General features: G+C 41.9%; 6 protein-coding genes and 1 non-coding gene across 8 annotated transcripts in view; 3 read left to right on the forward strand and 4 right to left on the reverse strand.

Moving 5' to 3' along the window:
• LOC120105567 (protein DETOXIFICATION 55-like) overlaps window positions 1-1,825 on the reverse strand; it is a 1,840-nt gene extending 15 nt beyond the window's left edge. The window contains exons 1-2 of the mRNA XM_039118147.1: window positions 1,659-1,825; window positions 1-1,592 (exon numbers count right to left, since the gene is read on the reverse strand). The exon at window positions 1-1,592 is cut by the window's left edge and continues 15 nt beyond it. Coding sequence (XP_038974075.1) covers window positions 159-1,592; window positions 1,659-1,820 — 1,596 coding nt within the window. The 5' untranslated portion in view covers window positions 1,821-1,825 and the 3' untranslated portion in view covers window positions 1-158. The remainder of the gene's footprint in view (window positions 1,593-1,658) is intronic.
• Window positions 1,826-25,084: 23,259 nt separating this feature from the next.
• On the forward strand, window positions 25,085-32,172 carry LOC103696227 (60S ribosomal protein L18-2). The gene is made up of 5 exons (XM_039118148.1): window positions 25,085-25,236; window positions 25,321-25,410; window positions 25,542-25,670; window positions 25,751-25,933; window positions 31,697-32,172. The coding sequence occupies exons 1-5, from the start codon at window positions 25,234-25,236 to the stop codon at window positions 31,853-31,855; spliced, it is 564 nt and encodes a 187-aa protein (XP_038974076.1). The 5' UTR covers window positions 25,085-25,233; the 3' UTR covers window positions 31,856-32,172.
• LOC113461175 lies at window positions 28,056-28,140 on the forward strand. Its single transcript, XR_003383277.1, has one exon. It is a non-coding gene; the product is annotated as a small nucleolar RNA snoR53Y (small nucleolar RNA).
• Window positions 32,173-39,094: 6,922 nt separating the features above from the next.
• Window positions 39,095-41,055, reverse strand: LOC120105568 (epoxide hydrolase A-like). The gene is made up of 4 exons (XM_039118149.1): window positions 40,509-41,055; window positions 40,238-40,420; window positions 39,831-40,066; window positions 39,095-39,538 (listed from the first exon to the last, which is right to left on the reverse strand). Exons 1-4 carry the CDS (start codon window positions 40,797-40,799, stop codon window positions 39,289-39,291), a joined length of 960 nt encoding a protein of 319 aa, XP_038974077.1. The 5' UTR covers window positions 40,800-41,055; the 3' UTR covers window positions 39,095-39,288.
• A 3,445-nt stretch (window positions 41,056-44,500) lies between these two features.
• Window positions 44,501-46,869, reverse strand: LOC120105569 (epoxide hydrolase A-like). Of its 2 annotated transcripts, none has more exons than XM_039118151.1 (4): window positions 46,499-46,869; window positions 46,228-46,410; window positions 45,271-45,506; window positions 44,501-44,849 (listed from the first exon to the last, which is right to left on the reverse strand). In XM_039118151.1, exons 1-4 carry the CDS (start codon window positions 46,787-46,789, stop codon window positions 44,795-44,797), a joined length of 765 nt encoding a protein of 254 aa, XP_038974079.1. In that variant the 5' UTR covers window positions 46,790-46,869; the 3' UTR covers window positions 44,501-44,794. The 2 variants fall into 2 exon arrangements, with proteins under 2 accessions (XP_038974079.1, XP_038974078.1); XM_039118150.1 differs by having other exon boundaries at window positions 44,501-44,952; window positions 46,499-46,868.
• A 14,760-nt stretch (window positions 46,870-61,629) lies between these two features.
• Window positions 61,630-64,204, reverse strand: LOC120105570 (epoxide hydrolase A-like). Its single transcript, XM_039118152.1, has 4 exons — window positions 63,822-64,204; window positions 62,990-63,172; window positions 62,178-62,410; window positions 61,630-62,004 (listed from the first exon to the last, which is right to left on the reverse strand). Exons 1-4 carry the CDS (start codon window positions 64,179-64,181, stop codon window positions 61,758-61,760), a joined length of 1,023 nt encoding a protein of 340 aa, XP_038974080.1. The 5' UTR covers window positions 64,182-64,204; the 3' UTR covers window positions 61,630-61,757.
• Window positions 64,205-65,580: 1,376 nt separating this feature from the next.
• On the forward strand, window positions 65,581-66,573 carry LOC120105560. Its single transcript, XM_039118129.1, has one exon. It carries the CDS (start codon window positions 65,581-65,583, stop codon window positions 66,571-66,573), a length of 993 nt encoding a protein of 330 aa, XP_038974057.1.
• The last annotated feature ends 4,281 nt before the right edge of the window (window positions 66,574-70,854 follow it).

A 70,854-nucleotide genomic window follows, 5' to 3' on the forward strand; every position in this document is an offset into this window, starting at 1 on the left:
GTATTAATTTGTAATCCATAATGCTTATATATATGATGGCCTTTATCACATCAAAGGCTTGTAAGGACATGGTATATAGTAGACAAAATAAGGTTACATAAATGTACATGCATCGCTACCATCCATAACTGAGCATGCTATTTCACTTTGCTCCATGTCTAGCAGAACACTTGTGTGAGAATCCCACTCTCTTCTTGGGCCATGTCTTTTGGGCCTTCAAGTAGAACCTCTCCCGTACCCACCAAATGCAGAGCCTTGGAGGCCTCGCTGTCCCAATCCGTATGAAAAGCGACAGAAGTCACAGAGATGGCACAGACAACTTGGGCCGCCAGAAGCCCAAGGCATAAGCCCACAAAGCCCCAATCGAGTCCAAAGGCCAGGACTATGGCCACCGGCGCCCCCACCAGATAGAAGGAGTAGAGGTTGATGACCGCGCCGACGGCCGGCCGGGCGCTGCCGCGTAGGACGCCGCACCCGGTGGTCTGCGGGCAGTTGGCTAGCTCGCAGAGCCCGATCACCGGAAGAACAGTCTTCGTGAGCTCGAGCACCTCGACGTCCTCGGTGAACACCCTCCCCCAAGCCTCCCTCCCCAAGATGGTCCAAAGCAAGGCAAGGCACGAGCCGAAGACGGCAAGGCCCATGGCGGCCGCCGCCGCCGCCCGCGCCCTCCGCGGCCGGCCTGCACCGAGCTCATTTCCGACACGGGCCGACACGGACGCGCTCAACGTCACCGGCAGCGTGTACATCAACGACGTCGTCTGTATGACGATAGCCGACGTCGCGAGGGTGACGTGAGGCTTGCTAAGGTAACCGGAGGCCATGGTCATGAGCTCGTACCACCACCATTCCAGACAGACACCTAAGCAGCTGGGCAGAGCTAGCCGGAGCAGGGATGCCCACTCGGCCGTCGGCTTGCTCGGGGCCGACGTCGGCAAGGGCGGCAGCGGTGCGTAAATGGGATCGTCGGGGATGCCGGCGTACGTGACGTAGGCTAGGAGGAAAATGATGGTGTCGAAGTTGGTGATGAAGGTGGCGATCGCGACGCCGGCCACTCCCAGGGCGGAGCTGAGGACGGCGGTGAGGGGTACGTGGAGGGCGAAGGCGAGCGAGAGGCACCACATGAGAGGGCGCGGCATGCCCTTGCTGCGTAAGTAGATGCGGACCGGGTGGAGGAGGCTGTTGGCCGCGAGGTCCGGCAGGGCGAAGCGGCAGTAGCGGGCGGCGACGCGGGCGACGTCGGGGTCCTGGTGGAGGGCGAGCATTACGGCCTGGAGGTTGATCCAGAGCATGGCGATCGGGACGGAAGCGGCGAGGAGCATGAGGATGGTGCGGCGGAGGGTGCGCGCCGCGAGAGGGAGGTTGCGGGAGCCGAAGGCCTGGCTGCAGATGGGCTCCATGCCCATGGCGAGGCCGGCGAGGACAGAGTAGCCAGTGATGTTGGTGAAGCCGACGGCGAGGGCGCCGCCCGCGAGCTCGAGGCGACCCAGACGTCCCATGAACACCACCGAGACCATTCCTTTGAGGTAGCCCACAAGGTTGATGGCAATTATGGGGAGGCCTATGGCCTTCATTCTCTTCAGCTCCTCCAACACCTTCAAAACGAAAGCATCGAATGAAAACATGATTTAATATAATGAGAAAAAAGATATTATTTGTACCTCTGCCATTGTCAGGTACTCTTGGATTTGGTTTTCAGCGACCATTCTTTTCTTTCTCTCCTTGCTCATGGCAGGGGAGCAGCAACCCCTTTTGTTCTCGGGCCGAGTGTGTGCGCGCGCGCGCGCGAGTGAGAAAGAGAGAGAGGGTGGGGGTGGTTGCATGTGAAAAAGAAGGGGAGGGGAGAGGGAATTTATAGCAGCTTGAACGTGGAGTGGATTAATCTAAAGCTGGAGGAAAAGCCCGGTTTAGGAGGGGGGAGAGAAGTGAGATTAACAGCACAATAAGTAAAGTAAATATGGTCTCCTTGTCTCTTGTTTTCAGGAGGTCAGACATGTCCCTTGTTCTCAAAAATGTCAATGGGGTGAAACCTTTTTCCATGGCAGCTTCACTCATCACTACTCTCTCCCTTCCAACGCCCGGCCCGAAGGTCCTTAATGGTGGGGATGCAAGTATTGCAGGGCCCTGTTTGGTTCCAGGTTATCTTGGAACAAGTGGTGCTCCCTCACTGAATCTATCCGATAGAAGCTATTCTATTAGATGAACTTTTACGGTGCACTTTTCCCCCTGGGCAAAAAAGATACTGTCGGACGTCACATTACTTATTTCTAACACAATAAACTTAAGAAAGCTACCTCACAAAGTCAGAATTAAATTAGTCTAAGCTTTTCTAGGTCAAATTTAGTTTATTTTATCCTTGAAAAACGAAAGCAGTGTATGTTGAGCTAACTTGATGTATCGACCTCGAAAAAAAAAAAAAAAAAAAAAAACTAAACTTAGGTCATTACTTTTTTGTTTGTTTGCTCAACTATAAGCTCTACATCTAACTAATAAGCATGAGATCCATCAAGAAAAAAAAAGCAGCAGCCCCACAGCCAGTTAGGATAGCAGCACGAGTGTTGCTAACGAGATCGCACCTAACCAAGTCTCCTAAAAGAGGCGCTTGTCATAAATTCGGACTAATGATAGTTGTATGTGGCTCCCAACAGGTGGGTGGGTTGATCGAGATCACATAACGACCAATCTGGATTTGGTCGTGAGAGTGTGAGCTTGATTTGATGGGTCATGTGCCCGAAGACCCACAAGGCTGCGAAGTACAAATGTGTGGTATGTGGAAGGGGAAAGGATCGGGCTGGCCACCCACTTCCCATCATAATAGGACAATGTTGGTATGGCACGTAATTAGCTTTGTGTAACTTGTAAATTTCAAATGTGTTCTCGTCCATGAGTTTGCCTTTTTATCCCCTAACCAAATTCATTATAAAACTCAATCATTAAAATCTTTAAGCTATCCTCATGTCAAAATTTTAGTGAAGATAGCAATCAGTGTAATTCTGTTCAAAAAAAAAAAAGTAGTGCAATTCAATCTTTTAAGGCCTTACTTGGATGTAGGTTATATGATGGTTAATTAATGTTGGATTAACAATTAAATCAAACAGATAAGATCTCAACCTAACCTGCTTAACTTTATGTCATAGGCGAAGGTTAAATAATGTTGACCACGGGAACTCTCTCTCATCTCTCTCTCTCCATTTTTTTTTAACTTTTTTCCACTACTTATCTTATTAATTTTTGGGATGTCAACCGAATAGTGAGTAATTGTAACCCATTTAATTTGATGAGGAGTGGTTACTGATGATTTAATCTATTTAGCTCCAGATAAACTATTTGATATTCAAATGAAACCTAAGCGAACTTATAGCTACTAACCACTAAATGTAACCATCATCACTCACAACCTAGCCCTGCTGTTGTTGTTAAAGCCTTCCAGGTATCAAAAATACAGAATGGATCGTTGTAGTGCGCCTCCATGATAGCAACTCTGTTCTTGCTATTGAGAAGGTTATACAAATTTGCTACTCTTTTTTAGGTTTTGCTTACATGCTTAAAAAAATTCTACACAAAAATACACACAGTCAATGTTTGCTTTGGGGGCATCCATCCTCGCTACCCAAGATGGCATGCTAATATCCAATTAGAGGTTAGGAGTGTTGTTAAGGAACTAGGTTTTTGTTTTACTTGAACTGATCTCATCTAGTCATGGTGACAAAAGGGGAACATATGTATATATACATACACACACACACACACACATATATATATATACACAATACTAAGTTATAAACAAGCCAAACACAAGCTTAGTCACACCTAGCACTCGCTCACCATTTTTAGTAATCGAGTTGAGCTTGAGTTATTTATGGATAGCCTATTTGAAAGATCTACTAAAAGTTTAATATCATCCGAGGCTTTCATCTGTGCAGCTTGAAATAATAAACCCAATTATATTTTAATATTATAATTGATGTACATTCTATTCTACTTTATATTAATTTATAATAAATTTATAAAAATAATAATAGTTAAAATTATATATAATATATAATATATAAATTATTTATATATTAGCATCCATGCTAATTAAAGACGAGCATGAGTGGGCTAAGCTTAATTTTTTTACTTCAGTTTGTTTCTTAACTTATTGAGCCAAATTTTAAGCTGAACTTGAGCTAGCTCGCTTGTTTACCGATCCTATATAGTATACCATGGACTAGAGGACTAGGCATTTTGGGATAGAGAGGTAACAAGTGATTCATGGGAGGAAATGTGAAGGTTCAGTCAACTAGCTTTAATTGCACAACAAAATGATGATTCAGGGATCAATATCATGCTGTATCAGTGACTTGCTTTGGGTGGTAGAGAGAAGAACCCCGTTCTTTGAGCACTCCACCATTGCAAAATGATTGGTCCAATGTTTTGCAACACCAAACATGCCTATGGATTGAAGAGTTTGGCATACAAAGTGCAGGCTCAAACATTCCTGAATCCCTAAGAGGTGTTACTAGTTGTTAATGATCATGAGAAACCTTGTTCATGCAGATAATATTGCCAAGAAGATCCTGACCGTCCTTCGTTGATGCACGCAATATAGGTTGCACTATTCTAAGGGCTCGTTTGGTTCGCATGAAAAGAAGGGGAAAAAGTGTGGTCAACAGGAAAGTAATGAGATGCCTCTTATTTGGTTGGAGTTTTCAAAAAAGAGAGACGAAAAAGTTGTATTCACATGAAAATATAATTTTCACGTTTCATGAAAAAGTTTTTCCTATGAGAAACATGAGAATGTTACTTTTTCGTGAGCTGGAAATCACTCCATTTTTATTTTTTTCCAAAAAAGCCCTTCTGCATTAAAGAGGCATTAAATATCTAATTTTTATTAAGGGTATAATAGGAATTACACATAACTTTTTCAGAAAAGTGGATGGTCAACCAATCATAAGCACTCTGAAAATCTGTCACTTTTCCATTATCAACCAAACATGCCAAAAGTACTTTTTCAGGTATCCTCTTTCTAGAAATCTATTTTCTAGGAATCATATTCCTAGGAGAAAAAATGATTTCCGCGAACCAAACGAGCCCTAAGAGAATTCAATAGAGTTATCTGAGTTAGCCAAGATAGGTCTTAATATGCTTGTAATGATTTTGGAATGGTGATCTTCTTTCTTGAGGAAATTTGGTATGTCGTTCATTAGGACAATTTTTTTTAAGTTCAAGTAAAAAAATGTTTATCTCAATATGCATGCACTACAAAAGAATCTAAATATTTTGGCGCTTTTTAGAATACTTGCTGACGCTTTTAAGCGTCGGTAAGTTTCATGTCGACGCTTCCAAAAGTGTTGGTGAAGTGTGGGACAGATGGGGTGGGATTTTTTTCTTCGACGCATTTAGAAAGCGTTAGCATAAAGTGATATATACCGACACTTTTAACTGCCATTTTATTTCTAATTTTCCGATGCTTCCTTAGGTCGGCTTGTTTTCTACTAGACCGACGCTAATTAGTCGCATTGGCTCAGGTTGGTCCTTTGTCGACGCTTTAAAGCGTCGACGCCACTGTGCTGTGCCGTGCCAATTTTCTATTGCCGATGTTTTAATACGTCGGCAAAAGCGTGCCACTTTGCTTATTGCCGATGCTTAAAAGCATCAGCAATAGTGATTATTTTTAAAAAAATTATAAAAGTAATTTTTAAACCAATATACATTACTTTTTCAACACAATAGATATACAGTCTAAATCACATAGATAACAAAAATCACATTACAAAACAAGAACTTTTCATTCAAAATGTTCATAATATCATATTTAATTACATTGTACTTGAAAAATATTAAAAACATACATATCAAATTCCTAAATATAAATAGTCTACGATATATTAGAGGTCGATGGCATCATCATCTCTACGAGTAAATGAAGCATCAGCAACCTATAAGAAAAAAAAAATACACTTTAGAAAGTAAGAATACAAAAGTCATTACGCTCATACAAAAATATATTATAATTACGTAAAATATTCAAATTGATTTAGTTATTTACCAGAGGGATAAATCTTTGCAATAAAGATAAAATCTGGTCAAGTTGATTCTGCAAAGATTGTATTTTTAACTCATGGGTCTGCTTTAACTCCGCAATATCGGTTTTATGACTCTGTGTTATCTCCTTTATCTTTTTTCATATGTCTACTTTATCTGTGCTATCTCTATCTTCAAATTATAAACATCTGCAGTGCGACTATCTTGTCTGGCATTTTGGGTATATCGGCTCACTGCAGACAACTGAGTAGGGTCCAACGCCATAACCCCTCACTCGACCATAACGCTCTGGGCCCATCAATTCAGCAAAGACCTAAGCTTCGACGTGTCTGGCTGCGCCAGATGATGATGACTCCCCGACGCGCTCTGCAATAAGAAGTGAAGTTCTATCCTATATCTCTCAAAACAAACAGTCACATTAATATTTTAAAAAAAAGTAAAACTAATAATTTTTTTTTGAACAAATCAAAGATAAATAATATAACTATTTCTCTCGATTTCTTTCGAACAAAGCTGCCATCTCGATGGGTGTGAGTCATCCTATAAAACTCTACCTCATTAGGCTCCCTTCCATGCTCTTCTATCTACACTCGAAGAGTATATTGGCAAAATAATACAATATGATACGTGCAATATATTAATAGAGTTTCAAATAGTTTCAAAAAATCTTAAGAATTCATCTCTACGTCTCGCATAACTTTTTGACTTTGAAGTGTGAGGAACTGCTTGAGATGCTCATGCAGCTCTACCAATATTAGAATATGTCTGCCAAAATAAAAGTACACAATATAATATATTCAATGTATATATTTGCAATCCATATTAATAATAAAGATAATATGAGATATTGAAACAATATACGTGACATGTCCTCTTTTAGAAAACCAGTAGTAAACAAGCTCCCTCCACTGCTGAGGCTATACATCAGGAGGACAAACACGAGCAACCTCCTCCTCTGTCATACCCTCATGCTTGAAGTCCGTCTTCAATTTCACTTTATATTCTTTCTATTTGCAGTTGAGGAACTTTAGCACCCAATCATGGCTCTCTGAAGAAAAGATATCTTGCATCAAAATGTTTCAGTGTTGATGATCTTAAAGCCAATGAAAAGATATCTTGCATCAAAATGTGACAATCGTGATTTTTAAGATTTGAAAGTTTTTGCTCTTTGAGATTTACGCATCGTGAAATATTCGATGAGTACCCATCAGGAACCTTCATATTTTTTAGAACTGTTAAAAAAAAATCTTTCTCTTGAGTAGATATTGTATAACATGCAGGAGGTATATAAAATTTATCACTGGCAAGCTCTTTCGGATTAAGCTCTTGTCTTATGCCCATATCTTTCAAATCAATGCGCGCTTTCAGGTTATTTTTTATCTTTCCATCAAGATTTAACAATGTTCCAATCAAGTTATCACAGTCATTCTTCTCTATATGCATCACATCAAAGTTATATCGAAGAAGATTATATTCCCAATAAAGTAAATAAAAAAATGCTCCTTTTTTTTATAGTTGTTTCTATGGAGATGCTACCATTGAGTCATCATCATTTTTCTGACCATTTATGTTGTCTTCATTCTCAAAAAAGTCAGCAACCTCTGCTATTAATCCTTCATTCATTGTGCTGCCAACATGCTCCCTTCCTCTCTTCTTTGCACATTTAGAGACCTTACCTGATATATAATTAGTGCCATGCATTTGTCTAAAAACTTCAGTTTTAGTTGGTGGAATAGGGACAGATCGCAACTCTACAGTACTATCAAACAAGTCATTCTAAAATCGAAATAAATGGTTTGCTTCTAACCATCGACGATGACCCATATAATAGAACTTTCCTTCATGTTTTAACCAATACGAATGGGTTGAATCTCCACACGAAGGACATGCAATACGCCCCTTAGTGCTCCAACCAGATAAATTAGCATATACAGAAAAATCATTAATGATCCAAATAAGAGCTACACGCAATTTGAATCTTTGGCCAACAAAAGCATCAAATGTATCAATACCCTTCCATAATTGTTTCAATTCCTCTATTAAAGGCTGTAGAAAAACATTAATATCATTACCTTAGCTCTTGTCACCTAGAATAACCATTGACAAAATTACTGAAGACTGTTTCATACACATCAATGTGGAAAATTATATGGAATCAAAACAACTAGCCAACTGTTGTATGTTGAACTCATCGTTTGGAATGAATTAAACCCATTAGTAGTTAAACCTAGCCTAACACTGCAAACATCAGAAGCAATTCGGGATGCCAATCATCAAATGCTTTTTATGCGAGACTATCTGCTGGATGTCTTAACATTCCATCCTTTGTACAACCTTTGTCATACCATCTCATTGAGAAAGTCATCTTCGATGATGCAAACATTATTTTCAATCTAGGTATAAGAGAAAAATACTTCAAAATTTTAGCCGATTTTTTTTTAATCAGTGCAGCATCCACTTCTATCAATGAATTATTCTCGTCTTCTTTAAGTTGTCTTCATCGTGAAGTTCCACATATTCGGCACGATTCTTAGTTGATATTTCTACCATGATATAACATGCAGTCATTTGGACAACTGTGTATCTTCTCATATTAAGATCCAACTCTTTTGCTAGTTTTTTGGCTTCATATGAGGATGATGGCAAAGTAACACCTTCCGAAAATATATCCTTTAGTGATTAAAGAAGCATAGTAAAAGACTTGCTGGACCATCCATTCAAATATTTCAAATATAATAAATGCAGAAGAAAATAAATTTTCGTAAAATTTTTACAATCCGGATATAGTTCCTGATCACAATCTTTCACCAAATTATCATACCAAGCTGTGTCATCAGAATGTATAGATTCTTCCACATACATGGATTGATAAATAATTGTATGCTCATCATCTATTATGGCTGTTTTTTATTCTCCACTAAAATCTGTTAAATTTCTAATACTATATCCAAGAGCATCTCTGAGTAAGCCACTTATATCATCTTCTTCTATAGAATTTTGTTCTGTGTTACTAGATCTAAAATTGAAGTTGTGTTCTAGATAGGAGGGTTGGTTATATGGAGACGGCAATATGGACTCTCCATGAAGTATGCATTCAATGTAACCCTTTAGAAAATCATTCCATATCAAGTGTTCTTCAATAATTTTTGGATCAAGAGCAGAACTGTTTATATATTTTTGACATGGACATAAAATTTTTTCGTTCATATTAGATTTTTCAAAAGCAAATTTAATGAAATTCTGAACTCCATCCAAATTTCGGCACTGGATCTCAACTTATTTATCCAACTTTTGTCCATTCTATTAGAATACCGATTGAATTGCAATTTATTTAAAAAACATAAACAAAATTAGGTCTCTAATTCTTTTGTTTCTCTAACAATAAAAGAAGACATGAAAGAAAGGCCAGTACTGTGGGCAACATCAAATTAAAGGCAGGCTTGTCCCTCTTCATCCCTATCTCCTCCCTTAAGCTAAATAAATTTACATTAAATATATTGTCAAGGGCTTGAACAATATTGACCAGGAAACATAGTCTTTTAGAACAGATAGAATAATGTCTCTAAAATAAAGAGCCTCGTCACCTTTTATATTTGTAAGATTAAGATCAATTCAGTGCATTCTTCAAATTCTAAACGCTCTTCAGTCATTCTTGAAGTAGCCTGCTCTTAGTTTGAAGCTTTAAGAGTTGTGAAATGTTGAACCTAGGTCTTAAGTATGGCTAATTCGAATCTGATGTACTTAACCAGGCAAGCAAAAAATAACACAAAACTAAAGCAACAATAAAAGATGGCGTAGAACAAAATCTGCAAGGACCATCTGCTTCGCACATCATACCGAGTGTCATCACCTTCTTCAAAATTATTTTTCTAATTAAACATATATATTTCAAACTAAGAGGTTTCCATTTCTCTTTCTCTTCCAAGGGACTCCAACAATTGCAAAAGTGGTGGGATCAAGCATTAATGTTCTGCAATTCATTAACAAATATCTTTGCTTGATTATTTGAATATTCATGTCATGACATCAAGATAAAGGTTTCATTGTGGCTAAATTGGGGTGGGGGAAACTGATTTAATTTAATGATTGCATCTCAGTTTTAGAATTTCATCAGATAATTTAATGATTGCATAGCTCTATTCTAATTCTTATATCCCAAAAAAAAAAAATCAAATTGATAATTAAAATCTAGAGTACATGACTAAGCACAGAAGAATAAAGGAAAGATAGTGCATTACCTCGGGTCAGTCGGTCGACGCCAGTCTTCGGAGAGGAGGGCAGTCGCGAAGCTCGATCGAGGCTTGAGGGTTGCTCGGTCGGCGCCGGAGAGGAGGGAGGAGGAGAAGCCAGAGAATAAATTAAAAAAAAAACACCCACAAACACACGAACAAGAGGAGGCGAAGAAGGAGGAGAACAAGCAAGAAGGAGGGAGAGGAGGGAGAAGAAAAATACCTCGAGCATAGGGGGTTAAGGTCAGTCGGTCGACATGGGAAAGGAGGAAGGAGGAGAGGAGGTTGGAGTCGGAAGATCAGCATCGGAGAGAAGGAAGACGGGGGCTAGGACAACAGTGGAGAGGAGGAAGACGGGGGCTAGGGAAACACCAGAGAGGAGAAAAAAGGGAGTAGCTAGGGTAGAATGAGGGCTCGAGATCGGGCGCTGGTTTTAAAGGGCTCCTCGCCTTCGATGATGCTTATAAGCGTCGTCTTAGCTCGACAATTATAAGCGTTGTCTTAGGTCGGGGACAACAATAACGCTTAAAAGCGTTGTCCTAGATCCACTCCCTACGCTTCTCAGTGTCGTCTTCGCTTGAGGACTACGACAACGCTTTTAAGCATCGTCTGTTCTTTTAAGTTGCCGACGCTCATTAGACGCGTCGGCAAAATTTGGCATGGAAGCCAAATTTACCGACGCATCTCCCTAGAATCGGCATTCAAGAGTCGGCTTTGCTTCTTTTTTTTTGTAATGATGGCACATATATAACTTCCCATGAACTCAATAACTTGTAGATTGTTCTCTGTTCGCAAAAATATTAAAAATAACATGTACTTAAAATTATGAGTTCTTGAAAGAATTGATGGATCCTCTAAGATATCTTAAACATTTCTAGTGTATTGGTGTAACCACCAAGAGATTTTACTAGTGTAGTAGACACCACCTTATTCGAGCTTGGGAGGGTTTTGTATTAGAGGAGGATAATGCCAATGTGTATAGGTTTTTGCCTACAAATCTCTCATTTTAATTTATTGACGGTAACAACAACAAAAACAACAACACATAACACATACATATATGTATATATCTATATGTGTGTGAATATATATTTATATAGGTATAATTGTTATAGCACAACACCACATATTTTTTTATTTCTTTAAATGTCCTCTCCTTAAAATATATATAGACTTAGACTGAAGTATATGCAATGCAATATGGCAGCTTACATGCTCATCAACATTTTATAATTCTCCTTTCCACAAATATTTTGGATTAGAAAATAATGTCGTCGGATATTTATATTATCAAGATAATTAGTAGCAAAGGAATAGGAAGCGAGCCCTGCAGTCATTTCCTTTCTTTTTTTCTTTCTTTCTTTTCTTCTCTCTCCTCTTCTTCTCCTTCTTCCTCTTCTTTGAGCAACATGGTAGAGAAGACTGCTATCCATTTGATTGGACATGACAATGGTACAACAAGAAATAGAAGAGAAATCCCTACTCCTAATGCACTTTTATTTGTGTTTTAAGATAAATAATGCCCATTAGTTTGGCACTCATGTTTTAAGAGTCCACAATTGTACTTGGTCTAATAGATAGTTCACATTTGCCTGCAAATTTATTGACATATATGACATGGATTATGGAGCTACTCATGTTAACATAGAATACAAACTATAGGGACCAATTAGGTATTTGTAGTACCTCAAAGGATCTAACCCTAATTAATCCTAGCCCTTACATCCATGTGCCAATGTTAGGTTTATCAGTGCACGCGCCATGTCCAAGAAAGTTGGAGCAGCCTCTTCTACAGGGTTGGGGGGATCACGTTGCGGTGCTTTGTCCGATTATATGCGGATTCGGGGTAAATCTCGCAAGAAGGCCGTAGAAGTATCACCAATGTAGAATAAAACCCTTTCTCATGTGTGGAAATTAGAGGATCGCTAGTTGAGCAAAATCCAATAGTCTCAAAGACTACATGTTGTCGGGCTTACACAAATCCAAATGGATTTCTTAAAAAGAAAAGAAAAAGAAAAAGAAAAACTGGCTGCGTTGCATGCATGGTTGCCTTTTCATGTTATGTTATTATAAACTTTGGGTAGGAGGGCATGCTTTTATGTGCATCATAGGGAGATGGTTAGGAAGGCATGCTTTTATGTGCATCAGGAGTTTGTGGTCCGGCCCTAGCATTTCTATGTTATGTTCCATGACATGGATGGGACCTTCTAGCTATGTGGGTCACTCTACTAGGGTTCTAAAATGCCCTTGTAACAGTATGTTGTGAGCAGTATGCCCATGTCAGAAAGGGACAAACATATCCATGTATCTCATGATGGCATGAGTCACGTCCCCCTTCACAAGGAACAAAGTTTGCAAGGAGATATATAAAGGTTTGGGGGATGTTTTGATGGTTGTGGAGATGAAAGAAACGGATTGGTTGTCTTGAGATGCGACTACTCCCGAGATGAATGTGCAAGACCCATGCACGCGATGGCTTGAATGCATGGAAAATATCCAGAGCTGGCCAGCATCTAATAGCTATGTCCTAGTCTCTTGAAAAGAAAGGAGACTTGAGAGCAGAAACATGACACAGAAGCCAGCAGCAATGGAGGGATGCAGGTATGGCACAAGTTTACATCAAAAAAAGGTATGGTGGTACAAGTCACTCCTGTTCAGTTGTGGTAAAATAAATTGAGTTCGTAGAGAATTTTCCATGGGCACTACTCTAAGCAACACAAGTAGTTGTTTGCTGTTATCTTAGCAACTAGTTTCTACCTCTTTTTTTTTTTTTTGGTACATCGGTTGTTTACACTAATCTCGCATGAGCACAGCCAGCTGAATCAATGAAAGAAGACTATACAACGGCGGAGGAACGGAAGCATGCCCAGTTCAGAGGATCTCTCCAGAATGGTGGTCAGTAAAAGAGACGACTCAATCAGCAAGTCTATTCGCCTCACGAAACACGTACATGGCTTGGAAGGCACAACACTTCTCAACAGACGCCAGATGTCGCGTAGTAGCGGGTGTCAGCCCCTACCCTGCCTCCAGGATGCGCTCAATTACCTTGGCTGAGTCCCCCTCGAGAATGATGCTCCCCGCCTCTAGAACTTACCTCGCGTAGGAGAGTCCCTCTCATGCTGCTCTGAGCCCACCCTAAAAACTGATGCCTCAAAGGATTGATGCCTCCGCACAGTGATCAACCTGAAATCTAGTCCCTGATCACAAACGCCACTCTAGCTCTATCTCCACTAGTAGGCACGCTGCTGTCAAAATTTACCTTAAGATGACCAGGAGGTGATGGCTCCCAAGAAACAAGGACATACCAGGGTGCTATAATAGAGAAGAAAGGGTCCTAGATGTCCCTAGCCATTCCAAATAAAACCGCCATGGTAGCCTCAGTAACCTCTGCAGCCAATGGAAAGCCTTCTCTACGACGGACCTCAAGAGTGCCCTCCTGTCCTCGAAGACTGTTGTTTTTGTCCAGTCAAATGTGATAAGCCAAGTAGACGGCAACAATGCCGTACCCCGCGGTGCCTGGAGACCGCGTGGCAAACCTCACGAGCTGAATAAGATCTCTAGCTTACACGGCGGGCCCCAAAAAAGAGAATAAGGCCCTCATCCAGATCCGTGCGCACATGGGCACTCAATCAGAGCATGACTGACAGATTCCATCGAATCCGAGCAGTCCACACACATTAGAGAGACTCTGACCCCCCCTCTTAGCCAGCATACTTCTAGTCAGTAGACAATCCCAGGCCACCTTTCAAGTGAACAAGGTCACGTGGGGGTGGACCTGCATTCTCCAGATCCATCCACCATCAAATCGCCTGGAGGCCTCGCCACCCATCACTACATGTAGGTCAACAAAGCGCATCCTGGACCTCCCTATGCCCACCCAAATCTGCTTGTCCTTCGAAGCACCCTGAGGTCGCGGGATAGCTAGGATCATCTCGGCAAGCTGCATCCCGAAAGCCTCTCAAATCAGCACCTCGTCCCACCAGCCCTCTTCAGAAATGAAAAGTTCATTGACTCTTAGCCCGGCCACCCTCGTCGAGTCGACCATCGTCGGCATCCGACCTAGCGGTTGCTCTGTCACCCACCTATCCCCCAGGACATCAATGGACTGTCCATCCCCGATTGCTCCCCTGATCTCTAATAGCACTGATGGGGCATGAGAGCAGATCTTCCTTCAGATGAAAGAGCAGTGATGCCTGGCCCGAAACTCCACCCTCGCTATGAGCGCACCATATTTGACCCTCAATAAAGCACTCCACAGGTTGTCCGACACCAAGACAAACCCAGCAGTGTGTCTTGCAGCTGGTACTTCCCGCCTCGCCACCAGTGAATGAATCCCCAAACTACCCCATCTGAGCGGCTGACAGACCACCTCCCAAGCCACCAGGTCAGTGCCTCCCCTACCATCCTGCCTGCCCCAAATAAAGTTTCTGAATATCTGCTCTAGAGACCTCGGTAGTGACAATGGAACAAGGGTGTTCGCCAACATATACACTAGAATCGAGCTCAACACCATCCACACCAGGGTGACTCTGCCTATCATGGAAAGAGCATCCATCTGTCATCCCTCCAATCTATGCCTAATACTCAGCTCGACATAAGAACAGTCGCTATAGCGAAGACGCCGACCAGTGATAAGAACCTCCGGATACCTCATCGCACCCTCCTGCTCGCCCACCCCTAGGATCTCTTTGATAGAGGCCTTTATATGCGGCTTGGTCTTTGGGCTGAAGCATATGGCGGACTTGACCTTTTTCACCTGCAGACCAGAGGCGGAATAGTAACCTGTCAAGATGTCCCGAATCACCCTCATCGCCCGCCTAGTCGCTCGAACCAGTAATAGATAGTCGTCAACAAAGAAGAGGTGTGAGATTTGAACTGACTCTGCCCTTGGCCTGTAAACGTCTAAGGCCTGAGTCTCCGCCACATGCCGCAAGGCCCTGGATAAGGCGTCCGAACACAGGACGAAGAGTAGGGGAGACAGCGAGCAGCCCTAACGGAGGCCAACCACAGACTCGAAGAAGTGTGTGAGAGAGCCATTCACAAGAATGGCAAAAGATGGAGCGCTCACACAACCTAGAACCCAACCAATACACTGCTCATGGAAGCCAATACTCACAAGCGAACTCCGTAGGAACTCCCAGCACATCCTATCATAAGCCCTCTCCATGTCTAGCTTGATGCTTATCAAACTCCTTCGTCTTGGGGTTCTCTGTAAGTCGAACATGAACTCATGGGCAATAAGGACATCATCTATGATGCTCAACCCTCCCACAAAGGACTCCTTCTTCAGATTGATCAGTCTAGGTAGGATGCCTTGCAGCCTAGCGACAAAAACATTCATTATAGCCTTGTGCAATGTAGTGCACCAACTGATCGACTGGTAGTGACATGGCTCTGTAGCATCCTATTTTTTTGGGATCAGGATAACAAATTTTCTTCCAGTCAGTTGGTAGGGCTGTCGCCTGTCGAGCTGAAGAACTATTGCATCGCCTCCACCACATCCTGTCTGACAATCAATCAATACCTTCTGAAGAAAATCGGGGAAAACCCTTTTGGCCCCGAGGCCCTATCCTCCCCCAATGACCATAGAGCCTCCCGAATCTCCTCGGCCGACACAGGTCTGATCAAAGCTGCATTCTCTTCCTCTGTGACACTAGTTACAGGTGGCGTCATGAAAGGCGAACTCCTTCTGCTCGTTTGATCTGTTCACTTGGACCTGAAAAGCTGCTCCCACACCTGTCTGATAGCATCCAGATTCTCTGTCAACTGGCTATCTGAACCCCTAATTCTTCTGATTCTGTTTCTCTAACTTTTGATGATGGTCAACTGATGGAAGAATCTGGTGTTTCAGTCCTCATCTCTGATCCATTGGATCATGGACTTCTATCTCCAAAACATCTCATGCTGGCGAAGAAGTGAGTCATGAGCGGATAAGTGAAATTTGAGCTCCTCCAGATCCACCTCCGATAGACCCCTCCTATACCTCCTAGGATTGTAGTCTGGAGATCGCCTCCTCGGCCTCCTCTACCATCCTGAAGATGTTGCCCACCTCCTTCCTATTCCACCAGACGTCGTTTAGTTATCTCCAGCTTATGGGAGACTCTGTACATGAGATTACCCTGGACTGGCACCCTCCAAGCCTCATAGAGGCGATCTGAGGTAGAAGACTCACCCGATAGTCCGGATAGCTCTGCACCCATATAGCCATGTTGAAGACTTTGTCAATCCGCTCCCAGACCCTAGCTTGCCCGAGACGGTTGTTGCACCAAGTGAATCTCAGACCATCAAAGCCAAGATCAATCGCCCATTGCTAGTGATGAATTCTTGGAGCTCTCTAACCTCCCTCTTGTTGGAGAAGGCCTCCGCCCCTAGCTTCTCTTATGGGCTATCAATACAATTAAAGTCTCCAGCCACTAGCAATGGATGTCCCAGCTGAGACAGTTTGGCTACCTCTTCCCATAAGATCCTTCTTTCCCTGAAATTTGTGCTAACATATACAATGGCTAGGATCCACAGCCTCTCATTACCTTCAAAGATCACTATCATTATTTGTTGCTCACAAACATTGAAGATATCCAGATCACCAAACCCCAGTCTCCAGGCAGTAATTATGCCACCCGACAGAGCCGCTTTGTTTGATAGTTTGGCGGGCTGAGCCCACATTACATTAGACAGTATTAAACAACCCTTGCATCAACATTTACCTAAAAAGCAAATCAGGATGAGAGTTACATATTGCATTATCGCTAAGTTTTCCTGTCTTCGACAATATATTGCATTTTAGAATAACATATTTTTTCGTCAAACCGCATTATAAACCTACTTATGGTGTCCTGCCAGAAGAAAAATCAAGGTAACTGCAATGTAAATGAACAAATAAAATCTAAAGTATAGCTTTGTCCAAACAATTTTGATTTCAACACAATAGTCAATATGTGTGCGTGTGTTCTCCCTTTCATTTAATATTTTCAGATCTCTATATTTACATGATTTTATGGTCTTAATAAATTTGATGGTGGTAGCATGTTTCGCCCTCCTTCCTTTTCATCAAAGAGAGATAGAGATAGAGATAGAGAGATGGAGAGAGAGAATCCCAACTATGGGCAGTTGGATTAAGTGATAAAAAAAGCTTCCACTTTGGCAACTAGCATTGACCCAATGCTGCAAGGATATCGACACACAAAAGGTGGTGGTTAGCTTGGCAATTTGTACCTTTCTCATCATGTCACTAGATGTTTATGATTTTAGCTTAGACTAGAATCCATGACTTCGTCCCCCACAACCTTATCTTAGTCGATATATTCCAGCGTGGGTTCAGCCTAACTGGGTGGCTCTAGCATATCATGGCCCTACTGCAATGCTTGAAAATTAATACGGAACCATGCATGTTGGAATCTCATGATTAAAGGGAAAAAAAAAGAGAGTAGGGATGACAATTTATGACCTGATTTATCAAACCAATCCACGACCAGCACATCTTAAGTAGATTTGGATTTGACATAAATAGGTTCAATCCAGATCTATATATTAAATGGATTAGATATAGGTTTAGACATTTGACCTGTTTAACCCGCTTTGATTTGTTTAATAATTGAGTCAGATCATAATGTGGCCAGTTTAACCTGTTTACAAAACTTGCTTAATCTGTTTCTGATCTACTTAATTTGATCCGCTTAATCTGTTTAAATCTATTTAATTAATTAAAAATATATTTAACCTAACTTGACATGTTTAATAAATAATTTTTGATCCGGTCCGATCCAAATGTCATCCCTAGAAAAAGAAACTCCAATTATAACCTAATCCCACTTAGGCGATGCTTGGATTGCGACATCATGCTTCGATCATATTACCAAAGGCCAAGCAAGGATAGCATATGCCCAATAGCCAATCCCAGGCCGACAATTACCTCCATTTCACATGCCTATTGGAATGATAGCACATCCATGGTCACATCTAGTGATTAATAAGATGGTCGGTTGCATTGTAGGGGAAACCCCAAGCAACCAACAGTATCTCCAAGTTTAATAATAAGCAAGAGGGCTAATGGTTTTGTTTAAGTTATCCAGAGATTCTAGATAGCGGTCGATAGCCTTTCATGTTGCAGGAGAAGAGAATCTAAATGGCCAACCACCGATGCCACTAGGGTGCTAATTAGCCTGTCTAAAGTCCACCCAACAACTACAACTTGGGGCGAGGATGGACACCTGATGTGCCTCTCTGATACCCCACATAAGACTTAAATTGTTTGATTAACTGTCTTGTTGCACCGAAAAGCAAGGGTTGTCACTAACCAAAGCTCGGCACCATTAGAAACCAGCAGGCCTTAGCGTATCTGGTCCAAACCAACACCATAAAGGGGGATTTCAGTATCTTGGAGATGATAATCTTCTGATCAGACATAATCCCGGAATCTTCGCATCCTCTGATGTCGAATATTTTATATTCTATCTTGCAAATGATGAGGATCCTAATTCGAATATGTCACCATTGGACGTGTCACTGGTCGCACCGAATCCAACATGACTTGGACTTGACCTATTCGAATTGTGATCGTAAGCGAGAGACCGAATTTGGCATGGATTTGGATTGGGTTCGGTTTGGTCTTGGGTGGAGCAAGTTTAGCTTCGGGTTAGAGTTGAGCATTTGAACTAGTTAGGTCGCTAAATTTATCATTCTTTAGGTTGATAGCCCAGTCTAAGTTTATCGAAAAAAAGATAATCCAAACAAAGTGCTGGTGGGCCTTGGACCTCGGTCCTCCATTCTGGTCAGAAAAGGGGGGAGAAATGTAATCCAAATTCTAAGCACGAAATAATTCTTGATCGCATAGATTATACAGTTCTAATATGAATATATCTAAGAAAATCAGAACATAAAAGATGAAGTAAGGAAGAGAAAATAATCCCATAGATATCCCAAAAAATGCTAGTAGAATGCTAAGTAATAGAAAAAGCGACTCAGTCAATTGTCCTGTTCGCTGCTCGGTACACATGAGTGATCTAGAAGAAATTTCTCGTCAGTCTGCAAATGCCCATTGCCCGCCTTGTACTGGCCCTGGATCCACCCGAATTTATTAATCTGCTTTAACAGCATTTACATAAGGAGAGATGGATATCTCATAATCATGCCTGATTCATCTCACACAGGACAAAACCCTTCCGAGCAATGCTAGGAAATTGGATACCCCACACCGTCTCACAAATGAATAAGGTTATCCATCCAGAGAGTAATGAATGCCACTTGTTTTCAAAATGCTTATTAGTTTGCCCTGGGAGCTTATATTGTGAAACCAAAATGGCACCATATATTTGCCACTACCACCCTCTCAGAAATGGCTAAGCCTGCAATAATAGATGGTGTCAATTTAGAGGCAAACATTTGCATGCACAAGTGACCTAATTCACACAAGATAAGCGTGCAATCAGCAAGATCCTAGTGGCCTCAGATACTATTTTCCTCCTTTAGTGGAGAGTGCTAGTGGAGGAAATCATCTTCCAACGCAAACTCCAATTCGTTTGGTGCGCTCTCTCCTCGTCAAAAGTTGGCAAAGCCTAAGGCGGGACTCTCCCTCTGACCCCCTTTGAGTCAACACGCATGGGCATGAGAGGGAGCCACACCAGAGTTTTCAAACCTTTTGACTGATCTCAATCCAATCCTATTCCATCTTGTCTTCCATTACCCTTTCTTAACAAAGCATTTCATCACAGGAGACATGTTTGCTTTCTGGCTACTTAGCATATAATATATGGATCTGGTTCGGTTGAGCTTGTTATATATTCCTTAAATTGTGAAGGAATTGGAGTCTAGATATGAAAATGGTGGGATCCAACCATGCCCACCCAGAAAGAAAGGATTTCACACGCAATCATGCAAGTGTTTAGGTATGAATTCCTCGAAGAAAAAGTGTTTGGATATGGATTTGGATTCGAACACAGAGAATTCATTGTAAAGTTGATTCCCTATGTGTAGAATTTTTAGGAGAATCTGGTCAATGGAAATAGTTAACAATCAAAAGGAGCATCAATTTCATGAAGAATGGCATCTTTGGGGGCCTAGAAGAACCTCTTCCCTCTCTCTCGTGGCTTCTTTATTTTCCCATGATAAAGTAGAACTTCACTAGCCAGACTTACATCCTCACAATTGTTCATGTATGAGCTGAAACTTTACATGCTTGGGATTTGACTTGGCTTTGGATGTCCTGAATAGAACTTCGCACGTGCGATATTGATGTGTTCGACATCTATATCTTAACATAATTTGAAGAGTGAAAGCTTGTACAAGGTCTAAAGTGATCTGTTTGAGGACCAAATATCGATAGCCATGAAATTAGGTGCCTCTATAAGATTTGTCTATTTGGTCCATATAAACTTGAGCAGTATCCTGTTGAAATTGGTGTTAATTGAAGTTGTGCTTTGTCATAATATAGCTCTATTTTCTACCCCCAAAAAGAATATCTCCATTCTCCAAGTCTTCATGAATAATTTTAGCTATCTTCTTCTTAAAAAAAAAATAAAGGTAAATTTATGATGAACAAAGAAAGGACAAGTTGGTACTCTAAGAGTTACAGTAGGCTAGTTAAATTTGCAATCTAATAACCTTAACTCCTATTCTGATCACATAAACTGAGAATTTTTCCTCTTTTTTTGTGTGATTTATGGCACATGTGGCTGGGAATGGTAGATGCAAAATGGGTGCATGTAGGCAATGTTCTCCTGCCTGGAGAAACTTATCTGGAGAAGTTCGTAGGACTGATGCAGTGGTAATTGAGGGTTAGAGCAGCCCAAGTTTATTTTCTATTTGATCATGAATTTATATTAGGTTTGTGTCCTAAGTCCAGCCTATTGACATGGTTGACATGAACTCTTTTTGATCAAACTATCAACAAAATTGGCAATGATTTCACTTCTAGGAATACAGGAGTCTTGCGCCATACAATTGCTGTTGCAAATTTGACATGCCAAAATCCCTCATGACTTTTAGTTTTTTTTTTTCAGAAAACTCATCCAGAAAGAAAGAGTTATTTAAAGCTGCACCTTGTCAATTCTTTTGTACAGAAGCAAGCAAATTGCATTAGAGAATGTGATGCCTCTCCTTTTTAAACACAAACTTTCAAGAACAATTTCAAGTTAGAGTAAACTGAACATGTAATCCTTCATAAACTTGAATGAGACTGGCCGGTCTCTTGATTTATTTTTACAGGATGAAGTAAGTTGCTTCAGAAACTCGTCACCATATAGGCATATGAGAAAGAAAGGAAGATCAATCCATGACCCAAAAAAAATTTGGAAAGGAGTAACTTGCAATGGATAGTGAGAACCAATGAAGTACTCCGTAGCTCGATCGAATGAGCTCTCTTTAGGAAACTTTAGTGCTTGGGCTTCTTTGAGTGTAAGATGCCAACTATGTGAAAGGACACCAGCATGGCATGTGTGATCAATTGATGACAGAGTGGAGACTCATCTTTCCAGAGAGTGGACTAGTAACTAACACATGAGGATGGGGTAGAGAAGAGAAATGGAATGGAGGGTGAGAGCTGAGCTTATATTTCCATATATACTTTGTGGTGAGAATTGGAATGGTGAATGGAGGGGGCATCAATGCTACCATGTGAGGGTAGGCATCTTGAGACATCAAAAGGCCACAAGTTATGTCCACCAATTATAGAGTTATCCATCCATCCGCTTGCTTTTGGCTAAGTGTATAAGATATTTTTGATCCTAAAGGAAGGAAATTAAATAGGGTTGTGAGGAAGAACTCTTTCCTTGTGGAATATCATTTTGTAGCTTTTTAAACATTGAGAAGGAAGCTATTGACTCTTGAAAGGACAAAGGCTTGATGTTGTGCATGAAGGAACTATGATGTACCATAGATCGATAGCGATCGAAATGAGGAAAAGATGTCGATTGTTAGCTTTAATTAATAGTGTAACTTTGCATCGGCCCACCATTTGTCGTCCCTTATGTGGACGCATCGTGGTCGGCCATCCTAGCATCGAGCTGTTCATTAGGGAGATCCATTGATTAAGCGACCAATATTGCTATGATTTTTCGTGGCTTGGTGTAGTTTTAGTCTTTGAGATGCAGTGGACATCAGTTGAACAAGTGTTGGGTGCAAAGGGTTGTGGGTTTTCATGATTTTATCTGGTTTGGAATGTTGGTGTTCATGTGATGCAGTTCGAAGTGTTAGGCATTGAGGAACTTGTTTCATAACATACAGATATTTAGCAAACCTGCAATAACTCCAAGTTATTGAAAAATATGATGATTTGCATCATCAAAGACATAGTTCATTTCTAATATTTTCATCAAGTTTTGTTATTTGGTATGTATTTAATATTTTCAGGGATGCACATACTATGCACATCTCTGAAACAAATCTTGAATGAATGATGAAATAACATTTATTGCTTCCCGGTATGCCCGCCATACATATGATTCTTTCTTATTGCCATTATTTTCTCCTTGAGTTTTTAGAATTTGCATGAATTCTTTCCGTGCATTAAAAAATTATTAGAATCTTTAATACTTTCTCATGTATGGTGTTATACCTACCATCACATTTTTTCCTCCAAAGCTCTATGCCCTGGGTTCCATGGTCTCCAAGTACCAAAGCAAATGATAAGTCCGACACCGTGCATAAGTTTTTATGCATATTTGGAGGAAAGTTATATATATCTAATCACATTCCTGACTAGATTTAGCATTATTAGAATTGAAGCGACGATTAAGTCTAAGACTATGACAGACAAAATTTTGCCAGGCATCGAATCAGAGCTAGTGAAAGAGATAAGGGATGATTAATATAAGCTTCATGCCTTGATCTTAATCTAAAGGGGAGTTGCACCCTGGGTTGATTAGGTCAGGGTAATACCAGGCTCAGATATGTAGTCCTTGAATGGGTGTTAACATAATGTTGGGTTGGGTTGGGCCATGGCTTGGACGGTTTAAAACCGACTTTTTAAAAACATTTAAAGGCCTGGCCTGCGAATCCATATCATGGGCCATAAAATGACATAAGTGCTATTCCCATTAAGTCTTTTAGTGACCCCAATATTGAGCCCACAGAAGGATGGTGGATTAGAATGTAGCAAGTCAACTTAGGCTTGCAGCCCAGGTATTTGCTGCAGTTGTTCTTAATTTTTTTAGAGTAAACTACAAAAACCTCCTTGAGATTTATATTTATTATACCTACATCTAATAGTTTGTAAAACCTACACCTATATCCAGTTAAATTAACGGCGTTGGTGAAACCGTTTCTCTTATGTAAAAAGTTAAAATTGCCTTTGGGTGGAGAGGATGCACGCGCTTTCTTATATTCTTGGACGGCTGTTATGTCACACTTAAAGATTATTTTGGTCATTTTTGAATTTTTTTCTGATGTAGTATTTATGTCCTATTTAAGGTTAATGTTTTGACTGCTGTTAAATTATGGATTAAAGTGTTGAATAAACTAAACTTTAAGAGGTAAGCATAAGTTTTTCAGACTATTGGATGTAAGTATAATTTACTCCTAATCTCAATTTTTTTTATAATTTACTGAATTTTTTAATTAAATAATCTTTTTTATTTTTTTCTACGATCTAATACGATCAAAATCTACAATTGCAAAACCAGGGAAGGCCACCATGCCCATGCCAACCAAAACCAAGACCGATATGCTTCCGATACTCAGAAATCTGATATGTCTTGGTGAGTCAAACCTAGACAGATAATGGCTTCTCTTTTAATGGCAAAAAGTAAATGACTTTTATAACGGGTAATGTTAAGACATGAATTCCACGATTACTGAATATTAATAATTCCCTTGTCATCGTTTCTTAGAGATGGTTTTTTTTTGACTAATTTGGGTCTTTAATTGTTTTTTTGGTGTAATACATGTACATGGTGCTTATTGTCTCTCTTTTATTATTTCATTTGTTGATGATGCATTTTTTTTCTTGTCCAAGTAAGTACATATATCATGTACAGTCATACACCCAACTTAGACCTCCAGATAAGTATAACCTAGCTTGCATCATTGAGAACATGAGCATTTACATCATGAGCTACACCTATAATGTCAATTTCAAGCTTCAAACGCCTATACTCTTGGTCATGTTTGGGGTCATAGCTTAAACATGAGGATCACAAGTTGGGCCAGGCTTGGGTTTATGTGAGCATATATATAATTGGACACAAGTTGATATGAGCACCAATCCTTTATAGTGTATAGTTTGTATCAAAGTGTGGTACAATATTTAATGGCTACCATTAAGAGATGGATGTCCATCAAATAAAATATTATTACATGTCATACATAGTGCATATTGTTTGATCGCCGTAACTTTTTTTTTGTGGTAGCCATTGAGCGCTATACCAGACTCTATGATATAAACAACACACCATAGAGAATCTCGGGTTGGTGGACTTAAAGCATATTTATGAAAAAAATGAAATTTATTAGGAAAATATTTTGATAAAGCGTAAGCATGAATATAAAAAAATTTCATTCGATTTTTTTTGGCTACTTCTATTGTACCTCGTATTATATGATTTACCTTTCCAAACTCAGGATATGTTTGGCTTCATGGAAATTGCTAGACAAGCTTCTTTGAAAATTCTTATTTTTTTAACAAATTTTAAAAAATTATATGTAATCCCTTGAAAGAATTTTCTTTCCATAAATTGTAAGCAATCATCCTCTATGAAAATTAAATCAAATTATCTGTTTCACATCTTTTCTTTATTTATTTTTGCACTTGTATTAAAAATTGGACTAGACACCTCCCATCCTAAATGGTGAGGTCCAATAAGTCTACGAATCCACGGATGAACTGGGTCCATTTATTGGACGGTTCAGATTGTATCTTCTGAGTACCCTACCACGATATCTAAACACCCAGTAAAAAGGAAGGCGACTTAAAACCCTAGAATCCCCTTCCCCCTTTACATGACCGAAGCCAGCCGCAGAACGAAGCGGTAGGAGCAAAACCCTTGCGAGAATGGTAACCTTAATCTCTCCTTTCCTCCGCCTCTCTTCCTCTTCTCTCTCGAACGCTAGCCGAGCCCTAATCTCTCTTTCTTGGCAGGGTATTGATCTCGTCGCCGGCGGCCGGAGCAAGAAGGCCAAGCGCACCGCGCCCAAATCCGACGATGTCTACCTCAAGCTCCTCGTCAAGGTGGGATCCAATTTGGATCCAAGCTGATTTGATCTTTCTTATGTTACTCCTTCTTGTAATCGATGCATGGGGTGAGGATTTCGATCTATTTCTTTATCTGATGGATTCTATTGGACGGTGTTGGTGATCAGCTCTACCGGTTTTTGGTGCGGAGGACCGGGAGCAAGTTCAACGCCGTGATCCTTAAACGGCTGTTTATGAGTAAGATCAACAGGCCCCCAATCTCCCTCAAGAAGCTCATAACGTTCATGGAAGGAAAGGTTAGATCTTTTCCAGCATTTGTTTCTGTAATTCTTTTTGTTTTGTGTTTGTGTATCGATTTTCTTGGTTTTTGGATCAGGAGGATAAGATTGCGGTCTTAGTGGGGACTGTGACAGATGATAAGAGGGTGTATGAGGTCCCAGCAATGACGGTGACGGCTCTTAGGTTCACGGAGACGGCGAGGGCTAGGATTCTTAAGGCTGGTGGAGAGTGCTGGACATTTGACCAGCTCGCTCTCCGTGCACCCCTTGGACAGAACACGGTATGTGTCGATCTAAGCATCACCCTAAGCTGATTTCATTTGGCCTTCTTTGTCATATGGTGCGTATGAAAATGGTAGTGGCGAATGTTATAGACTCGGTGTTCTTATTCTTAGTTTGATAATGTTGGCAATCACAACATTCGCTTTATGTTTTGTCATATGGGGTTCTGTAGATACTAGGATAGTTTGGAACTGTCAGCAATCATCACAATGTATATGGGTAATTTTACAATTACTGCATCATTCAGAACATAAGCTGTTAGTGATGATTCATAAGTCTGTACATCTCATTCTCTTATGGTCAACCGTGGATTGATATAGAGATCAAAGAAGAAAGGACATTTCTTAGTTTGCCTCTGATGCGAGGACTTAAAATTTTGCTAAGAGATCAAAATAAAGAGAACAAAAGGGAAGCCCCTGAGATATCCTTTAGAGTAGGTCGGACCTCTACTCTAGAGAAGAACCTAAACTTAAGATAAAGGGGGTTAAGAGAGCTCATTCAGGGTAGAAACTGGTGTAGAAATTGAACCTAAACCTAAGATGAAGGGTAAAAGAGCCCATTCAATACAGAAACTGGTTCAAAAATCATTGTGGTTGAAGTTGAGAGTCAATAGATAAAGTCTTCTTGCTGCCTCTATCATTTCTCAATAAAGAGGAAGTTATTTCCAGCAGTACTTCCTTTGGGTGTTGGTTTCCGGTAGTTCCCCCCCTTGATAAACTCTTTGGCCAGATAACAAAAATAAATTACCCATTTATGGTCTCTTGTACGAGTAACAAGTGGCTAAACATTGCCGCTCTGAGTGTCATACGTAAACAAGCAATTAGATCTTTGTTGATACAGTGTTATCATCTGCTTATTATAGTTGGCCAATGACTATTTAATTTTGGGTGTAAACGTTATGGTATATTGATGATTTAACTATCTCGGTTTTAGAAGGCAAATGAGCATGCATGCATGTCTGAAAGTTTTAGAAATTAAACCAGGACCTGTCAACCACTCGGTAAGTCTTTGTCCTAATTATTTGTTCATTTTGTTGGACCTATACTGTATTGGAAGGAACGAGTTAGGGGGAAATTGGGTTTATCAATGTTACCCTGTGTCAAATTTCAGTTTTTGATAATTATCATTAAGGTTATTCTGTAAGGAAAAGATAAAGTGACTTTTTCCCACCTCCCTTGTGCCATACAATGCCCATATCCCTCTCCATGTTCCTCACACTTGCATTATCTCAATATCCTATCTCAATGTTCCTCATGCTTGCATTACTATTTTGTAAAGTTTGTATGAGAATTGAGTGATGTTCCATGTAAGGGCAAATTTAACTTATGCAAAACCCCATCGTTGCTTTTAATATAATTTGTATGCAACCAAAGTGTTAAATGAGAAGAATTTTTTCTATTTTTTGGGAGAGGAGGTGGAGAGAGCGAGGGAGGGAGAGAGGGTGAGAGAGAAAGATGAGCTTTTATCTGATAAGTCCAATTAAAGGATCTATAGTTCTGAAGAATAAATAGTAAGCCTTGTCAAGTGATGGTTCATGTTGTCTATCATGCTCTCGATTATTTTTAGTACTTGGGAAATTAAAAAAAATGCGAATGTCTCCTGCTGATACATCAAGTAATTATCTCTTGCTGATACATCAAGTAGATTTAAAATGTATTGGAACAAAAAAAGTGTTTTGGAATATAGTTCATAATCCATATCATTGATCATGCTTCAAATTTTTTGGAACAGTTCAAACTGATTTGATAATTAGTATGTCGTGCTATTGGTATTGTTCACTGCACTAAGTAGGAAATCATTAAAATATATTATTTTTGGTTTCTAGGTGTTTTGGACATTGAGGTTCGAGCTTCGATGTAGATATTTAGTGTCTATGTTCCAACATTCATGTTGCACTGATAAGATTGAGTCTTCTATTTTACTAGAAGGGTTCTAGTTTAACTCTCTATTTTTGACACATACACACACAATATAATATCTTTATTATAAGAGTTTCCATTAATCTTAAGATCTTGGAGTGATTAGCAACTCTGTCCTGTTTAGTTAAGTTTCAACAAAACTTATATGTTAACTTCTTCTTGTTCTTTTTTCTTTTCATATACAAAGATTGATCCAATTTTTGGTCCCAGTGATGCTCATATAAACCATGCTAATGCTGTAATTATTTGATGATTATCTGACGACTATGTTCTTTTCTGAGGCAACTTTTTCACTCATTGAAATTTTATTTCCTTAGGTTTGATGATATAATACCTTCTAAATTGATCCAGATTGGAGATTTGATGCTTGCATTATAAGCTGGAATTATCACTATTGTTCAGAGGTTGAATTTTGGAATGTTTGTTTAGATGTGAATAAGGTCTTGCACTGTTATGTAGACATAGAATTTGCTTGCCTCATTTCTTAAACTACTTATAATATGTTAATAGTTCTATATATTCAATATTTGCCACCTCAAGTTTCAAGCTTGTACTCTTTCCATTCGTTCATGATTTTCTTTTATCATGATGCTTTAAGCCATGATGATATTGTCTTAATCCCAGGCAAGGTTTGCCAAATCGGTATTGGAATCCGTACCAACACACGGTACGCTTGGGTGTGCCAGTACAAACCAGAATTCGTATCGGTCGGTACGGTATCGAACACGGTATGCTTGGGCGTGCCAGTTCTATGCCGGCACGCTCAATTTTTTTTGTCGAGTTTTTCAAGTTGATTTAATCGGTAATCAATTATTTTGAACTTTTTTAATGATTTTAAGTCTAATTTGATATTTTTTGATGTTTCTATGATCTCGGTTTAACCTAAATGATGCATTTTATTGTTTTAAAATTATACAAATTATAAAATGATTAGTGAGATATTGCATGTTACAAAAAACAACTAAATATCCTTAAATCAAGTGTGAGATAAAAAAATATAAAATAATACAATTAATTATATATATTTAAAGTACAACATACATACCAATATCTAAAATCTCATTGTGCACGTGATCAGAAGCATCAATCAACTTGTGGAAGAAAGTTTTCGTATCATAATATGTCAGAAAGTTGATAATGCTTCGTCTGGTAGAATCAGTCCAATCATCACAATCACCGTCAGTCCATATGTGGGCCACTTGTTCTTGTATGAGGCAATTCATTATTCTAGTTTTTTATTATTGTCAAGAAGCTTACCGTAGATGTTCTTCGGGGCTGGAGGATCTACACTGGGACCGGCAATCTGGATGGCGAAAATGGCAGACCCATAGTAGTATTATCTGCCACATTCATTAGGATGTGGTTGAAGTAGAACTAGGATCCAATAGCTCATCATATATCCTTCTTATTATTTTGCTTATCCTTTTTCAGCATAGATGCAAAAAGTCCTCAGCATAGATGTAAACTGCTATACGGCCACCGTTTCTGCTGACGAGGAGGTTCTTATGAATTCTGGATCTGTCTTGCTGCTCGCAGAATCAGAGTCCGACTCGTATTCTGAGGGCTCACATCGAGCTTTATGACTGGCCATTTCATCTTGCTGCCACTGATCATTCAAGCTCGCTTGCATAGTAATCTAAATCTGTCTTGTCATTTGGAGCGGACGCCTCTTCTAACTTCCTAAAGTGATAGAAAGGTGGCTCTCCGTTCGACGGTCCACCTCTGCATTCTTCGTGAAAATTCTCTTCTTCGCTGTTCTAAAATCAGTGAAGTGCTTTTTTCATCATCTGCCGAATCTTTTGTGGAAATTTTCGGTACATAGATATATCGGGATAACCACCAGCTAAGCGCTGCTTCAACCTGCTTACCTTTCTTCTTTAACTCTGTATTGCACCGGTTGCATTTTCAATGGTGTCGACTCGAGAGTATTTGTCCATGATTCCAACTAATGTCATATTCTAGCTTCTTTTTTCTTTATGGCTTCATTCCTGCAGGTTTATCAAGTACGTTCCTTTATCAATTATTTAAAAATAGCAAAATTTTGTAACGATGAAGATAATTTTTTTATGTCAAAAAATACATCTAATTTACCTAATATATAATACTAATTTTTCATATTTATTTATTTATATATTTTTTAATAATTTTTAAATTTAAAATTATCTTTAAATTATCATAAATTAAGAAAAATATGTTTTCTACTTTAGAAATTATTTTTTATAATTTTCGGTATTATTGATATATTTTTAATTATTTTTTAAATTTAAAAATAATTTTTAAATATTAATATTTTGAAAAATTATTTTCAGCTCGGATCTATGTAGAACTCAACAATGGATGCTACATATATTTTTTAGGCCCATTGGCATAATCAAAGGCTACTTATTTTTTAAATTTTTTCAAATTTAGGTTTAGGCCACTGTATGCATGATCACATCAAAATTTGAATAAATGGACACCAAATTTTGCTAGAGAGTAGCTTGCATGCCCTTAAATATGCTTCTAATTTTACAATTTTTTAAATTTTATTATATATATGTATATTTATTTTTTTATTCAAAAATATATTTTTAATTTTTAAAAATTATAAATAATGTAGAAAATAAAAATTTTTATGCCATCATAGATCATCCAAATCGAAAATTTTGGCATGATTTTTTCTTAGTTTGCAAATTTTGAGCTATTTTTTTAGCAAAAAAAATTGAGAGAATGATATAGAGGAGAGGAAGCACACTTTATTTAGGCTTGGATCTTTTAATCATGCCGAATCGGTATGATTTTCGCTGTGGGGGGAAGGAGAAAGTCGGAGGGCTTAGAAATGATATCTTTTAATCAACAAACAAATGAAAGGGGAGGGGCTCAGTTCAGAACCGGGTCGACTCTGTGCGAATGGATCCAGTCGGTTCCTATTGGTTTCGGCTGGTTCTGGTCAGTTCGGTCTGGTTCGGACTTTTTTGACTAGTTCCGGTCGGTTCGAAACCGGTTCTGGCCGGTTCAGGGTCGAAACCAACTCCAATAGACGAACCGATCCGGTTTTCCACCGAGTCGTCTTGGTACGAGCCGAACCGGGCGGTTCGGTCTGGTTCGGCCTTCCTTGATCCTAGGTCATTAAGAAACCTTCCAGAATATGGAAATCAAGGAATAAATACCATGACAGTATTTGAGCAAAAATATATAATTTGATTTTTTGTATTTAGATCATCTTGTGCAGTCATATTTTGATTTCTTTTGACATCCTCTAGTGCCTCAGTATGCTGATGTTTAGATCATTGTTTTATTTATCTCCTTTTCTCTTAGTGTATTTATATGTGAGGAAACCATGTGTGTTGTCTTCATAGATTTGTATTTGTAACAATCTTAATTGATGAGTCTTCTCACGTACCATTTAAATTTGTCTGCCAATTCTTCTTTGTTGAAGTGTTGGTTGACAATGTCTTTGTTCATATTCTTAGAGGAATATCACAGTTTCCCCTTCTTGCAGTGTCTTCATGGTTTATTTTACATTTGATTATTTTTATGTAATTTTCAATGAAGATAAGAAGAAAATTCTATATATGGAGTGATAGGTAGTACTCCAATGGGTTATACTTGGCAGGTTATGTTTTTTTTTTGGTACAGAGGTTATGCTTCTTTAATTTTATGTATCGGCACTAGTACTGAAAAATACAGGGCGTGAAATTTTGATGGAAGCATATATCTTCTCAGCAGTTGTCCTATCAAATTGATATATGCGTAGCGTTCTATGGAAGTTGAACGTTTACCATGAGTTTGTTATGGCCATCTGTTATGATTTCGAAAAATGGGTGTATTTTCTAATTCGAAATAAACTTCTTGTTCTTGCAGGTTCTCTTGAGGGGTCCGAAGAATGCCCGGGAAGCTGTGAAACACTTTGGTCCGGCTCCTGGTGTGCCTCACAGCCACACAAAGCCTTATGTCCGTTCCAAGGGGAGGAAATTTGAGAAGGCCAGAGGAAGAAGGAACAGCAGGGGATTTAGGGTTTAGGTCTCATCCTAGTTATTCCAAGGGCAAACTTAAATGTTACTATTTGAGTAGCAAGGATCTTCTATGTTTGGAATATCTTGGCATGTTTCAGTTTTCAGGACATGGGGAAGTGAAGCAGACGTGCAGCTTTCTGTTCATTTGATTCAAAGCTCGAACCATTTACATTGTTGTTTTATGAGAAATTTTTGATGGCTTGTTTTGTAGTCAAGTTGGGGTTGGGATGTGTTCTGTGACTTGGGTTTCAAAAACTGCTAGAGATTGGCAATAGAAATCACCACCTGCGTTCTTAACAATGGAAAATTAATAATTTTTGTCAACTATTTATATGCTGATGGATTATCAGTTGAAGCAGAGCTGATGAATTTCTTTTTTCAATGAAGCAGATTTCTGGTTCATATTCAGTGTTGATTACTAGTGTCAATCGTCATACTGATTGCACCTGCTGAAGCTAAAATCAATCAAGCTATTTTGGGGTTCCTAATGCTCACGGCGGACCAAGATCCTGGAATCTTTCATAACCTTTTTTTAAAAAAAATTTTATCCTTTTCGTCATTCGATTGATCGTTTTTGTGTTTGATTTCCATTTAGGAGCCGGTGTTGTTCTTGAAACCTACCTCGTCCTACCTCCAGAATGGGGGGATCATCGAGTTCCCGCACGCCATGTCCAGAATACATGGAATCATGCTTCTTCTCTTCCCTTACTCTAGATTCAATGCTATAAATGAAGTGAATTAGAGATTTGATTCTAGATAACCAACAGTATTACTTGCGAATGAAGCAGGGTACGCATTTGCTTTGGAATATGAGTCATATGACTGCAAGAGAGATCCAATCTTCTGCTTTTCTTAAAAAATAATTTAGGTATTGGTACCTTCTATGTAGTCAGTATGGACATATCTTTTCATATGCCTCAACGTGTCAACTAACCTTTCTCATGCTGCAAGGCACAGTCTACTTCATTTTCTTCTTTTTAATTATTTCATAGTTTATCGCATGGCTATCTACATCAATTGTTCAACATCCAAAGGTAGCCAAGGATTCGTTGAAGTATAATAAGTAGCTACATGATAATGTATAAATGCAATTGATTGGATAACAAAGGATAGGAAAAATGTAATTTCACATCAATGTTGTGTTGGAGGAGCCATCAAGTGTCGAAATGCACCAAAGTCCATGCTGATCCTCTAGGACTCTAAAGAGTGCAAAATTGCAATCCACAGTCTCCTGGTTGGTTGCCTCTCAAGGTCTCAAAAATTGCATCGCATTATTGCATTCATTTTATGCTCAATATATGCTTTCCATAAATATTCGTAACATAGTAACGGATGGATATTGACAAGCAAAGCATGCTTAAGCAGAGCTTTCTTTCTTTCTTATTTTTTTATTTTTTTTTGGTACATCATCGACTCACACACAACGGGTGTGAGTTAGCCCTTAGAATCAGAAAGCATAAGAAATTGCAAGGAAGACGGAATAGAGTTGTAGTTCTCTCAGATAACATCTCCGAAATGATGAGCCACATAGGATACCATCCAATCTGCAGCATTGTTGGTCTCTCTGTAAATATGAGTAGCCCGAGAGCCGACGTATTCACCTAAAAGACGGTGAATATTGTGGAGCAACCGCAACCCCCTGGCAGCACGCCCGAGACCCTGAATCCCTTCGATCATCGTGACGGAGTCCCCCTCAAGAATAATGCGATCCGCACCCAGCATCTGCCTCGCGTAGGAGGCCCTCCCAAGCGGCTCTGACCTCGGCGACAGACTGATCGAAAATCTGCCGACCCTCGGCCGCCACTAATCTGGCTTGTTGATCTGCTGCTACATCCACCCTCCTTGACACTACCGTTAAAGTTCACCTTAAGAAAACCAAGGGCGGGGGCTCTCAAAAGACGAGCACAATTCTGGACGCTGCAAGAGCAAAATGAGAGTCCCAGATTTTCCTAGCCAACCCAAGGACAACGACGCATTGATGTCAAAGACCTCCACCGCATGAAGTAGGGCCCTATTCACCACTCTCGGGTGCGCACCTCTATCCTCAAAGACTCGGACGTTCCTATCTAGCCAGCAGTGATAAGCTAGATAAGCCACCTTAATCCCCTGCTCTAGAAGGTCGGGCCTCCGAGAGGACTCAGCCAGAAAGAGCAGAAAATCCTCAGTCGATGACCACCCCTGTCGTAGCTTAGAGGAGGCCGAGGTGCACTTCCAAATCCGAACAGACTATTGGCATCTAAAAAGGATATGAAAGATAGACTTCTCCGCCTCCTGACATGCCCAACAACCTAGGGTGATGCTCACCCCTCGCCGAGCCAGCACTCTTCTTGATGACCCAAAGATTGATTTAAAGATTGATTTTGATGATCACAAAACCTTGAAGTATAAATACTAATGTTTGTGTTGCAAGAAGAAAGATAATTTGTTTTGCAAGGAACATAGCAAGTTGGAAAAATACAAGAAGGCCTCAAAAGCTCTCAAGAAAAGTTGGAAGAAAGCTACAATTTATTGGCCCAAGTTTCAAGTTCAAAGGATTTAAGTTGGAGAAGCAAATTCAAAGAAAGATTCAAAAGAATAGTCCTCGAGTCGACTCCTGGAAGTTCAGAGTCGACTCTGGCACTCTGGAGTTTCAAGGAACAGTGCTCGAGTCGACTCCGGAACTTTACGAGTCGACTCCGACTGAGAACAGACAAAAAAAACAGAGAGTTGATTTTCAGTGCTACAGTGCTCGAGTCGACTCCGAGATCGACTCCGAGACTGCAGGTCGACTCCAGGACTGCAAACAGACAAAAAATAGAGAGTTGATTTTCAGTACTACAGTGCTCGAGTCGACTCCTACTTTAGCCGAGTCGACTCCAGCACGCTGGGAGGCATAACGGCTAGTTTTTTCTCAACTCCAACGGCTCTATTTTTGTCTCTAACGGCTAGATTTTTGTTCCCACTCCCTCTAAAGCTATAAAATCAAGGGGAGAGCAAGGGGAGAAGGTATGGAAGTGGGAGAGAACACTTAGGAAAGAGATCTCAAAGAAAAATCTCCCAAAAGCACAAAAGGGCCATTCAAAGCAAAATAGAGAGAAGAAGAGCATCCAAGTGAATCCCAAAGCTTCCTCTTCAACTGTGTGCTGCCTCAGTGATCTTCTACCTCGTGCCAAATCAGAAGAGGGTCAAGTAAAGAAGAAGCCGAGTTCCTTCATCTACAAATTTGTTTGAGGGCTTCTTCTCTTTACTCTACTTGTTTACATTGCTATATTTGCTTGTTTAAGAAGCTTGTATTTGTTTTAAATTCTTGTTCTAATATCTTGTAACTTGATTCAATCAAGGGATTGAATCAAGGGGTTAAGGTTTGTTGGTGAGCCAAAGGGAAAACCAACGTTGTAAGGTTGTGGTTGGTGAGCCTTTGGGAAAACCAACTGGGTTGGATTGTGAGCCCGTGAAAACAATCGATTGGTTCTAGTCGGTGAGTCTGTGAAAACCGACCGAGTTCGTTGTGATCTCGCAAAACAAGTTGGGTTGTGAGCTTGTAAAACAACCGACTGTAATCTGAGGGATTATAGTGAAATTCCCAAGAGGTCTTGGAGAGTGGATGTAGGTGCTGGGGTGCACCGAACCACTATACATCTTTGTGTTTGTGATGCCTTATCTCTTGTATTTCATGCCTTACATTCTTGCTTGATTATGTAATATCTCTAGCTTTGTTTTCTATAGAGTTATAAGTGATTGTTTAGAATTTGCTTAGCTTCCACTCCATTCTTACCATACACATAGATTAAAATTGATCATACAACTATAAGTTAATTTTAGATCAATTGCACCCTAAAGCCATAGTATAATTGCTCTAGCTTAATTTTCCACTGCTTTACTTGTAATTGCCTAGAGCTTAAGTAAATAACATCTTATCATTCCGCTGCATTCTATTCAAAGTAAAAATTAGGGAACATAATTTTTAGAAAACCCAATTCACCCCCCCCTCTTAGGTTGTCACCTTGGGCAACACTTCTGGTTGGCAAACATCCCCAGGCCACCTCCAGACAAATAAGGCCACACAGGTGGATACGCAGTCGCCAATTCCAATCCCCCTCAATCAGTCGTGCCGTAGTCCTCCTGACCAGCCCAAGAAGGTCTCGAGTCCGCAGCTGTCCTGCCAATTTGGCCCCACACCCTCCTATCCTCCACCATACCTGCTAGGATTGGCACCGCCAACTCCCGCTCAGCCAGTTGCTCGCCAAAGGCCCGCTGCACGAGGTCCACATCCCATCCTCGCTCTTCTGGGGCAAATAGATCATGAACCCTGTGCCCCTCCAGCCCCTCGAGGTCGAAATAGGTGCGCCACCTGCTCAGCAGTACGCTGGCCAGCCAACAGTCCCCCAAGACATCCACTGATCGCTCATCACCAATCTCTCATCTGATCTCCGAAATCACCGAGGGAGCATGAGAACATATCTTTTGCTAGAAGAAGGAGCTGCGCCGACCCATGCGGAAGATGGACGGGTCCGCCAGGTTTCCATACTTGGCCCTCATCAGGGAGCCCCAGAGACTCGCCTGCTTCAGAATAAACTTGACTGCCATCCTAGTATAGCGAAGGCCTTCCGCCGCTCGATCAGGAAGTGGATCCCCAGTCCACCACAGCTAGTCGGCTGGCAAATCATATCCAATCAGAACTTTCCATTAGCATCACCTTCTTCGTTGTTCATTAAACTTTTCCTGTATAATACTGCCATGTATAATCTTATGGGCTTTAAGAGGTATAACCTTTAGCATAGGTTTAGTTATATGACTATGTTATAGAGTTACGAACTGAGATATAGTTAGCTTACTTGGTGGAGCTGCTGCTACTGGGTAAAGAAATCTATGTCCATTCTATCCTAAAGCCCGCTGTTTGATTGCCATACCATAAGCGGTGATCCTCATGGTCGCTTAGGCCATTTCCAGCCCTGCTCTTTTCTTATACCTGAGAGTAAACAATTACAAATATATGTATTTCTCTTCCTTCTAGTAGCTTTGTAGATAAGGGGTCCAGGGAATAAAAGCAGGTATACATTTTTCTGTTTTTTAATCATGATATTATATATTTTTCATTTTTTTCTGAGAGTGATGAAATAATAATGTGTTAATTTTATAGAACTTAGAAAATATTTTAAGTTGTATAATATGGCAACATTCTTTTAGATTTGTGCAGCAATGACATAGTCGTGCACATTTTTATATTCCGAGTATGAGAAACTGATGTTTTCAATAGCTGAGTAATTACCATGTTATTGCAGTCAGCAGGTCTCCCATGGGACAGTGGCCAAAGGGCAGGACGCATTCGCTCCAATCGGTGCACTTGTAAGGAAGCCTGATTTCTTTGAGGGTTTATCAGAGAATACCAATCATACATTTCGCAAAAAGTTCGAGTGCATGCAACAATAAACTAGTTATCATGTTTTGTCTTCCTAGTTTCAAGTTCATATCCTTTGAGGGTTTTTCAGAGAATGCCAATCATAGGCATTCACTCCTCACCAATGCAGTAAACAGTTTGATATATGCCATTGGTTGACCCTTTAGCACTCTAATCCTTTAGAATTCAGACTATTATATGACCAAGTTAGTGTTAGTATAAGCATATTGAGCTGTTTGACTGTCCTATCAATTCCTTCTGCCCAGGCCCTCAGGGTGCTGGCCCCGTCAGTGTGTGCCAACCGATTACAGCCGGCACAACAGGTCTGATAGATATCCACTTTGATGTCCAGAGATGCCAAAAACCAGTCAGTGGTTGCTGCCGTAGTATAATAAGGAGATATTTATGAAGCTGATTTGAGCTGGATTTTATGCTGGAGCACATTAGTGATCGGAACAGAGTTGCAGCTTATGAGAATAAAGTTAGCATGAACATAGCCACCAAAATCGAGAGAGAGAGAGAGAGAGAACGACTAAGCGTTGGAGGAACAGTTGTATGACGCATCTAGAGGATCTCTCCAGAGTATTGGGCAGCAAAGGAGGCGACACAGTTAGCGGCGTTGTTCGCTTCTTGGTACACATACACGGCCTGAAAGGCATCACACTCCCTCACCAGTCACCGGATGTCGCCTAGTAGCGGGTATTTTGCCCTTCTCCGCCCCTCTTTTTTATTTAACCAATCACCACAGCTGAATCTCCCCTCAAGGATGATACTCTTGGCCCCTAAGACCCATCTTGCGTAGAAGATTCCCTCTTGCGCTGCCCTGAGCTCCGCCTCAAGAGCTGATGCCGCGAAAGTGCGTCGCCCCCGCCCCAAAAGTAGCTCCAGCTCTATCTCCACTAGCAGACAACGAGCTGTCAAAGTTCATCTTGAGATGGCCAGAGGGTGGGGGCTCCCAAGAAACAAAAACAGACCTGAGCGCTATAATAGCAGAGAGGGGATCCCAGATGTCCCTAGCCATCCCAGACCAAGCAACAATGGCAGCCTTAGTGACCTCAACGACCTGACAAAGGGCTCTTTCCACAACAATCCTCAGGATGCCCTCATATCCTCGAAGACCCTACTATGCCTGTCCAGCCAAATGTGGTACGCCAGATAGGCACAGGCGATGCCCCACTCAGCAGTACTTGGTGATCACATGACAACCCTCATGTGGCGAAGTAAATTCTCTACTACTCAGTGGTCCTCGGCATAGGAAACGAGGCCCTCCTCCAGATCTGTGCGGCCCGTGGGCATCCAAGTAGAGCATGGCTGACCAACTCCATCATATCAAGGCAATCCACACACGTCTGAAGGATCCTGACCCTCCTCCTAGCCAGCACACTTATGGTCGGCAGACAACCCTAGGCCACCTTCAGATAAATAAAGCCACTCGGGGGTGAACCCGCATCTTCCAGATCCATCCGCTGTCAAGCTGCTAGGATGCCTCTCCGCCAATCACCGTCTCCAGATCCGCTGAATGTACCTTGGCCCTCCCTGTGGTCATCCAGAGTAGACTGTCCGTTAACGCTCCTTGAGGCAGCAGGATAACTAGGATCCTCTATTAGATCCGAGGAATAATTTTATCTTGTTTAATTTCATTATAGCCCCTTTCTCCCCTCTATGATTACAGTTTCCTCTGTCAAGGTGCCATTTCTCATGCAACAAGACCACAACTAAATCAAAAGATATCATCCCAAGCCACCATCTCAATGGTCGCAACTGCATCCAGATGCCAAACATTATGCTCCTGCTGCTAGCCAATAATTTTTCCAAGTGGATTTCATGGATGTAAGGCTAGAATAACCCACCGCAGTCTACTGATGGCACTGGGACAGAAAACTAGCTATATCACGTAGGATCACCAAGCTCATAATTTCTATATATTGTAGAACAACAACAAAGAAGAAGCACTCTCAAGACAACCTCTTTGACAAAGATAGTTGGCACTCGATGCTTAGCATAGTTGGCTTATTAACATCGGCTAAAGATGATTTCACCATTACTAAAGATCACACACCACATCAGAACTTCTGGATGAAGTCAAAGATGTGATCGGTGATCTCCTGCGCCTTCTCCTGGTTGATGAAGTGAGCAACTCCCTCCATGACAACTACTTCCTGAAGGAGAGGAACATCTTTCTTGAAGCCACCCTTGTGGATATAGTCCTGCCTGCGTGGTGGGTCATGGTAATTGAGATCCAGGTCTCCGATAATAAACTTAGCTGGTACTTTTATTTGTGCTCCAGTCCATGCTGCTGCAAGCTCCCAGTTTCTGCAAGGAAAAATAATCCCAACAATGTAAAGGAGTCCAGTTATACACTGCTTATGTGAGCGAGCTTACCAAGTATCGACACCACATACTTGATAACAAAAAACAATATCAAGGGGGAAAACATATATAACATGAGCGTAGCAAGTATTCCAAATAACTTCACTGGATCAAGTAATCAAGATAACAAATTTTGATCATTTGAGAAGCTGAAAAAGCTTGTTCCCACCACATATGAGGCATTTTTTTTCTGATACAGCCATGCTGATGGAGTTGAAGGTTGCAGGTAACTTACAAATCAAGACATCGGTAGTAATTGATCGGCCCAGTAAAACCAGACTTCTCAAACTTGCTCGTGAAATAGTTGATGTCTTCTTCCGAGAGCCAAGAAGGCAATGTAATGTGCTCATTAGGTGAACCCCAGCCTTCCTTGGGTATGAAAAGAGGCCCTGGATTGCGATACGTCAAAAATTTCCTGAGGACTGTTGCAGTTCCAAGCCGAGCAAATTCTGCTTCTACGGCTCCGTGTTCCTACGTCAATATTATGAGATGCTTACAACCATTTTAAAGAGTGTTCATCCAAAAAATAGAACAAAATAAAATGACTCCTTACAGCCTCCCTTCCCTTAAATAAATTTAAAAAGAAAAAAAAAAAAAAAAACATATGCATATGACTAACCATATCGACGTAAAGAAACAGACCTGGAATCTAGAGATATAGTACTCATCTCCATTAAGAGCTCGAACGTGATTCAAGGGCTTCGCAGCAGGGTTCCGGGGCATAAACGGCACGCTCAAATTCACCAACGCTTTCACCCGGTCCGGCCTAAACAGGCACAGATGCCACGCCACGAACGCCCCCCAGTCATGCCCCACCACAAACACCTTATGTTCAAACACTCGAAAATATAAAACTTACCGTCAATGGCAAAATATATTCGAACTTTTTATTATTAGATAAAAGAATGGTCACCTGAGAGAGGGCGAGGGCGTCGAGGAGGGCGACGAGGTCGCCGACGAGGTGGAAGATGGTGTAGGAGGCGACGTCGGGCGGCGCGTCGGTGTCGCCGTAGCCGCGGAGGTCGGGGGCGATGGCACGGTAGCCGCGGGCGGCGAGGCCGGCGATCTGGTGGCGCCATGTGTACCAGAGCTCCGGGAAGCCGTGGAGGAGGAGCACCGGCAGCCCCTTCCCCTTCTCCGCCACGTGCATTCTTATCCCGTTGGCCTCCACCGTCCGATGCGAGATCCCCGACGCCCCCTCCATTTCTCTCTCTCTCCTCGTCTGGGTGCAGGTAAATTAGATGACGCGGAACAGAGGTCCGAGAGGATTTTGTGGCCCTTCAAACGTCATCGTCATGGTTCGCGAACCTCCCATGTCTTTTGGTGCACCAACCCCGCTCCCATTTTGAGAAAATGATATTCGCCATTGACCTCTCCATCGTCGGCAGAAATTGGAGGCGGCTGGGGCCGAGGACGGTAGAAGCTTGCACTCCGTCAGTTATCTCTATCCTTCCATGGAGGACCCTGTTCTTTTCTAAGAAGCACCTTTCGATCAAAGAAGGCGGTTGTTTGGGAGTGATCGGCCCAATACATCTGGGGGCCCAAGGCGAATTCAGTAAATGGGGCTCTTTTTTTTAAATAATAATTTTTTTTAATAAATATAAAATACTTAAAAAAATGTTATGGAAATAGATTGCTGTCAAGTACACTATTTCAACAAAGATGCATGAATCTAATAAAGGTCGACAAAAAGCCTCTTCAATTTAATATAATTCTTGAATGAAAATATTAAAAAAAAATACTTAAAAAAAAAGGGCCATGGTACTGTTCTTGGCAATACTGTTTACCATGTGAAGCGAGAGCAGAATAGGAAAAAGGCCATCCCATGGCGCTTCACGGTCAAAAAATTTGTCCAAGAGAAAGTAGGGTCATTATGGAAAATTCACGCCATCTAATTAATAAAAGTCCCATCCCACCATCTTCCCTTCAAGTGAGTACCCAAGCAGCCCCTGCAACATCACGGAACAACAGCCATTCAACCCCCCCTCCCTCCTTCTCTTTCTCTACCCTCCTTTTCTTTTGCTAAAGACCATCTCTCCTTCAAGTGAGCACCGAAGCTGCAACTGCAACATCACGGCACAGCAGCCATTCAACCCCCTCCCTCCTTTTCTCTCTCTACCACCCAAGAGGGGAGAAGAAACCGAGAGGAGAAAATTAAAAGAATCTCCACCCTCCAAGAAGTCCATCTCCAATCCCCCTATCTTTCTTCCTGATGGCCCAGCTGGATCAGGAGTAATGTGAGGGAAGGAAAACCAAGACCAAAACCAAAAAAGAGAAGGGATGAAAGATAAGAGTGGCTTCAGGTGTGTATGAAGCCAACCAAATCCCTCCTCTCTCTCTCTCTCTCTCTCTCCTCCCAAAACAAAACTACTGTCCCCAACTTCCCCGATTGCCCTCTGCAGGCCAGGAAACCCTCCACCTCCCTTCCATCAAGGGGGAAGACTCGTAGCCAGCTTCTGCTCCCGGAGGCCTTCCATTGGCCCGGGGCCTTAGGCGACCGCCTCAGTCGCCTAGGGCTCGGGCCGGCCCTGGGAGTGATCGATCAAAGCCGGCTTTGTAGACACGCGTTGCGACGCAAGCCATGTTTTTTTTAGATGGATCTTGCAAGGTTGGAGGTCGCTCGTCACCTTGACATTTCTTTTTCTTTTTCGGTCAAGCCGTCGCATTGACATTCGCCAATGGCACTCCGACACACAAACAGGCAAGTGACAAATTGGCGATTTCATGTCTTAAAGTACAAATACATCGGCAAATAATGAGCCTCAGAGTGCCCCGAACAAGTCTCTCTCCTCCAGCCCACAGGATGCCTCCTAAATGGCTTGCTACTTTTTCGACAGATATCATAGATAATCTTTGTGTCGGAGTGGCATTAGCACCATGATATTTCACAATGCAAATGATCCTATTATATATTACACTTGCTCCTGTGAACTTTGCTATTCTTCTTGTGCCATGCATGTCTCACGCAAAAAAAGTTGTGTGATGGTTCAACACCCTGTAATCATAATATTTTTAATGTCATGTCTCCTCCTCTTTTCTTTTCTTCCCCCCCCCCCCCCCCCCCCCCCCCCTCATCTTCTTCAAGGCGGTTGGAACCTTGGACCTTTGCATCACTGGTGGTGAACATTCAACAACAGGGATGCGACCAGTGATAAGTAGGGGTTGGTGGTTTAGGATTTGCGGATTGTGTTGAGAGAAAAAGAGCCAACGATGATTAGATCAGCAAGGAGAAGGTCGCGGTGATGCCGTGATGGTGAGGTTAGCATGGAATGGACATGTCGAGGGTCGGACAGAGAAGGATGGAAGCCATGAGTAGTGGTCAGTGAGGTTAGCATAGGTTCTTGTCCACATTAACTAGAATAAATCCAGGCTTAGCTTTAGTAGAGAACCTAAGCCTAATCCTAATAGATTTTCTTTGATTTTTAGTTGAGAATGGTGATAGAGAGTGGTTTTGTAAAATATATATGTAAAAAAGAGTAACGCGAAAAGGAAGGAGATCTTTGTGAGGCATATGCAAGGGAACCGCATTTGAATCTTGGCTTATATTTTTTTTTGATAAAAAAAAATTTCTCCTCTCTCCTAATTTCTTTTTTTAGCATCACTTTCTTATTATTTTTTTCTGATGTTTATTCTGAATCCTGAATGGACTCATTTGATCTACACTTACTAGTCGGTATTAGAGTTATAGACTTTGAGGTTTATTATTCATGTGTTCAAAATTCGACGTATTTGAAGAGCTTCCGGTAACAATAACCACGATGCAAGACGCAAAGGATGTAAACTCTTATTTTGGTGATTCAAAAAGGTAAATCATTATGATTGATGCAACCATTTCTCTCACTGAGATTAAAAAAATTAAACAATACTACTTTTGAGTATTGAAAATCCGGCATCAAGTTTGATTTGATCGGGCCAAATTTATGAGAGATTGTGAACAGTAATGCCACCAAAAACCCCTAATATTGCAGAAAAGCAAGGGAGAGAAAAAACAACCTGATCCCCTAGCACCCTAATCCTTTAGGTTTCAGACTCTTATATGACCAAGTTAGTGTTAATATGGCCATATTGGGCTGTTTGATATCTTAGCAGTTTGCAGAATATTATTGGTGTCTTACCGTGCCCGTAGATTCCAGCCGGCATAACAGATCTAATGGATATCCACTTTGATGTCCGGTGGCGACCAAAGCCATTCAGCGGTTGATGCCGTAGTATAATAAGGAGGTATTATTATGAAATAGATTTCCTGTTCCACCTCTGATTTGAGCTGGATTTTATGCTACAGCACATTAGTCAGCAGAGCAGAGTCTCAGCTTACGAGAACTATGATTTTTCTTGGAATCCAGTTGCAAACGTTAAAGAGTAATTCAAAGCGAAAAATTTATAAAGGTTGTACTGAATGTCTTACCAAGAAATATCTACTGCCCTGCTGTCCAGAGAACACTCTGTACAGAGTAAGGGGACAGGCAGAACAAGCCACAGAATACCAAATGATGATATACATTACTTGATTGATGATATGCATAACAAAAGTATAATACCCTCCCTATGTTTTGCATGTGTGGATGCATTATTATTATGAGCGATATTTATAAACACATTAATGCTTCCATTAAAGAGAAGATAGTATATATCAATTTTTATGAAGGAAGAGAATCCAAACCTATATTCTCTTTTGATAAGTCACAGAGACATTAGTAACCCAAGCCTCTATGAGATCTGAGGAGTGATTGTACCTTCTTGTTTGATTTCATTATAGCCCCCTTCTCCTCTCTACCATTACAGGTTCCTCTGTCATCAGGTGCCAATTCTCATGCAACAAGATCACAACTAAATCAAAACATACCATCACAAGCCACCATCTCGATGTTCGCAGCTGCATGCAAATGCCAGACAATATGCTCCTGCTGATAGCTAATAATTTTTCCAAGTGGATTCCATTAAAATAAGGCTAGAATAACACACCACATAGGCATAGTTTCTTTATCTGCTAGAACAACGACAGAGAATAAGCACTCTCAGGACAACGTCCTTGACAAGGATAGTTGGCACTCGATGCTTGGCATGGTTGCCTTATTAACATCCGCTAAAGATGATTTCACCACACACCATATCAGAACTTCTGGATGAAGTCATAGATGTGATCGGTGATCTCCTGCGCCTTCTCCTGGTTGATGAAGTGAGCAACTCCCTCCATGACAACTACTTCCTGAAGGAAAGGAACATCTTTCTTGAAGCCACCCTTGTGGATATAGTCCTGCATACGTGGGAAATGGTAAGTGAGATCCAGGTCTCCAATAATAAACTTAGCTGGTACTTTTATTTGTGCTCCAGTCCATGGTGCTGCAAGCTCCCAGTTTCTGCAAGGAAAAATAATCCCAATAATGTAAAGGAGTCCAGTTATATAGTCCTTATGCGAGCAAGCTCACCAAGTATCAACACCAGATGCTTGATACTAAACAACAACATCAAGGGGAGAAACACAGATAAATATGTATATGATACGAGCATAGCAAGTATTCCAAATAACTTCATTGGATCAAGAAGCTTCCAGCGTTCATAATCAAGATAACAAATTTTGATCACTTAGCAAGTTGAAGAAGCTTGGTTCCACCACATATGAGGCATTTTTTCTGATACAGACATTTTGATGGAGTTGAAGGCTGCAGGTAACTTACAAGTCAAAACATCGGTAGTAATTGATCGGCCCAGTAAAACCAGACTTCTCAAACTTGCTCTTGAAATAGTTGATGTCTTCTTCCGAGAGCCAAGAAGGCAATGTAATGTGCTCGTTAGGTGAACCCCAGCCGTCCTTGGGTATGAAAATAGGCCCTGGATTGCGATACGTGAAAAATTTCCTGAGGACCGTTGCAGTTCCAAGCCGAGCAAATTCTGCTTCTGCAGCGCCAGGTTCCTACCGCAATATTATGAGATACGTACAACCATTTTAAAGAGTGTTCATCCAAAAAAATAAAACAAAATAAAATGACCTGAGAATTGCCACAACCAGCAGCCATCCTGGAACTTAATCCAGCAGTGACAACTGCTACAATCTACAAAAACCCTTATGGCATTCGGAGTATCTCTGTATAGGCAAATTACACTTGTGAAGTCCTTGGAAGAAAGATCCTAGCCATGAGAACTTAGGCCAAAGAGAGAATGGAACTTGTACTGCAAGTGAGGTGACTGAATTGATGATTAGGTTCCTAATGGTTGGGTTCTTTGCTGAAAAAGATGGCACGAGCCTCACTTCGCTAGAAGGGAAAATATTGAGTGTAGTCCTATAGTTACAAGAAGCAGGTGTGGGTGAAAGAAGAAATGGAGATGCGGATGCAGAGAAATAGGTCTTTTTAAAATTTTTCTAATGAAGAAGCAGTCATGAAGCCAGGAAGATTAGAAAAGTGAGCAGCACCTTAAACTCGTGACCAGTTTGCATGTGGGTGGAGGTTCTAATTGAGAATTATGACACAAATAACTATTGAGTGCAGCTGCTCCCAGCACCCTTATTCACAAAGAGAAGCAGCATACACACTCATGTATCCATACGAAAGCATATGCATATCACTTGCCATATCTCAACAACCAAATTTCGTGACAACAGCAGAGTAAAGAAAACAAGGCGTAAAGTAACGGACCTGGAACCTGGAGATATACAAGTCATCTCCATAAAGAGCCCGAAAGTCATCCAAGGGCTTCGCAGCAGGTTTCCGGGGCATAAACGCCACGCTCAAGTTTACCAACGCTTTCACCCGGTCCGGCCTAAACAGGCACAGATGCCACGCCACGAACGCCCCCCAGTCATGCCCCACCACGAACACCTTATGTTCAAACACCCAAAAATATAAAACTTACCGTCACCGGCGAAAGGTATTAGAACATTTTATCATTAGTTAAAAGAATGGTCACCTGAGAGAGGGAGAGGGCGTCGAGGAGGGCGACGAGGTCGCCGACGAGGTGGCAGATGGTGTAGGAGGCGACGTCGGGCGGCGCGTCGGTGTCGCCGTAGCCGCGGAGGTCGGGGGCGATGGCACGGTAGCCGCGGGCGGCGAGGCCGGCGATCTGGTGGCGCCACGAGTACCAGAGCTCCGGGAAGCCGTGGAGGAGGAGCACCGCCGGCCCCTCCCCCTTCTCCGCCACGTGCATCCTTATCCCGTTCACCTCCACCGTCCGATGCGAGATCCCCGAAGCCCCCTCCATCTCGATGTCTCTCTGTCTCTCTCTCTCCTCGTCTGGGGAACAGAGGTCCGAGATGATATTGCGGCCCCTTCTTCTTCTTTTTTTTTTTTTTTTTGGCAAAAAATGGCATTTTAAATTACCCTAGCATAAGTCTACCCAACCTGATCATAAGAAAGTAAAAAGTAAAAAAGAGTGGAAATATCTGCTGCAGACATCCAAAAAAACTCTCCAAAATGCCGAACTATAAAGGAGGCAGCTCAGTCTGCAACCCTATTTGCCTTCCGGAATACATATACAATATGAGGATCATACATCTTCTGAACCAACCTCCTGATATTCCGGATGAGTGGGTGCGGCCCTTTAAACGTCATCGTCTGCCGTACTTTTTGGTGCATAAAACCCCCTCCCATTTTGGAAAAATGACATTCACCTTTTACCTCTCCGTTGTCGGTAATGTTGCTAGCACGCATGTACGACGAAATAATCAGTATGATCATTTAAAATTCAAAGTCGTATCATGTCCTATACTCTATAAAATATATAGAGACTCGAAATCTCATTTCCAAAAACTCTTTCCCATATACAAAATTGCAGTAAAATGATCAGTAGGAATATAGCTAATAAATAGAAGTCTATCAAAACCTATAAATTCTACAAATCTGATCTTGATCTAAGCTAATTTGGATGTTTTTATACTGTATATCAAACAAAATAAATTTGATGCATAAGGAAACTACATAAAGAATATATTATTTTTTATATGTAGTTATTTTATGTAATACAAATTATGCGCAGTGATATGGATTTTGATTTTTACTATATGCATGTATATCTATATTTGTATATATTTATGTAAGCAATCATTATCAGAATTATTTAAATATTTTTGTTGTTATTCTCGGTAGTTTTATGTTTTAACTTTACGAAAATCATGGATAAAAAAAATGCATGACTTGGCAGCATATTGACAAACTAGATGTCTTGTCAATTTGAATGGCTTGGCATGATATTCCACCTAAATTAAAAATAGAGTAGTTTCTATATTTTAATATATAATTAACATATTTGGAAATAGAATAGTTTCTAATTTTTTAATATTTAATTAATGTGGACTTGAATACTATTGTAAATGATAGGTGAAAATAAAATGGATAATATCCAACTTGACCCTTTTGGGTGCACAAATTATCTAGGGGAAACTAATGTCCGGTCCATTTTTGACCGGACTGTAATGTTTAATCCCTGTTGAACATAACTTTAACAACCGGTCCATACCCATTTTCAGTGCATAATAAATTTTCATGAAAAGACCATAATGCCCTTCACCCCCTTCATCTTCATTTTCCCTTTTTTTCCCCTGTTCTGAATCCTATTCCTTCCAACTTCCAAGCCATCCCGCAAGGTCTGCAAGTGCTCGTTCCGCTTCCGCATCATTGGCTCCGGCCTCCAGGCCAAGTGAGACTCCCTCTCCGCCGCTGTCTCCGCCGCCGCCTCCCTTGCCCTCGACCTCCACCTGTGCTTCTTCCCCACCATCGCCGCCCGCGAGAGGATCCGGAGGAGAAAGGGTCTCGGCCACGTCGCCGAGCCACCGCCGGCCTCGGCACTCTTCCGGCGCCGCCAGCCTCGCGAGAGACGGATGGAGGAGAAGAAAGAAGAAAGAAGAAGGGGCATCGGGAAGAAGAGAAGAAAAAAGAAAAGAAAAAGAAAAGAAAAAAAAGAAAAGAAAAGAAAAGAAAAGAAAAATAAATAAATAAATGCATAAATAAGTGTGTGTGTGTATATATATGAATAAACGAATAAATAAATAAAATAATAAATAAATATATTTTAATAAAATAAAATAATAAATAACTAAATAAATAAATAACGATCCGACACTCTTTTAGCGCTGCCGGCCTCGCAGGAGGAGAAGAAAGGAGGGAGGAGGAGAAGGAAGAAAGAAGAAGAAGCTTTGGGAAGAAGAGAAGAAAAAAGAAAAAAAAAGAAAAGGAAACAAAAAGAAGAAAAGAAAAGAAAAATAAAAAAATAAAAAAATAAAGAAAAATAAAGTTAACTCACTATTGCAATTAAGTTAGTAAGCTTGAACATAGTGCACACAGTAAAACTATCTCTACATGCCATTTTTTTCCATCTTGGAAATTCAGTTAGAAAACAATAACATATACTTAAATCTTGTATCACAGTTAGTACCCTATCTCAAACCTTTTTTGCTCTATTTTTGCTCCATATTGGGAATTCAGTGTGTACGACGTTTTAGTACCTCACCTCAAACCTTATACATCAATGTCGACATAGCACCTTATTGTGTACAGTGTTAATTTAACTGTATGTGCAGACAATTTATCTGTATGCCAAAACAATTAAATTGTGTGCAGAGTAGAATTTACTGTGTGCACGGTTAATATAACTGTATTCTGGAGTAAAATAACAGTCTTGAAACATTTGTTTTAAATCTTATGCAATCTTCAGAAGGGTACAATAGCGAGGGAAACAAGAACATATGCATACGGCACATAAATATAAGATGAGTGCATTTGCATTTGATAAGTTTTGATCAATGTTTGGACTGAAGTCAAGTAGAAATAGATCTTAGACTAATGTGTTGTAAAAGATGAATGTAAATATGTGCATTTTTATTTTTTGTGTAATAAAATAACAGATAATATGATTATGTTGATTATGTTCAGATGATTGGCTTTCTTTTCGGCTTCTTGTCATGCTCATTGCTGAAATGTCTATCATGATGACTTATTATAAGTTCTGAAAGAGTTTCATAAACTATGCCGACACAGTTGTAATATGGTTATGAGGCCATAAACAGAAACATAAGCAGGACATGCTTAAATATCTATCACACTTTCAGAAAATCAATGTGCCAATTGAATTTGTGTTCCTCCAATTTGGTAATTCTGTTTGGAAATTTGTTTAAAATCGAAGGTTGTACTCCAAATGGTTGATAATCGAAAGTAGGTACATAACTTTTCATTATCAACAGGCACCAAACTGACGATAAAGAGTACCGACAAATCTAACAACTAAAGCGTATCGGAGTTTGAGAAAATTTAGCATGCCATTTTGCTCTATCTCCACATTTCAATTAGGAAACATAAACATAGGCTTAAATCTTGTGCCAAAATAGTTCAAGTGCTTAAAAGCGTATCAGAGTTTCAGAAAAATGAGCGTGCCATTTTGGGAATTCAGTTAGGTCCCATTATCATTTTGGATATCAATAATTATAGTTCCAGAATTTCAGAAATTGCAGCATGCCATTTTCCTTAAAAGCGTATTGGAGTTTCAAAATCCTCTGTGTGCCATTTTTGGGAATTATTCCATGGAAGCAATAACAAATGCTTAAATCTTGTATTAAAGTTTCAGATACTATTGTTCCTATGCTTAAAAGTGTATCGGAGTTTCATAAAATTCAGCGTGCCATCTTATGCAACATTTTCTGAATATCACTTAACTGGGTGCACAGTTTAATTAACTATGTTCGCAGTTAATTTACCTGTGTTCGGAAACAAAGAAACTGTGTGCAGAGGGGAACTTATTGTGTGCATAATTGAAGTAACTATGTTTCGGGGTAGAATAACAGTCTTCAAACTTTGCCAAACCTTCTATTCATCAAAATTAGGTGTTCACTGCTTCATTAAGAGATGTAGCAATGTAGATTTAGTGTTTACTCCGTTTTAGTACCCCATCTCAAACCACTTTCAACAATTTCAGAATAATACTTAACTATGTGTGTAGTTTTATTAACTGTGTTCGCAGTTAATTTAACTGTGCTCAACAAATAAACTGTGTGCATAGTTGAAATAACTATGTTTTGGGATACAATAACGGTGTTCAAATATTACTAAACCTTCTACTCATCAAAAATAGGAGTTCACTGCTTCATTTTGGGATGTGCCAATCTAGATTGAGTGTTTATTCCCTTTTACTACCTCATCCCAATCACTTCTACAACAATTTCCTAATAACACTTAACTGTGTGCACAGTTTTATTTACTGTGCTCGCAGACAAAATAACCGTGTTCCGAAACAAATAAACTGTGTGTACAGTATCATAAATTGTGTGCACAGTTGAAATAACTATGTTCCGGGGTAGAATAACAGTGATTAAACTTTGCCAAACCTTCTACTCATCAAAAATAGGAGTTCACTACTTCATTTTGGGATGTGCCAATCTAGATTTTGGCATGCTGCAATTTCTAAAATTCTGGAACTAACTGAATTTCCAAAATGACATGCTGTACACATTAAAGTTTACCGCAACAGTATTGTAAGTGTGTGCCGATGCATAGTTTAGTCACTTTTTGAGAACCAATAAGTTACATTTCAGCTTCTGAGCAATGAGCATGATAGCAAGTAGAAAATTTAGCCAATCATCTCAACATAATCAACATAATCTAATTTTCTGTTTAAATGCTATATGACACAAAAAAATGCAAATGCACTCATCTTACACTCAACTTTTACAACACATAGAAAACTATCTCTTCCTACTTGACTACATTCCGTACATAGATATTTTCTTATTCTTGCTATTCTTGTAGGCAAGAAGCCATAAAATTTAGAGATCTTTGAGATCGGTTTGAAGTGGATGTGTCGTATGCATATGTTCTTGTTTCCCTCGCTATTGTACTCTTGTGAAGATTGCGTTGGATTTAAAACAAATGTTTCAAGACTGTTATTTTACCCCAAAATACAGTTATATTAACCGTGCACACAGTAAATTCTACTCTGTACATAATTTAATTATTTTGGCATACAGATAAATTGTCTACGCACACAGTTAAATTAACTGTGCACATAGTAAGGTGTTATGCCGACATTGATGTATAAGGTTTGAGGTGAGATACTAAAACGTCGTACACACTGAATTTCTAATATGGAGCAAATGGAGCAAAAAAGGTTTGAGATGAGGTACTAACTGTGATACAAGATTTAAGCATATATTATTGTTTTCTAATTGAATTTCTAAGATGGAGGAAAATGGCACGCAGAAATAGTTTTACTGTGTGCACGGTATTCAAGCTTACTAACTTAATTGCAATAGTGAGTTAACTTTATTTTTCTTTTCTTTTTTTTCTTTTCTTCTTTTTCTTTCCTTTTCTTTTGTTTCTTTTTTTCTTTTTTCTTCTCTTCTTCCCGAAGCTTCTTCTTCTTTCTTTTTTCTTCTCTTCCCTCCTTTCTTCTTCTCTCGCGAGGCTGGCGACGCCGAAAGAGTGCCAGATCGTTATTTATTTATTTAGTTATTTATTATTTTATTTTATTGGAATATATTTATTTATTATCTTAATTATTTATTTATTTATTCATTCATTCATATATTTTTTTTATTTATTTATGCATTTATTTATTTATTTATATATTTATTTTTTTTATTTTTTCTTTTTTTCCTTTTTTTCTTTTCTTTTTCTTTTCTTTTTTCTTCCCTTCTTCCCGATGCCTCTTCTTTTTTCTTCTTTCTTCTCCTCCCGCGAGGCCGGCGGCGCTGGAAGAGTGCTGAGGCCGGCGGAGCACGGCTGAGACCCTTTCTCCTCCGGATCATCTTGCGGGCGGCGATGGTGGAGAAGAAGCGCGAGTGGAGGTCGAGTTCAAGGGAGGCGGCGGCGGAGACGGCGGCGGAGAGGGAGTCGAACTTGGCTTGGAGGTCGGAGATCTGGTAGGCGGCGGCCGAGTGGGCGGAGGTTGCGGAGAGGAGGGCAAACGAGGGAAGCGAGGAGGTCGGGAGTGAGGGGGTGCGGGAGGAGGAGGGCGGCGGCGACGAGGAGGAAGATTAGGAGTGAGGCGGCGAACTGGAGGGCGCCGAGGCGGTGGATGGGGGAGCGGTCGTCGGCCACGGCGGAGGATAGGAAGGCATAATGGGGGAAGAAGAAGGTGAGTTTCAGTTTGGGGAGAAAAACTGGGTACTTTGAGGAGGGGTATTTTCGTCTCATAAAAATACTCTCAAGGACCGGGAATTAAAAATACTAAAATTATTGGACTGGTTGTTATAAGACTAGTGATCAACAGGGATTTATTGTTATACTAGACTCTTTTGAAGGGTGAGGAATTAATTTCTCCAATTATCTATATATAGATACAAACTAGCATCTAACAATATTCATATTTATATTTGTATTCATAAAAAAAAATAAATATGAAAATATGAGAATAAACTAAAAATTTAGTGTATATCCAAATATCCAATTCTATTTGTAATTTAGATAGTTCTCATAAATATTTTTTTTAAAAAAATGAGAACTATATCAATATGTTTTTAATTCAACTTTTTTTCTGCATAACAATGTCTTTTGACTTGATAGATTGCATCCTTAACGGTTAGTTTCTAAATTCAAGATACATAACTCAATAGGATTATGAGGATCCACAAAATGGGTGAGATCAGATGATTAAGCGACAATCGCACCACATCGGCAAATTATGCAGTTGGCTTATTTTTTTCAATCTTTATGAGCAATGCTGTGGCAATCAACATTCTTAAACCAATAAATTTTAACAATTTTCAAATGAAATATATGTGGCAAGTTGATCAAAAGTTGCTTTGACAACCAGTTTTAGATACAACACAGCTTCTTTAACCTTGGTAGGGGCTTCTTCGAATATCGATCCTCTAAAAAAACACAGCTTCCGTAGCTAATTTTTTACTCCTTGCAGTAGGGAGAATCCAAAACCGTTCTCGACTTTTTCCTGAACAAAGGAGAGGTACCAACTGCATGGATTGAGCCTCTGACATAAAAAACTGTCGAATAGATGGAGATTTTTTATTCCTTCTTTTTTTGCCAACTTTCTGAAGAGTCCTTCGGCATGCATACTCAAGTAGAGTAAATTCCGCTAGAACTAACAGAGAACAGACATCTTTAATTTACACTCCCCCCAAAAACAAAAGTGAGGGGTAAGAAAGCAAGCACTAAGAACTTAAACCCTTTCCAGCCAGAGAGATTGTTGGAGCTTTTTGTTCTTTCAACTTATTTCATGCTTTCCATGGCACATCAACCACATATTAACTCAGAAGTTTTGAAAGAAGTCATAGATATGTTCAGTGATCTCATGTGCCTATTCCTGGATGAAGTGCTAGGCTCCCTCCATAACAACTAACTCCGGAAGGAATGGAACATTTTGCTTAAAGCCACCAAGGTACGTGGTCTTGGACATACCTGGGTGACCCAGTTCTGCTTCGATAAACTCAACTTGTACTTTTATTTGCACCCACTACAAGGGGAAAAAAAAAAAAAGCATAGCCGACACATAAGCATTGGTAATTTGCTTTCTGATGCTTTTTAAAGCATCGCAAAAGCGTCGGCAATTAGCGATAACAAGCGTCGGTAATCCTGATTTTAATTATGCTTTAAAACATCGTTAAAAATAATTTTTTTATTTAAAAAAATTTAAAACTCTGTATGCAAATCCTTCCCATGCAACAGAGTCTATATATAGCTAGCATGTCCAACAGAGTCTCTTCTCTGATCCCTTCAAAGATTGCAGCTTCTATAATCTCTCTAATCTCAGATTGGTCCATTCTTCTCGAGACTCCAAGACTTCTGAATCTACCAACTGGGCTATATCAGCGACATCTCCTCTCTACTTTTCCCATGTAAAGATCCACTCCTTAATGATGCTTTTAGCTCTCTCTGGGCTAAAACATTCATAGGAGTCCCAAATCCGTTTCTCCACCTCCCTCACACGGTCCAACAGAAGTTGGAATGATCGATCTAGCTTCTTGGTATTGGCATATTGAGAAAGAAAAGAAGCAGACCCAAGAAGCTTTTTAAAACCAACCCAAAAAACATCACCGAACTAAAACTTGATGTTGAGGGAGAACCAGAAAAAAAAAAAAGAAACAAAGAAAGAATTCATTACAATTTATATAGATGTTAGGGGTTAAAGAAATGTTGTTATACTTCCCAATAAACTTGCAAAACAAAAGGAAAGGATGGATGCCTGCTAGCAGGCATATTTCCTCTGCGCACATTAAAAAAAAATAATAACAAAAATAACAAATTTAAGCTTAAAAAATGAAATATAAACATGCACTAATGATCAACACCTTCTTCGCCCCGGCCTAGATGTGCTTCCGAGACCCTTCCCTGTCCACGAACACCCTCGGGAGGAGGAGAAGGCTCTCCGGCGTGGGGAGGTCAGCCAGAGGGAGGAGAAAGAGGAGGATGACAAGAAGGAGGCCACCGAGGGGGAGAAGGAGAAGGGGACCGGTGAGGCTAGGCATGGAGGCGGAGGCTCTTTCGGATCTAGGGCTAAAATTGATGGATGGAAAGGGTTGGTAGGTATTTGAGATAAGTGTCATTTCTATTTTGGTTTCCAACGATGCTTTTTAGTGTCGTCTAAGTCAAGCTCTCGCCGACGTTTTAGAGAAAGCATCGGTATCTCCCAACTCTATTTAGAAGCCTCGACAAATTTTGGCGCGCCAGCCAAATTGCCAATGCTTCTCCCTAGCGTCGGCAGTTGGATGTTAGAAATTAGTGTTTTTCCTATAGTGACCACTGTTCATGGTGCTACCACCTCCCATTTTCTGCACAAAAGCCTCAACAATACAAAGAACCAGTCCATTTAAAACACTCTAAACCTGCAATTTTTAAGGGACAGAATAAAAGAAGGTGGATTGGTTGCAGAAAATTAAGGAGCTTAATCCCCTCCAAATCTAGAATACTAACTAGATTAACTATTAACTTGGTAGGGTTGCCTCATTATATGTGAGGCACTTCTCTGATGCTATAATTTTAATTTGATCTAAAATTGTTGGAAACTTACATTGCTAGCTGATCGGTCCCATAAAAAAGGACTCGTCAAATTTGCTTGCACAATATATAGTTGATGTCCCTTCTAAGAGCCAAGAAGTCTATGCAATTTGCTCCAACACATACTAACCTTCCTTGAGTATGAGATGATATCCTGGATTTCTGAGATGGTAGAAATCTTCTGAAAATTGATGCAATCTCTTTGTGAGCAAACTATGGCTCTATAGCTCCAGCTTCCTACCCTAACATTATGAAATAATTATTAAACAAGAAGATTAGAAATGAAACAAAACTGACGCCAAACCACAATCCCGGATGGTAGATGCATACTGTCACGCCCCCGGCCCGAGATCGCGAGCCGGGGGTCCGCGCTAACCGCTGCACACCCGTAGGAAACTCTCCCCACGAGCATGCAAGGCATCTTAACCAAATCTAAAAAATGTAACTAAAATAATTCAGATGAAATAAATGCAATCTTATTCCATTGACTAACTTGAGTCATAAAGTCTCACAGTTCTAAATACGCAGTGGAACAATAAAGATAAAACATCAATTAAAATAAACCCTAATCTAAGATAACTTATGCCACAGTTTTTCTAGTCGCTCTCCCATTTTGAAACCCCGATAGGTTAGTTCTCGAAATCTGTAAAACAACAAAAAATTGTATAATGAGCTAGACAGCCCAGTAAGTAATAAACACCTTAACTAGTCAAATCATATAATAACATAAAATATAAATTACAAATTACGATGAATCAACATAATAACATAATCAATTCATTTTCAAATACAAATTCATTGAAATCTGTATCTTTTAAATATCCATATGCATAATCGTAAATCTGATTCGAAACAAATCACATTCATCTCAACATTCTTTAACTACGACCACACTTATACCCTGTGGCTAAGCTAGAAACAGAACCGCACTTATACCCTGCGGAGTGGGCCAGAATACCGTACTTATACCCTGCGGAGTGGGCCAAAATACCATACTTATACCATGCGGAATGGGCCAGAATACCACACTTATACCCTGTGGTGGGGCCAGATTTGCCAATGCATAACCCCCAATTGGCAGGATCCAAAACATAGTCAGGCTGAGAGTTCCAAATCTGATGCACATCAAAATTCTTTTAGTAACATAATAGATATATCATAATCCGATCTAAATATGCATACACGATCCAAGAGCAGTAAATATAATAATAGTCCGAAAAATAGTATTCCAATTCACATATCTATTTTTCATTCAAATCATCATCTCGTAAAATTCATAAATCACATATAAATTCATTAACAAGTTATTCGATGCAAAAATAATATTATATAAATGAAGAGTCTAGAGAAGGCAGTTCATTACTTACCTTGAACACGATCCACAACAAATCTAATTAATCTTACAAATCCCTCGCAGAACCTAATATCCAAAAATCATATTTTTCTTTTAAAATTCATCACAATATATATAAAACTTAAATTTTAACATTCTCCCAGAGCCGACACTTGCAGAAGTGTCTAGCACCCCGAGTTCGGATTCGGATTCGGGTTCATACCCGTAAACCACCCTCCTTCTTTTATTTTATTTTATTATTATTATTTTCTTTCTTTCTTTCTTTTCTTTTTCTTTCTTTTCTTTTCTTTTCTTTCTTTTCTTTTCTTTTCTTTCCTTTTTCTTTTTCCTTCTTCTCCCGAAGCTTCCTCTCCTTCCTTTTTTTTCGTTTTCTTCTCTTCCCCTCTTCTCCTGTGTCCATGGAGGAGGAGGCGCGACCCCATGCCGAGGCTCGAAAGAGGCAGCGGCCTGAGGCCGGCGGCGCTGGCTGCGCCTGCGGCCAGTCGGCGATGCTCGCAACTCGCGATGGCCGGCTCTCTCTCCGTCCCGTGGAGAAGAGAGGGCTCGGGAGGACGGCAACCGACCCTCTGTTCTTCCCCTAAAGGAGAGGGAGAGCTCAAGAGGGGAAGTGCCCGTGGTGGGGATCAGTGGCGTCGAAGATGCTCGCGGCCGCACACGGGTAAGTCCCCTCTTCCCTCTCTTCTTCTTTCTTTCTTTCTTTCTTTCTTTCTTCTTCTTCTTCTTCTTCTTCTTTTTGAATCCAATCCCGGCATTTGGCCGGCTCAAAACCTTTGTAAATCATGGATAAACATCAAACAGGAGGAGACGAAAGTTAGGAGCCCTTACCTTGGCCCCGACGAAGGTCCGGCGGCAATGGAGGAAGAGGAAGACCACCCGTGCCGTGGCTTCTCGACTCTCTCTCTCTCTCCCTCTTGGGCGGCTGCACGAGGAGGAAGATGGGACTCGGGGTTTGCGGCTCCTCCTCGAATGGCTTCAATGGGAGGAAGAAGCCCTAAAAAAACCAGGGATCTGGCTTCCACGGGATGGCTCCCTTCATCCCGTGCCCTCACGTGCAATGCACGTGAGGCCGAAAACTTGGGGCTGGGCCGGTCGAGTGGATCGGGCCCAGTTTCAGGTTCTCACATCCTTCCCCCCTTAATAGAAATTTCGTCCACGAAATTTTCATACATGTAGTTGAAGAGTAGAGAATACTTCTTACAAATCAAGTCATAATGCTCTTCAAATCAAAATCGTCTTATCTGACCAATGTCAAATAATTCTATTCACCGCACTTCCTCCGCACACTCTGATTTAAACCTCAACATACCCGTGTCAAGTCCAGATTTTTTTTTTCTAGAATTAATTGCTTATTGGTACATTCATTATTATGTGTTAATCTGTGTGAACACTTTCGAAATTTAAAAGTTCATATTCTTCTTTTAACAATTAATCAAAAAAATTGTTGTGTAACTATTTAATCTTTTGTAGTAGTATAATGAGTTGTCTAACAAAGAGCAGTGGACATGGCTAGACAATAATTAGAAATAAATATTGGGACTAGATTAATACCTGTTGTCAACACCTCAGAAGCCTGTGCATCTTGCTATATAAGTGCAAATACTCTTTCTTGAGTTTTTGGCCCCTGACTTCCTTCTATTGCCTGAGTAGAACTATTCTAGTTTCTCTGTAGGCAGTCTGCAATTTTATGACCTATCTTACCGCATTTAAAGCAGGCACCAGTGTTCCAATGGCAATCCTTGTCGGCATGAGCCTTACCACATCTGGAACATTTATTGATATTCATCTGCTTAGGGTTGTCACTCGCTGATTTCTTGTTTGAACTCTCGGCGTTTTCATTGCTCTGCCCCTGAAATTCATTTGAACTGTTCCTCTTCTTTTGATTTCTTTCCCTTTCCAACCATTCATCATTAACTTCCCTTTCAATTATTAAAGCCTTATTTACCACAGCTGCATAAGTAGTCAATTCATAAGGTACCACTTGTTTTCTAATTTTTGTCTTTAGTCCCATCTCAAATTTATGCGCTCGATCTAGCTCATCCTCGACTAACTTTGGAACAAATTTGGCTAGCTCGGTAAACTTAGCTTCATATTCTGCAACAATCATATTTCTTTGCTTTAGATGAATAAACTCCTGCTCTTTCTGTGTCCTTACACTCCGAAGAAAATACTTATCATAAAATGCTCCTCGAAATCTTTTCCAAGTGAGTGGCTCCCTATCCTGCTCATATTTATGTTCCAACATCCGCCACCAGTTGAATGCCTCACCTTGCATCATGTATGATGCAAACAAAATCTTTTTATCATCCTGCCATCTCAAGACAGCAAATGTTTTTTCCATCTCTGTAAGCCAATTGTCTGCTTCCAACGGTTCTGTAGTCCCCTTGAAAGCTGGAGGAGCCAGCCTCTTAAATATAGCTATATTGCTACGCTGTTCACACTGTTCCCCTCATCCTTGCTATGGTTGTGTCTGGGGCAACTGCGCTTGTTGGAGCAACTGCTGTTGCACCTGCTATTGCATCTGCATAAGGCCCACTATGGTCTGCATAACCTGGCTTAAGCCCGGTTCTTGTTGTCTTGTCTGAGTATCACTAGCAAGATTGACGACTCTCTCCTGCTGAGGGGTGTTACCAACTTGTTGGGGTGCGCTGCTATTTTGCAGGTTTGGTGCCTTATCAGTAGCTCTGCGAGTAGTCTTTCTCATCCGACGTGGAGGCATCCTGACTTATATCTATCAAATAGCAGCACGCCAATAATAAGCTTACCAATTAATTAATAGTATATAGGATGGCTTGTTACAATTATCATAAACTAACGTCCTAATGTCCCTAGTGTCTACCTACCTACACTCATATCATGTCAGATTTTCTTATCTTAGATTTTTTTTTTCTTCCATTCATGCTCTGATACCATTTGTAACAACCCATGATTTCACCCAAAATGGCTAGCCGAAAGTTATTATTTAGGTTTCTTGATCCTGTATAAGTACCCAAGATCTATCCAGTGAATAACCGATGTGGGACTAAACACACGCCCGCACGGGTCCTCACAGTCTCTCCCCGTTCAAGCCCTAACATCCTTGTCAGGCTAGGGTTCAAATCCATTCAAATCAAATCACAAACACCACGATTGGCTCGTGGTCAGCCTCAATGGATCCGTGCTGCAGTGTCCCCTAGTCCACATAGGTTATGGGCCGGGTCCGCTCTAATACCATTTGTAACAACCCAGGATCTCACCCAAAATGGCTAGCCGGAAGGTATTATTTGGGTTCCTTGATCCTGTATAAGTACCCAAGATCTACCCAGCGAATAACAGATGTGGGACTAAACACACGCCCGCACGGGTCCTCACATACTCCCCCCGTTCAAGCCCTGACGTCCTCGTCAGGCTAAGGGTTCATATCTATTCAAATCTAATCACAAACACCACGATTGGCCCGTGGTCAGCCCCAATGGATCTGTGCTACAGTGTCCTATAGTCCACATAGGTTATGAGCCGGGTTGGCTCTGATACCATTTGTAACAACCTAGGAGCTCACCCAAAATGGCTAGTCGGAAGTTATTATTTAGGTTCCTTGATCCTGTATAAGTATCCAAGATCTATCCAGCGAATAATTGATGTGGGACTAAATACACGCCCGCATGGGTCCTCACACATACAGATACAGGTAAAAAAACCACACAAAAGGAATGGATGGTCTGTCATTTCCACTACAGTGTTCTAGCAGAGAACACCAGTAACCAGACAAATTCCAAATTCCCTTTGTCAAGTTCTCTGCAAGAAAGATTTTGTTGAGTCCAAGCGGACAATTGAACCCTGAATTTTGGAGGGTGAGGACATTTCTACAATTTGATGAACGTTCTATTAAACACCACTATTGTTTAGCAACTTGTAGGCATTGTTTACAGTGAGGAAATTAGCACTAGTCCAATCCCAGCAGAAAGAATCTTGAAGCATGGTATGCTGAACCGGCCCGTACCGACCGGTTCAGCTTGTACCGGACCGGTCCGGTCTCTGACCTGTCCGGTTCTGCAATAAAAAACGGTTCCAGCCCCAATAAGACCGAAACCGAGCAGTACAAAATCCGTACCGGCCTGAACTGACCGATACAAGAGCGTACCGGACAGAACATGACCGGTTCCATCCAATTTAGCCTAAGAACCGGATACCATACTATGGTGTCCGAAGAGTGGCATTGCCGCTATGTGGTATTTAATGCCACTTTGTGGCATTTGCCACAATGCCAAATAGTGGCATTTAATGCTACATAGTGGCATTTAATGCCATAGAGTGTCATTAATGGCATTAAATGCCATAGAGTGGCATTTGCCACTTTGTGGCTACGACTTGCCCGAATTGATACTATATCAATTCGGTAGGCCACGTACTAGTACAGCATATCTTGAGCAGGCCGGTACTGGTACATCATATCTTGGATAGATGACGGATACGTCTATCGGTACCGGTAGAGCATATGAAGCATATCCATAATCTAGCAATTTGTTCTCGACGTAGTTGTTCCAATGGATATCTAAAAGTCAGATTCATTGCATCTTCTTTTGAGTACAAGAAGCAAAATAGCAGACTAGTGCATTCGGATGGAGAGAAATTTAGAAGGGCTCAGGGAAAATACTCAACAGTAGCCCAACTGTTCATCTTTCTGGAGCTCTTTTGGATGCATACTCACTAAAAATTCTGCTAGAATTAACAAACAACAGAATTTTTACACAAAAGCAGGAAACAAAATGCAATCATTAAAACATAACAAACACGTTTCTATTCATTCTTTTTTAAAATTCCCCTTTATTACATCATTTCGATGGTACATCGGAGATGATTTCACTGTCACAAATTTTGGATAAACCACATACTAGCTCAGAAGTCAGAACTTTTGAATGAAGTCATAGATGTGATCAGTGATCTCATGTCCCTTTTCCTGGTTGATAAAGTGACCAACTCCCTCCATAACAACTACCTCCTGAAGCAATGGAACATTCTGTTTAAAGCCACCGTTGTGTATGTAATCCTGGATACCTGGGTAGTGGTAAGTAAGATCCAGGTCTCCCACAATAAATTTAGCTGGCACTTTTATTTGCACTCCTGTCCATGGCGCTGTCAGCTCCCAGTTTCTGCCAAAAAAAAAAAGCCCCGGGATATAGAAAGCACCACTCCAGATAATACACTCTAAACTCACAATTTTCGAGAAAATTTAAGAACAAAAAGAACTAGTGGACTGGCAGAAGAATTGAGGAGCTTAATTTAATACCCTCAGGATAGTAGTTGAAAGCTGTCTAAAACTTACAAGTTCATGCATCGATAGTAGTTGACCGGCCCGGTAAAACCAGACTTGTCAAATTTGCTCGCATAATAGTTGATGTCCTCTTCCGAGAGCCAAGAACACAATGGACTCTTCTCAGGCAGATCCCAGCCTTCCTTTGGTATAAGAAAAGGTCCTGGATCTCGACTTTGTAGAATTGTTCTGAAGATTGATGCAGTTCCTATCTGAGCAAATCTTGCCTCTATAGCTCCTGGTTCCTACACCAACATTAATTATGAAATGGATAACAAGGTTAGAAAAGAAACAAATAAAGCATGAGAACTTATTAACCAATCAGAACCATACACCTCTGTGTGCAAATCTGCAACCAATGTTTAACTACAAGAAGAGCGGAAAATCTTCTCCATCCATTCTTTATTATCTTACTGACTGGTTAAGAAGTAGAAAGTATGAAATATGAGAACAGGTTCATCTATATTCTTCTGAACTTTATTAATCAAAAATTAGTCTAACATTATGTCATTTCTGTTGAAGGATAATTTAGTTGGTTATTTGTTATCATTGAGCTCGAATGCCATGGTTCACTTTTGCTAAAGGTTGAAGCAAGCAGTAAAAATTGATGATAGACACTTCCACCATGTCTTTCTTCAGATTTTAAATAATATTTCAGAAATTATCTGTTCTCCAATGAAACTTTTCGGATGTGCTCATGGATTTCATCTATCTAGTAAATATTCGGCATTCTGATATCAACCAGGTTAGAAACCGAAAAAGATAAAAAGAAAATATTGGAAGAGAAGTAATAAATATAAAGAATAAAATGTAGGGATCCGAACCTGGAATCTACAGATATAGTAGTCATCTCCATAGAGCTTCCGAAAGTAGTCAACAGTTTTCATGGCCGGGTTACGAGGCATAAATGCGACGCTCAAATTCACCAAAGCCTTCACCTTGTCCGGCCTAAACATGCACAGATACCAGGCAATCAGCGCCCCCCAGTCGTGCCCCACCACAAACACCTGCATTACAATTATAAAAAAATAAAAAAAAAAATCAGAAACACCATAAAATTTAGTTTAAAATAACTAAGTGAGTTTTTAATATAAAAATAAATAAATACCTACATATTCCCTCTTCCTCAAATACTTGTACACACTATCATGAAAAAAAAAAGGGTTCCAAACACACACACAAAAAAAAAAGCAATCCATTTAATCCATTTAAAACTTAAAAAGAGGTTCAGTGGGGAAAAAAAGTAGATTTCCTTAATCTATTCCTTCCACATTAGTACACCAAGCAGCAAAAACACAACTAATTTATTCTGATAATAAACCATATATCTTAAAAATTTGTAAAGCCACCTTTTCCATCATTCCACCGTATAAATTGAATCATTTATTTCAGAATAATGAAGATAGCAGTAGGTTAATTTATTTATGCCGGATTAACTTATTCTGTAATCAAACACAACCTAATCAAAAACTTAACCAGCAACTTTATCCAAGTGTCAATCTCTAAGAGAACAAATATAAAAGGGAGTATGAGAGAATAAATTACTGAAAATGAACAAATAAAATCAACGAACATTTAAAAAAAATATATATATCTTTTATAATAAAAAGAAACAAAGAAAAAGACGAGAGAGAGGGGAGACTCGAGGGGTCTCACATGTGGGAGGGCGAGGGCGTCGAGGAGTGCAACGAGGTCGCCGACGATGTGCAGGGCGGAGTAGGAGGCGACGTCAGGCGGCGCGTCGGTGTCGCCGTAGCCACGGAGGTCGGGGGCGATGGCACGATAGCCGCGGGCGGCGAGGCCGGCTATCTGGTGGCGCCACGAGTACCAGAGCTCAGGGAAGCCGTGGAGGAGGAGCACCGCCGGCCCCTCCCCCTTCTCCACCACGTGCATCCTTATCCCGTTCACCTCCACCGTCCGATGCGAGATCCCCGAAGCCCCCTCCATCTCTCTCTCTCTCTGAGGACTCTGCCTTCCTTCTTCCCTATATGTAGCATATGTTCCGTCTTTTTGCATGGAGTCGGCAACCCCGCCGGTCGCTTCGCATCCAGAAGTTGTTGATAACGGAAAAAAATACGCTTCGCCTTCATTTTGTTCGCTTGGAAAAGATTTCGTGTGGGCCCACCCGCCAAGGGCCGGTCCGACTACTGAAATGTCCAATATCTAGAAGAAATCTACGCCCACGACCTAAAAGCCAAGGACATTCTTTTGAGCTCGCTCAAAACAATCCAAGTAAATACAACGATGGCGGATATCCCATGGCGCTCCGGCGTAACAAGGCATGCGGAAAATTGGCAATTGATTGGCTTACCATTTTATTTAAATACTCTTTAATATTGTCCAATAATACGTTTTGGACGGCGTTTCTTTAATTGATAGAAGGTTATTAACTTATTCTATCGATTCCAGTCATGGGTGATTTCTAGCCACCTATTAGTTTTCGTCAGCTGACAAATAATTTTATGGTTCGAAGGTACCAACTCATCAATCTATGAAAAGTTTTGACAGGTAGATCAAGTGACGTGGATATAAATCGCATGTTTATCAAGATTTAGAAAATTTAAAATATGCATGAAATGTAACAAATTGCATTAGGACTATGTGACGGGATTCTACAACAAATCTTTATGTTTGATTGTTAAATATTTTGTTTTCTAATTCTTACGAAGTTATCTATATTCGAATGATTTAATTTAGCGGCAATTAATTTTCAATCCTCCAGATGACCATGCTATAACAAAATATCCATGTTTACTGGAACTTCTATATCTAATCCCCACTTAACGGTCTTCATAATTCTCGGTTCTTAATAGCCATTCCAGTATTCTAAAATCCTAAAGATTTCCCCCACGACCCCCACTAGAGATGGTTACAGCACGTTGATTATTCTCGATATCCTGAGTAATCCTAATTAATCGTATTCCGTTAAGGTAATTCCTCATAGCACACATCAATGATGATCTTACACGCATACCCCAAATCTGTTATTTATGCAAATCGGTTCTTTAATTAACTGGCCCAAATCTCATCATTCTCTTCGCAGCAAATATTGAAACCGCTTCTTTATTCAATTGCCCCAAATCTTTTCTTCCCTCCTTTGCCAAATCTCTTCTTCCCCATTTGTTTCTTTTTCTCTATAGATGGTGAACTGAAAACATTCCCAATTCTTGTCTATTAGTGCATAAAAGGGGTTCGCAAAGAAGAATTCTCTCTACTTTATTTTATCTTTCTCTTCACGGCGGACACCGACGGCTGGCAGAAGCCGGCGAAGGTGGCTCGCCGCCGGTCCCCGTTAGCCGTTGGGGGGGACGGCCACCCGGATACCTCCTTCGGCCCCCTCCTGGTGGACTCGGCCGATGACCTCCTGGCTGAGTCTGGGGACCCGGGGCTGAGTCGACGACTCGGCAAGGCCCCGATGCGGGCTGATCCTGAGCCCAGCCAGGCGGCCGCGGCCCGAGCCAAAACCCAGAAGCGGCCCAGGCCGCAGGCGGGCCTTGGCCCACTTGGGGGTACCGGGCTGGGGGCCCAGCTGGCCCTTGTATCTGTGGGCCGAGGGAACCCAACCGGGCCCGCCCAGCGCAACCGGGCCCACGAGGCCGGGCGCCGGGGTCGCAGGCCGGTGGGTGCGGGCCGGGGCGCGATCCGCGACGCGGGCGTGGCCCACGCAGTCGGCGCAACCCGCGCTGTTGGCGCTCTTTGCGCCATCGGCGCACCGACTCCTGGGGACGTGTCGGGCGCGGAGAACGCGCCCGGTGCTGGGGTTGAGCGGGCCCAGGATATGCTGGGCCCATGCGATGATGCGCGCGGCCGATGGGCCGCGCGGTCTGCTGGGGAACCGCGGGCGCTGGGCCCTCAGGCCCAGCCCGCAGTTGACTCTTTGGGCCACGTCACATTAGGCCCACAGGCCCACTCAGATACGGGCCTGGGGGGTCGGACTGGACTTGCGCTGCAGTGCCAGAGCGAGGAACCAGCTGGGCCTTTTCGGTTTAGGCCTCCTCATCAGGGAGCAGATTTGGAGCTGGGTCCCCCCGCACACGACGATCATGCTCTTCTCACTTTGGGCGTGACGAGTGGGGTTCAGCCAGGGGACGTGCGGGTGGGCACTGACCATGATGGAGTCTTTCGGTTTGGCCCTTGGCCTCCGGCTGGGGATGAGCAGCGGGAGGCTGCATCCAGTGGGAGTGGGGCCAGGGACCACCTCGTGCCGCTTTCGCAGGGGTGTCAGGCCGTACCGCTGATGACGGGAGGGGGCACGGACCACACGACTGCTGTGCAGCGTATTAGGGCGGCAGTCATGCAGGTCGTATCTGGTGAGCAGCGGGAGGGCCCAGGTAGCATGCTTGAGGCTGGCCCCGCGGCCCAGGGGGAGGATGGGTCAGAGGCCGACTACGTGGACTGTGATCCATGAGGGTCCTAGCCTGGAATTGTAGGGGGGCGGCCAAGCCGTCCTTCATGTCATCCTTCAAACGGTTAGTGCAAGTTCATTGTCCGGAGATCTGCTTCATTAGCGAGACCCGGCTATCTGGTGAGGGGCTTGTACGTTTGAGACGGCGCTTGGGGAGGGACTGGGAGTCATACGCAGTCGATTCCCGAGGGCTGTCGGGAGGTATCCTGCTACTGTGGAGGCGAGGGGTGGCGACCTTTGATGTCTTCCACAACTGCCCCCAACAGGTAGTTATGGTTGTCTCGGCACCGGATGTTGCCCCATGGGTTTTGTGTGGGGTGTACGCGAGTACGGATTATAGGGTCAGGAGAGTCCTCTGGCAGGAGATCACCAGCCTTACCACCCAGGGTGTCCCGACAGTTGTAGTTGGCGACTTTAATTACATATTGAGTTTGGGTGACAAGAGGGGCGGGGCAGCCTTTATGGATAGAGCGGACAGGAGGGAGTTTCGCGCTTTTGTGTCGCGTACTGGCCTGGTGGACTTAGGGTTCTCTGGACCTCAGTTTACTTGGTGCAATAATCAGCTCGGCAGTGCTAGGGTTTGGGAGCGTCTAGATAGGGCCTTTGCGTCCCCGGACTGGATCCTCCATTTTTCTACTTGCAGGGTTAGTCACCTACCTCGGATCGCCTCAGGCCATTGCCCCTTGCTGATCTCCACATCATCGGGACCTAGTCATCACAGCCCCTTCCGCTTTGAGAAGGTTTGGCTATCATACCCCCAGTCCTGGGATATTGTCCGTGAGGCATGGCGCATCCCGGTGCGTGGAGATGCTATGCACCGGGTGTCGCGCAAACTAGAATTGGCCAAGAGGCGTCTTCGGCGGTGGAACCGTGAGACTATGGGTGATATCTTCCGGAGAGTAGAGGGGCTAGAGACTGCGATCTCTGAATTGCAGCGGAAAGAAGATCTAGAAGGTGCGCTCTCGGTGGATGATATGGGTGATCTCCGGGGGCTTCTAGCGACCCACCACTCACTACTACGGCAGCACGAGATCTTCTGGCGACAGAAATCTCGAGTTCAGTGGGTACGTGAGGGTGACCGCAATACTAGTTTCTTCCATCGGACTACAATTATCCGGAGGCAGCGGAGCACGATCCACTCGCTGCGAGACGTGTCTGGACATCGGGTGGAAGGTGAGCCTGCCATTCGCCAGGTTTTGCTGGATTTCTTCCGTGACAGATGGACGGAGGATGAGGAGTCCGGCGACAGAGACCATCCCATGAGGATGGATGCGAGAATCGAGGATACTGAGAACGCAGCCCTGGTCCGACCAGTGTCCGCACAGGAGGTTCAGGAGGCAGTCTGGGCTTTGGCTCCAGACAAGGCTCTGGGTCCGGACGGGTTCCCCCCGTTCTTTTTCCGACAGTATTGGGGTATCATTCGGACAGCAGTGGTAGAGGCTATTCAGTGCTTCTTCTCTCAGGAGATGATGCCGGATGATTGGAAGGCTACCTTCATCACGCTCATTCCGAAGCGTCAGGAGGCGGCGGAGCCCGGCCATTTCAGACCCATTAGTTTGTGCACAACCTTGTATAAGGTTGTGGCCAGAATAATGGTCCGAAGGATGAAGCCCTTACTGCCTGGCATTATCAGTCAGGAGCAGAGGGCTTTTATAGCTGGCAGAAACATCTCCCATAATGTTCTGTTGGCCCAGGAGATGATGTGGGATCTGCAGCGAGCATCGAAGCGACGTAGCTTGATGGCTATTAAGCTGGATATGGAGAGAGCTTACGACAGGATCAGATGGAGATTTCTTCAGCAGGCACTCGAGGCGTACGGTTTCCATAGACAGTGGATCGATTGGATCATGGGGTGTGTCAGGGGGCCAAGGTTTTCTATCTTGGTCAACGGCACACCTTCACCTTTCTTCGAGTCCACCATGGGGCTGCGTCAGGGATGCCCTCTATCACCTTATTTGTTTATTCTTTGTGCTGACATTTTGTCTCGTGATTTGCAGAGGGTGTGTGCCCGCAGAGAGCTCAAGGCCTATGTCCCCGCCCCAAGGGCTAATCCTCTTTCCCACTTACTTTTCGCTGATGATTGCCTTCTTTTGGCCAGGGCGCGGGTTTCTGATGCACGGGTCCTTCGGAGGGTAGTGGCGGACTATTGCGTGGCGTCAGGTCAGAGAGTTAATTTCCAAAAGTCAGCAGTCCACTTCAGCCCGAGCACGGAGAGCAGGGTCAGACAGGAGATCCGAGGGATTCTACAGATACCTCAGCAGGAGGAGACATTGACCTACCTGGGAGTTTCTATCACAGGCCGCAGACTGCGGGTGGCAGAGTGCTCCTACCTAGTGCAGCGGGTGGAGAGCAGGTTGGAGGGATGGAGAGCGGCCTCCCTGTCTATGATGGGGAGACTGACTTTGATCAGATCAGTGTTGGGGTCCATGCCAGTATACCTCATGGCCAACACCGTGGTTCCGAAGACGACCTTGCTGAGGGTCGAGCGACTGCTGCGATGTTTCCTGTGGGGGTCATACGGCGGAGGCCACGGGGTGCACTTGGTGGCCTGGGAGCATGTCTGCCGGCCTACCAGTGAGGGCGGTCTCGGGGTGCAGTCCCTACTGGAGCGGCGCGAGCTTTTCATTGCTCGGCATGCAGCTCGGTTCTTGTTAGAGCCACACGGGCTGTGGAGTCAGGTGATGGCGGCCAGATATGGCCGTGAGAGCTCAGAGGCGGCACGGAGAGCGCGGCGAGTCTCCTTCATGTGGCGTGAAATTGGGAGGTACTTGCCGACGGTGTCAGCAAACACCAGGTGGCTGATTGGCGATGGGCGGAGTATTGATGTGACTACGGACCCATGGGTGGATACCGTTCGACTGAGGTGCTGGCCGACCATGATCGATGCTGAGGCAGTGGAGGGGTTGCGGGTCTTCGATCTTCTTGCCCCAGGAGAGTCAGCATGGGATGACGCTAGGCTACGTCAGCTGTTCGGAGGATATCTAGCTGAGAGGATCCGGTCCCTTCCGGTGCTAGGTTGCGGGGGCCCTGATGTCAGGGTTTGGGGCACCTCTTGCCGGTCTAGTGTCAGTCTGGGAGACCTCGCCGATGTTATCCTGCAGGAGCATGAGCCAGGGCAGGACTACACTTGGATCTGGAGGTCTGGACTTCATCCGAGGGCGGCACTCTTCTTATGGAAGGTGGCATGGGACCGCCTTCCGACGAGAGCAGTGCTGAGCAGGCGAGGTTGGGGGATCCCTGCGGAGTGCGGGACATGTAGTGTTGAGGAGTCGGTCGACCACGTGCTCTTCCAGTGTACGTGGGCGAGGTCGGCATGGCTGTGGGCAGGGTTCCCGCAGGGGGTTTGGTGTGGGAGGCTTCAGTTTTTACAGATGATGCAGCAGTGGCTGGCCCGGCCTCGGACATGTCAGGAGGCTATTCGAGCGATCTGCACAGCACATCAGATCTGGCTGGCGAGGAACGCCCGCACCTTCGGTGAACGCAGGGTGTCACCGAGGTTCGTTGCGGAGTTCGTGCGAGTCCAGGCATTGGAGATCAGACTTTCTTCAGATGGACCTTTGATAGCTTGGGACACCTGGGGTTCCCTCTCTGCTCCGGCAGCTCCTCAGCAGGTGTTTTTCACCTGGGAACCCCCACCCCCGAGTTTTCTCAAGGTCAACTTCGACGGATCGGTCCTGGATGGAGGTGCGCGAGGACGTGCGGGTTTTGTGATACGGGACCCGCACTCCAGAGTGGTGGCAGCAGAAGGCTGTCAGTTGTTCGGTACGTCGGTTCCCGGGGCAGAGCTACGAGTTGCCTGGGCGGGTCTTCGATATGCGAGGCAGGTACTGCAGGCTGGCGCGATTGTCTTGGAGGGCGACTCGGCCACAGTTATCAGTTGGATCCAGGAGGAGCTGAGGGGTGAGGGCTCAGACCACCCCTTGGTTCGGGATATAGGGACGATGTGTGGGGTTGGGGTGGCCATCCAGGCCAAACATGTATTCAGAGAAGCTAATGGGGCAGCCGACTGGGTGGCTGCCTTCGCGGCTCATCATTCAGGGTACACCTTTTGGGTGGGGGAGGGGGAGCTGCCACTGGCTCTCCGTGAGTTAGTCTTTTTTGACTTTATTGGGTGTATTCGTACACGTACTGTATGAAAACCCATTTTCAGCAAAAAAAAAAAATGTTGAAATCGCATTTTGCATCATTTCTTCATCCCTTCATGCTCTTTCAACTATCATGGCTTTAAAGAACATAGGTAACCTGTTTTCATGGTTATTTTTGTTATAGTAACAAAGCTCATAT

This window comes from Phoenix dactylifera, unplaced genomic scaffold (assembly GCF_009389715.1).
Source record: "Phoenix dactylifera cultivar Barhee BC4 unplaced genomic scaffold, palm_55x_up_171113_PBpolish2nd_filt_p 000311F, whole genome shotgun sequence".
NCBI lineage: Eukaryota > Viridiplantae > Streptophyta > Magnoliopsida > Arecales > Arecaceae > Phoenix > Phoenix dactylifera.

Coding starts and splice junctions, on each gene's coding strand:
- LOC120105569 (XM_039118150.1), bottom strand. CDS start 46,789: ATGGAGGGGGCTTCGGGGATCTCGCATCGGACGGTGGAGGTGAACGGG. Junction 45,507..46,227: donor TGTATATCTCCAGGTTCCAG/GTCCGTTACTTT, acceptor ATATTGCGGTAG/GAACCTGGCGCTGCAGAAGC. Junction 44,953..45,270: donor TACTACCGATGTTTTGACTT/GTAAGTTACCTG, acceptor TTTTCCTTGCAG/AAACTGGGAGCTTGCAGCAC.
- LOC120105568 (XM_039118149.1), bottom strand. CDS start 40,799: ATGGAGGGGGCGTCGGGGATCTCGCATCGGACGGTGGAGGCCAACGGG. Junction 40,067..40,237: donor ACTATATCTCTAGATTCCAG/GTCTGTTTCTTT, acceptor ATATTGACGTAG/GAACACGGAGCCGTAGAAGC. Junction 39,539..39,830: donor TACTACCGATGTCTTGATTT/GTAAGTTACCTG, acceptor TTTTCCTTGCAG/AAACTGGGAGCTTGCAGCAG.
- LOC120105570 (XM_039118152.1), bottom strand. CDS start 64,181: ATGCAAAAAGACGGAACATATGCTACATATAGGGAAGAAGGAAGGCAG. Junction 63,173..63,821: donor ACGCCCTCGCCCTCCCACAT/GTGAGACCCCTC, acceptor ATTGTAATGCAG/GTGTTTGTGGTGGGGCACGA. Junction 62,005..62,177: donor TACTATCGATGCATGAACTT/GTAAGTTTTAGA, acceptor TTTTTTTGGCAG/AAACTGGGAGCTGACAGCGC.
- LOC103696227 (XM_039118148.1), top strand. Junction 25,411..25,541: donor ACCTCAAGCTCCTCGTCAAG/GTGGGATCCAAT, acceptor GTTGGTGATCAG/CTCTACCGGTTTTTGGTGCG. Junction 25,671..25,750: donor TAACGTTCATGGAAGGAAAG/GTTAGATCTTTT, acceptor TTTTTGGATCAG/GAGGATAAGATTGCGGTCTT.
- LOC120105560 (XM_039118129.1), top strand. CDS start 65,581: ATGCGGGCTGATCCTGAGCCCAGCCAGGCGGCCGCGGCCCGAGCCAAA.